Source organism: Pan troglodytes, chromosome 18 (genome assembly GCF_028858775.2).
Source record: "Pan troglodytes isolate AG18354 chromosome 18, NHGRI_mPanTro3-v2.0_pri, whole genome shotgun sequence".
In the NCBI taxonomy this organism is placed as follows: domain Eukaryota; kingdom Metazoa; phylum Chordata; class Mammalia; order Primates; family Hominidae; genus Pan; species Pan troglodytes.
In genome coordinates, this window is record NC_072416.2 from 74996710 (window position 1) to 75068798 (window position 72089).

The window sequence follows — 72089 nt, forward strand, 5'->3', positions numbered from 1 at the left end:
TGTAAGCATTTGTAAGGAAAGCACACATAGCTGAAAGGAAGGAAATGCAGCAGAAGATGAAAAGTAGATTGGCTCAACGTTTTGCTTGGGAGTGGATGTTTTTGTAAAATATGCAGCAGCCCAGATTGGTTTCTCTAAGTTATTTCTGGTAGCATTTAATCTTGTCAAGTTTCCTTTTGAAAGTTTTAACAGTTGACATCTACAGCAGGAAGAGTGACAGAAATTGTCAGTATTTTTTTTTTTTTTACTCCTGATGATATCTTTTCTTTTCTCTGTATTTCATTAATTTGTTAGAGATTTTTATTTTATGTAAAAAGAACCATGTTGAGCCTTTCAGAAAAAGGATGTAAGAATATTGTTTGTTCCTAATCGCAATATGCTTTTAGTAGAGTAATATCAACTGGTCCATCTGTCTATGGAGAAGAACAAGAGAAATCGCTTTAGTGTGTAATTTATTTCTTTGCCACATGTTATCAACAGTGACTGTATCACAACTATCCAGTAGGCACACAATTAGTTTCTTTTGATTTTTGTTATACTTCAGCTCATTTAGCAATTAACTTAGCATTTTCCCTGGGCAACAGAGTATTACGTGAACATCTTAGTTTATGTGAACATGTGAACATATAACTGCCTCATTGAAAAGGGGCAATTCAAAAGCCATATTTAAACGTTGCTAACTGTCCACATATTGGAGAAAATATGCATTTGTTTAATTGGAGCATCAGACATATCTGCCTGTAGCAGTGTGGTGTTGCCCAGGATTCCTCACAGCTTCATTAGTGATAGAGTAATTTGCAAAACAACATATTTAATTGCAAAGCACCTGAAACTTTGTAGTCTGCATTTAATTCAACCTAATTCTACACTTGGTCTATAATGATAGATGAGAGAGTAATACACTGATAGTTTAAAATGACCCACATATTAAAGTTTATATAAGGAACACAAGTTTTGAAATTTACATGCTGTCACATAATGACAGCACTCTCAAATTCCCAGAACCCTAGAAGAATGCTTAGAGAGAAAAGCTTTGGAAAGTACCATTAGAATTAATACAAGATCTATTCTAATAGACACTGTATTAAGTGCTTTGTATATGTTAACATGTAGTTCCCAGGACTTCCCTGAAAAAGCGTTTTATTCCCACATTAAAGATGGAAAAAAAAAGTCTAGAAGATCGGTAACTAAATTCAGATTATAAAACAAGAAATTAGAAGATTAGAATTTCAACCTGAATGTCTCACTCAGCTTTTCCCCTTTCCATGTTGTCCTATTTGTTTAGAATAAATGTGACATGTCTTTTTATTTTTAAAAGGCCTTTAAAATCCATATAGTATCTAGGTCCTATATTTTTAAGGTTTCTTTTTTTTTTTTTTTTTTTTTTTTTACTAAATACTATAGATCTCTCAGAATTCCTTCTGTAACTGAATAGTTATCAGATTACTATCAACCTGCAAGTCTGTGACTCCTGTATACCACTGGGAGCCATTAGGTGCTAGATGTGCTATTTTTCATTCATTCTTTGAATTAGTGTTTAGAGTCCACCATGTGCTACACATTGCATCAGGTCTTGAGTCATAAAGTCCCTGGTCTCATATGGTTAACCAGTTTTATTTAAAAACTTTTTTTTAAACATACGGAAACTTCGTTTCCTCATTTTTACTTAAAGCTTAATTTTATAAAACACACAAACACACAAAAATGGTAAGAGTTCTGTATCACAAGAAATTAAATGGTATAAATAATCCACTGCTTCATAGATTCAAGTTACACAAATTAAAATCTAATAATTGAAAATTTATTCAACATGGAAACTATACAATGAAATAAATGACAAAATTACCTACCCAGAACATTTCACAGCTTGTGAATTATTAGTTTTAGGATCTAAGCAAAGATTCTGAGTATTCAGACTTCTGTTGTATTTTATATTTATATATTGCTCTACCTGTACGGAGTAAAGCTACTTAGTAAAAATGTCTGATTTACGAAAACATTTAGCTTTATAGCAAAAGTTTTTTCATTTACAGTTACCGTCAGCAAAGGAAGTAACATTACAATGCTGACAAAAATCTACCGGTTCTTTTTCAACAACGTGCAATCAATTCATTACATTAACTCCAAGGTAGGTCAAACAAGTACCAAAGAACAGAACAATTACACACAGTTTAGTTAAGTACAATGTTGGTTTTTCCCATCTAAAAATTAACCAGTGAAATAAGACATCAACTATGGTTGAGTTGGTTTCAGGAAAATCATTTGAAAATTACAGATATATTATTTTCTTCATCTCATCCTCAGTCATTGACAGGAACTTTGTAAGCCACCATGCTATTTACTTTGTGGACTAGGTAGTAAATGCAGAAAGACAGACTTCCTCAGAATTGGTCACTCCTCTTCCCATTTTTTCAGGTACAACCAAATCTTTGTATAAATCAGTAGATCAAAAGAAAAAGGTCATTCCTCTTCCCATTTTTCAAGTACAACCAAATCTCTATAAATCAGTAGATCAAAAGAACAGACTTCCAACAGTGGCAAAAATGTCACTGTAGCTGTGATCTGATTACTAAACAGATTTCATCCTGGATAGTTTTCTGCGACTATTCTCTGGGCCCAAGATGATCTTTTGCAGTCTTATCACACTTAGGGTCAAACTGCCATCTTTGAAGGACCTCATCACTTTCAATTGTTGAGATGACTCCAATCAGTTTCTGACCTGAACGTTGGTATAGCCAATGCTTTAGTTGTTCCACCATGTTATTTAGGTGTTTCATGAGCTCAAGATTAGTGGTTACAAGCAAGGTGAGCCCATATTTCCACACTGGAGTAAATGTTCCAGATGGATATATGCCATGCTGAAATAAAATGCTGTTGATGCCAAATGAGAAGAACTTGACCACGATTTTGGCACTCCTGCACAAGGTGATATCCTTCTCCCAGGAAAGCTTTAGTGCATGGGCAGGCCCATGGACCAGGATACATGCCTTTACCTGGCAGACAATGTTCACAGGTCCCACTGCAGCTCTTGACCAATTGTTTCAAAAATTACCAGGTTAATAATTTTTTAACAATTATTAAATTTGAATTTTATTTCTCACCTTGCATTACAGTCAATCATGGAATGATAAAATAACAATAGTTATTATGCTACAAAAAAAGAAAAAAACTGGCCTAGACAGAAATCAGGTAAATACTTTTAGAATCTTGGATTGGTGGTAGGCTTCCTAAATAAGTCCCTAAATATGTCCATGAAGGAGAAGAGTGTGTTGTGACTTCATACAGACTAAATTATCTATATATTTAAAAGACCATAAAATTACATAATGTGTGCAAAGCCAGGAAAGATATTTATAACTTACGCTACACAAATGATTGATATTCTGAAATTATAAAGGGTTCTTAAATTTTTAAAAAGATAGAAAATAGGACAAAGGACACAAAGAAATACTTCAAAAAATAAATTTAGAATGTCAAACCCATGCAAACATGTCTTGCTTGAACAGCAAGCCAGGACATGGGAATGAAATTGGTGTGAGACGGTTTTGCGCTCCTTAGACTCACAGTACAGAAACGGGTAACATCCAGCAGTGCTGGTGTGTCATCAATCTCAGCCCAGTCCCACTGCCTTAATTTGGTGTTGCAATTGACATTATTTGGATCCCCAGTGCAGAGTCCACCTTGTTGCCAAGGTATTGCTTACAGTCCCTGGAAACCTTGATCCTATTTTGTTCTGCAGAATAAATTCTCAAAGGGGAAGAAATTGAGTGGCAGGGTCTGTTTTCCTCTTTGCTAATCATCCCCCAACACTCTCTTTCATGTGTTCCTTTCTGGAACCTAGATGTTAACAGATATATAGGAAAGGGGAGGTACATAATGATACATGTACTTACACATGTGAATAGTTCAGAGAACTCTTCTCCCCCTTTCTCACCCATACCTGAATTTTCTGGTTATAAAAACCTAATGGCAAAGAACAGCATGCAAGTAAACATTGTTTAAGGTTATCAGTTATAAGCTACCTTGAACACTGAATTCTATTAACTTTTTAAAGATACTTTTATATGTTTTCTACCCAACAGAAATCTTTACTATTAGTTATCTTCGTCAGGATCATACAACTGTTACAATCTCAATACTGTCGAGGGTATTTTGAAGTACTTTGCCTTTTTTGCTGTGAAAAGCACACTTCTACTTATCACAGTTTGGGGATGCATGATTTAAAGAACTATTCATTATATTATGATCATTTCAGCCAGAGGGGGAAAAGCTTTCTGTCAATTTATCTGCTACCTAAATGTTCAAAGTTGTAATTAATTAGGAGGCAAGAATGTAGAGAAAATGCATTTCAAAGATAAATCTAGTAGCTGAGAAGTTCATCATATCTTATAATTTTCCCATCTCTATAGCAACTGTCAAATTCATGTCTGCCTACAAATTTAGAAACAGAAGAAATTATAGAAGGGTGTAAAAAAAATCTGGCAGCAAACCAAAAAAGCTATCTGACATTTGCATATTTGTTGTCAAAAATCTACCATACTATTGGGCTCGAGTGTTGAAAAGCGTTGAGCTCTTGAATGTTTGTTCTACTTTATTGTTTCCTGAATGATCAGGGAGAGACAGAGCAGAGGTAATTCTACCTTTATTTGCCCAAGGCTCATTATAAATTCAAAGTCAGTCATGTAATTATGGTATCTTATATCAAGAAGGCCCAGCCCCAATTGCTCATCCTCCAGTCTTCCTGCTATAATTTAATATAACCATCATATACCCAGGTGCTCAGGAACAAAACCCTGGAAATAATAAAATCTAAATATAACCACTTATCACCATCTTTATTCTAAAGCTGTTTCAAGCTACCGACACATCTTACCCTGATTAGCAGTTACCACAACCCATTGACTGAACTCACCATTTCTCCCTGGCCAACCCCTGCAGAGAAGCAATTGCTAAAGTTGTTTTAAAAGCATGTATTGAGCCATGCACGGTGGCTCACGCCTGTAATCCCAGCACTTTGGGAGGCCGAGGTGGGCGGATCACGAGGTCAGATCGAGACCATCCTAGCTAACACTGTGAAACCCCGTCTCTACTAAAAATAAAAAAAAATTTAAAAGCCGGCCGTGGTGGCGGGCGCCTGTAGTCCCAGCTACCCAGGAGGCTGAGGCCGGGGAATGGCATGAACCCAGGAGGCAGAGCTTGCAGTGAACCGAGATAGCGCCACTGCACTCCAGCCTGGGTGACAGAGTGAGACTCCGTCTCAAAAAAACAAAAACAAAAACAAAAACACCGTATATTGGATCATACCATCCCTGAAACTATCAACCTGAAACTATACAATGAATTTTCATCCCACGATGGCCGCTGTCAGCTTCCCAGAACTCAGTTCTACTCTTCAGTTCTCCCCATCATTCATCATGGTTTAAACACATGGGCCTTCTTAATAGTCCTTAAATTAGCCCAGCTTCTTCCCAACTTAGCACCTTTGCACATGACCAGCTTAATTTCATCATTAAAGTCTCAGCTCAAATATAAAGAGGCTTCTCTCAGGCAGACACAGTGGCTTATGCCTGTAATCCCAGCACTTTGGAAGACCAAGACAGGAGGATTACTTGAGCTCAGAAGTTCAAGAGTAGCCTGGGCAGCATAGTGAGACCCCGTCACTACAAAAAATAAAAATAAAAAAATTAAGTGGGCATGGTGGTGTGTGCCTGTAGTCTCAGCTACTCAGGAGGCTGAGGTAAGAGGATTGCTTGAGCCCACGGGGTTGAGACTGCAGTGAGCCATGATCGTACCATTGCATTCTAGCCTGAGCTATGCAGTGAGACACTGTATCGAAAACAAAACAAAAATAAAAGAGAGTAAAAGAAGGAAAGAGACCTCTCTCACAATTCCAGTTAAATAGTTTTCAGTAGTCCCTCACCAGTTATTATCACTTTTACTCTCTTTCAGTTTCTTCACAGCACTTATCACTGAAATTACCTTATTTGCTTATTTATTTAACTGTTCTTTTCTGGACTCCATCGTGCTAGAATGAAACCTGCATCAGAGCACAGGCCTCTTTCTCCCCCCTGTGGCTGTATTCCACCTCTACCATGTGCCTGGGATATACTAGGTGCTCAAGGCATATTAATAAAATATACTCTTCATTTCACAGATGTGAAATCAGATTCTTAGAGTTTATTAAAAACTTACTAAAGCTTTTCTCCTAATAAATAGGCCTAGAAAAGAAATCCAGATTCCCTAAGTTGTATTCCAGTGCTCTTGTGGTCAGGGTAACCAGAATACCTTTTTTGGTTGATTTCATATGGGCATTCATATTTGTTTAAATTAGAGAGCTATAGAAACTGCCCAGAAGGACAGTAAGGGAAAGGAAAAAATATGAGCTTAAATCAATCATTCCTGAGCTTTTGACTATCGAATTTGATTTGAGTATAAAAGATAATGGATAAAATCTATTATTCCCCACATTTATATACCCTGAAAACAGGGACTCTAAAGAAATAGAAAGTAGATATTGTACAATTGAGCAGCACTGCTCTATGGAAGAGAGGTCCCTGTTGTTCTGGGCAGTCTATGTAAGTACAAAGAAGAACCTCCCTCTAGTAGTTCTAGATGGTCTGCCCAATTATGAGAAAGAGCCTCACTCAAGTTGCTTGAGCAAGGGGAGGCTCATTCAAATGATGCATTGTTTAGAATTGAGAATGTCAATAGCAGACAAGGTAGTAACTATTACACAGCTCTTTTAAAAAATAAAGGTTACATATGGAAGGTAGTATTACCTTACTGGACATTATATTCTGTCCAGTACTCCTTTTTCAACTGCACAGCCGCCCATTCATTATCCCATGTAATTCAGGTGGTAATGTCAATCACAATGCTTTTTCTGTCTCCTGGCAAAAGCATGGCCTCTGACCCAGATATAAGTCATTGTGCTATGTCTCCTTTGAGTCTACCGTGATTAGCCTAATGGGGGAGCATGTGACCAAACAGGACCAAATGGAACATTCATGAGATTTTTGACAGATTCTAGGAGACAGTGCCTCTCCATATACTCTCTGGAATCAATGAAAACATGAGCCTGGATGGTGGGACTCATTATCACAGAGAAAAATTCCAAGAATGGAAGCAAGAACGCAAAAGCAGAGCTCAGTGATGCACAGTAAAAGATGAAGGCACTTCTGGATCTCAATGCTCCTAAAGCCGAAACCATCTGCCTTGGAGCAGCTATTTAAATAAGAATTTGCCTTCCTGTGTGTGTCACCTGATCTGTGCCTCGTTTGGTTTCTATTGCTTGCAATTAAAGAATTTTGACCCTGCACTTGTAATTTATAAATTTGACATTGTATATCAGAAGAAGGTACATTTTGGATATTAAATGTTTATTTGAAATTCTGTACAGTAGGATTTACAGTGATGTATCATTAGTCTTTGACATCTGTTTATAGACAGTTTTATTCAATTCATTGATTATTTTAATTAAGGTGTGTATTCATTCATCAGAAAATCCCCGGCTGAAATAAACTCAGATAAATTAATATCTATGCAATCACTGTATTTATAAGAAATAGGTTCTATCTTATTGACCAATGGAAAAGGTGCACAAAGAAATCATACTAAATATAGGTGGTTCCTGTTCCAAATATTCTCTTCAAGACTGTATTTTTATGGATACAGGACTCAGGAAAGGTGATCTTCACTTTAATTCTAACAGACAAAGCTCAGTTTCATCAGGGAAAATAATTGTAAATCCTGATGATAAATCTCTCATAGGAGTTTGCTGATTCAATACTTCAAGGCAACTAGTGTTCTGCCCTCAATTTTATTTTTATTGCTTTTGAATGATTAATATACAGGCATTGACTAATAATTTCTTCTGCAGAATTGGATTATGTTATTGATGGATTTAGAAATGGGACTTGAAGATATATTATCATAACTATAGAGTTTAAAACATTAAGCCAGTGGGGCCAAAGAGGGGAAAAGTATACGGAAATCTAAAGCTCAACTCAAAATAAAAATTATGTGTGACAACTTTGACAAAATAGTCAAAATGACAAATCCTTATTGGTAGCAGTGCTCATACATTTATAAAAGTCTCATCCAACTGGAAAAGTAGAAGACATATAAAGTACAAACAGATCCTCTCTTATGGGCTCTCAATTTTCCAAACAAATTGGGTGTAAGGCAAATTATGAGAGTAATGTTGCTTCTAATAAAATATTGATTTTAAATGGATTTTCTGGTACAATTCCAAGGAGAAAGTGTGTACCGTTGAGACCTAAGGAGACTCAAGTACCTTGGGCTCTAAAAGGATTATTAAGCTCTGTAGCCAAATGATATTTTTTTAAATAATCCAGATTGCATTAGAGATTTTCATAAAGTGAAGATAACATTAGAAGTTGAGGTGATCTACATCTATTTGGAGAAATTCATTAGGATTTTATATGATGGGTTCAGGGGATACAGTTTTTCATTAAAAGGAGTGGGCAGTCAAGAGTATATATTTCCCCAGCATCAGACAATACACTATAGAAAGGGAATTAATTATGTAATTAATGTAATTAATAATGTAATTAATAGTGGCATTAAGAATCTGTCACAAAGTCTCACCTGTGCCCCTTTAGTCCCAGTAGAGAAGCTATTACAGTAGAGAGGCAAGGACACATACTATTTAAAGTATGTACTTGAAGGAATACTCAAACACCACTATAAATTCACCCAGTTTTTTGTTTTTTAAATCCTCAGTTGTAATAAAGCAGCATGTCTTCAAGAAGTAAGGTTATCTCATGGTTAATACATCAGATGGAGGAGTCAAGAATCAGAATTGAGTTCCTAGTACTCTGCAACTAACTTACTCAAATTTATCTCGGTTTCAACTTTTCTTGTCTCTAAAATAAGGTTGATGAAATTATCTTTAATATCCCTTTATGTTCTAAAAGTGACCTGATTATATTATTTGTCTAGACACTGCATGACCGTTTAAAAAGCAGAATATGATGGGAAATATTTTTTTCTATAACTTAATTTAAATATACAAACACACAAACCAATAAAAATAATCTAGCAGAAGATAGAAGGATTTAAAACTAAGGGACGCTGGTTATTCCTTCTCTTAGATTTGTTAGATTTAGACTCTGAGGAGAAAACTGTTCTCCTCCCTCTGTCTGTTTTTCCTGGTCTTAATTTTCTTAGCCCATCTGAAGGCTAAAAATGTAATTAAATTGTACAATCCTGACTTGCCAAAATTCGTAAATGAATTGGAAAATGGCTTATATTTGCATGTAACACTGCTGTATATTGTTATAATGCATTATGCATGTTTATTTGTACATAGATATCTTAAATATTAGCTTTGAGTAAGTTTGCTTTCTCCATCAATTAATTATCACATATCATCTATTTCACAAAATTGTCCTAGTTTGCTAACACATTATGTTTATTTATCTAAGTATTTGAGGAATGGGGTATTTTCATAGTCTCAAAATGTTTATTAATTACAGAAAAGAGTAGCTATATTATGGAGATATCTGGTGGATACCACCTTAACTAGATGGTCAAAGTTAACATCACCAGTAATGAAGCAAATTGACATCATTCCCTGCTCATAGAATCCACTGAGAAAAAACACAGCATCACTGCTGTGGTGTTCTGCCTAGAATGCATAACATGAATCCCATCATGAGGAAAACATCAAACACATTTAAATAACTGGCCTGTTAAACCTCCAAATTTCAAAGTCATGAAAAAGAACAGCTGAGCAATTGTTGCAGATTTGAAAGATAATAGACATGCCAACTAAATGGAAAGCAAGAGCCTGAATTAGATGCTAGGCTGAGAACAAAAATAGTCATAGAGGACATTTTGTTGGAAACTGGTGAAATTTGATTATAGACTGAGAACTAAATTATATTACATCAACATTAAATTTCCTCCTTTAATAAATGTGTTTATTTAACAGCATATGTTTGAACTTAGGAAGCGCATACTGAAGTACTCACAGATAAAAGGGTGCCATAGCTGCAACTTGCTCTATAAATGGCCAAATGACTCGGAAAATAAAGCATGTGTGTGCATGAAGAGAGAGATTGAAAGAGAAAGGAAGGGGAACAGGGAGAGAGAGAATAAGGCAAATGGAACTACTACTAAAATAGGCTCTATACATATGTATATATAGTGGTGCTTGGAACAGAGCCTAGCATGATGTAAGAGCCAAGAGTTGTCCTTTGTTATGTGTAAAATACATGACACCTGATAGCTTCTCCATGAATAATATAGTATTATAATGAATCCAATTGAAAAACCGCTGCCTAATTTTTATTTTTTAACTTTGAAGCCTAAAAAAATGCAGCTATGAAGATAGTACTGCCTATTTCTACATTATTCCAGTGCATTAATTTAGCATCTATTAAACAGAACATAGGAGCTATAACATACAAGACTGAGTTTGTGCTTAAATAAAAGGTACAATAGGCAATAATTGTTTAGAATGCTTTGCGCTGCTTTTAAAGCTCTTTAAATGTACCCAACCACAGCATACTAATTTTAAATAATCAACTCCTATAGAGTAATTGGGGTATAGTCTTAACTCATTTAATAATACTTACTTAGCTAAGGGCTTCCACATCAAGCTAAGCACACAGATTTTTATGAAGCTGTTTTGTAGATACTTGGGCATTTTCTTTTAATACCTCGATATAATTATAATTAGTTCAGAAGGCCCAGTAACAGTTTGAGATAATTGTGCATAAATTAATTGCTAAAGGGCACAATTAACTTTTTATTAACATTTGTGACAACAAACATTCAACTTGGTTTCTAATATTTCATAAATTCCATATTTTAATTGTTCCTATATTAAGTTTTATTACTTAATGTCCTTGAATATTTGCCTTGGGGACCAAAGCAAACACTCTCAATGTGGTTAATCCAAAGGAAAAACCTGCATTTGATTAGACAATGGGAGTTGGACAAGCACGGGCTTCAGTCTCCACTGCTGTCAGAGGCAAGGAAGAAGAGTTCCTTGATAAGAAACTTCCCGAGAGGACAAGCCTATAACAAAAGTAGCGTTGTCATAAAATGAGGTAGCGTATCTTTTTAAGGAACCTTGATTTTTCAATTATCAAAATCGAGCATCACCCTGGAATCACCTTACGATTTGACGTGTTCAATCCTGAATTAAACATCAAGGATGTGGTAGGTTGTTCACTCCTCAGGGCTCACAGGGTAGCCTATTCTTGACTTTAAGTAGACCCTCTCCTTACATGTTAAAAAAATAATACCTAATTCCTCAAAGAGGAATCATCCAATCTTCCTGCCTTGGCAGCGCTAATCTGGCTCTAAAATACTGGCAACCAAGCATCCTGCTATTTTTGGTAATTTTCAGTAAAACCCTTTCATATTATCCTCATTTCCATCTGATGCTTCAGAGCTTAAAGTCTCTTTTTAGCAGTCTCATTAAATATTTAGATACAAATTCCCTTAATAGGGAGGCATTTATATGATTAACTGATGTAGTAATTGACTATATTTTTGACACTTGGAACCACTCTTCCAGTGGCTTCTCTCCTAAGGTTACTTAAACTTTGTTACTCCAGGGGCACTGAGAGTTACACTTTTATTTTTTATTTTATTTTATTTATTTTTTTAATAGAGGGTCTCTGTTGCCTAGGCTGGAGGGCAGTGGCACAATCACAGCTCGCTGCAGCCTCGACTTCCCTGGCTCAAGCACTCGTCCCACTTCAATGTCCTGAGTAGCTGGGTCTACAGATGCATGCTACCATGCCCGGCTATTTTATTTTATTTTATTTTTTGTAGATACAGGGTTTCTTTATATTGCTCAGGCTGGTCTCAAACTGCTGAGCTCCAGTGACCCTCTGACCTCAGTCTCCCAAAGTGCAGAGATTATGGGCATGAGCCACTGTATCTGGCCTGGTAGAGACCTTAAATACAAAAGCTTTCTGGGCTTGTTCTCAGAGGCAGTGTAGAAGGATTCACCAATAACCTGAGTCCTCCACACACAGCCTGAGATTCTCGGGGGCCTCATAGAGGAGGCTGCTCTGGAAGGAAAGGTGATGGAGGAGCTGGGTGCCTTAGGCTGTGAACGGGAAGTTAAATGTGGGACCAGGCTAGGTGACTGAAACCCCTGGGAGTACAGCAGTAGACACAGTGCAGGATCCACTGCCAGGGCCATCTGGGAAGATGCCCCCAAGGCACTAAATGCACTCTTCCTCAGGCCTGCTGGTTTCCTTACACATGTAAATGAAAAGAGCAAATTTGAAAAAGTAGATTTTATGAAAAAACCTCCATTATATATTTTTAAAAGTAAAAGGCAAATTGCAAAGCTTTATATATATTTCATAGTTTATGTACATATGTGTGGGGAGTTTTAAATGCAGAAGAAATCTCAGTTCTCAGGGGAGGCATTGGGGTTGGGAGGAGATGATAAAATAGAACTTTTTATGTTTACACTTTTTAATTTTATTGATTTTATTTATTGCATCCTTCTAAACCATTTCAATACAGATCAAAATGTGAGAACCACATGTGATTCTAAATTTTTAGTAGTTGCATTTTAAAAAAGAAACAGGTGAAATTTAACTTAAATGTATGTTGTTTAATTTACATCAAAATTATCTGTGTAATCAATATAAAATGATTAACTCCATTGTGTAGTTTATAGTCAATCAGTGTGGACCAGCCACATTTCAAGTGCTCAGTAGTGACATGTGACTACTGGCTACCAGATTGGACAATGTACTTTTATAGTATTTAATTCATTGTAAGTATTTATTTTCACAATACAACTAATTTTAATAATAAAAATGTATACTGAACAAACTAACACAGGAACAGAAAACCAAACACTGCCGGTTCTCACTAATAAGTGGGAGCTTAACAATGAGAACACATAGACACAGAGAGGGGAACATCACACACCCAGGGACTGTCGGGGGTAGGGGGGAGCAGGCCAGGGGAGGCAGAGCATGAGGACAAATGCCTAATGGATGCAGAGCTTAAAACACAGATGACGGGTTGACAGGTGCAGCAAACCACCATGGCATATGTATACTCACGTAACAAACCTGCACATTCAGCACATGTATCTCAGAACTTAAAGCAAAATAAATATATATGTATACTGAAAATGGCTACATACAAATGTCTCAACTATCCCATTTCTTTGTATTGATAAGAATATAGCTAAATATGCTAACTATGCCATTTGTTTGTATTGATAAGAATATAGCTGAAGCAGATCACTTTCTCATTAAGTTGTCTCATTAGGCTAATCGAAGCAGGTAGCTTTCTCCTCAAGGCCTAAACCACCTTGATACCAAATAACAGCACCACTTTTAATCTCTTTCCACTTAAGTAAGTGCCTCATCCAATAACTGCACACGATACTCATTAATATTGATAAATATTGAAGAAGGAAATAAATCATAATACCTGTGCTTTGTAAATAGCATGGAACCGTGGGGGGAAAAATGCTCCTATCTCTGGGAAGCATGAGACAAATGGCAGAGTCACTATCAAGCACAGCCCTAGGGGCCTGGGGGAGAAAATCTGCTGGTCCCAGTCTGAGACTGAAAATTTAACATGCGCAGAACCTGGCCAGAAAGTCAAAAAAGTTGACATGACCAAATCATGAGTAACTTGGTTTCTCTCTTCCTGGAGAGACAGTTAATTTCAGTGTTGATAAAAAGGAACTCCTTAGTGTCCTGTAGCCAAAGTTAAACAAGAGCAAATATTACATTCACTTTCGGTGAATGTAGCCACCAGCAGAAAAAGTCACTAAAACTAGGAAACTTGCTTCCATTGAGACTGTTTTTCCAGGTACCCAGAGCTGTCTAGATAGGTTGTTTTGTAATGAACAGCCACTTTCTTCCTAAGAAATACCTTCTTCCATAACAGCTGTGCAAAGCTAAGGAAACAAAGTGGAGATTCATTTCTCAAGTCATCTGTAAGAAGCTGTTTAATTTTATTCACTTGGTTCCAAACTCAAAGCCCTATAGTTACTCTGAAGATCTTATGGGAAAAGAGAATTTCAGTCCTCCATGGGGCCCCCTCCATGGTAAGGGGATCATGGCTGTGGCACTGCCTTCCCAGTGAAGCCCATTGGGTTCATATAGCAGGATGGTAGGTGACCCCTTAGAATCACTGTACATACTGACACCCATCTCATAAAACATCAGTGCATGCTCAGGAGACATTCCTGGAAAAAAATTAAAAAAAAAAATTTAATGCACACTCTCACACTCACACACATCACATAAAACATACACTCACACATATTCATAACACAAAATTCAGACACATGCAGACCACAAACACAACAGATGCTACACATATGAGTATCCACAAATATTAAATGTTAAATTTAAACTATATTGCTGTAAGTTGTCCTGAGTCACTTTCATTTGTAAATTAAAAGAACTTGTTCAAGATGTAAAACACACTTAAAAATCTGTGTCTAGTTTTGTCTTTAGTTTTCTTTCCAGTTAATATTTTCCATAGTTTCTTAGTTTTGCTATCCTTCTAACCTAATTGCTCTAATTTTTAATTATGATCAGTGGGAAGAAGAAAAGAATCCATCATTAAAAATAACCTGAACATAATTTTCTGAGTGTTTTCTTTCTAATTTTTGTGTGTACATAGTAGGTGTATATATTTATGGATTACATTAGATATTTTGATACAGGCATGCAATGTGTAATAATCATATCAGGGTAAATGGGATATCCATTACCTCAAGCATTTATCCATTGTATTATAAGCAATACAATACCATCTGAGTGCTTTCTTAAGTAACTGTCTTCTCATCACATATATCATATATATTATATATGTATATCATGTATCTAAAGCAACATCATAAATATTAAACAGTATCATATATATGTGACTTTAACCATATGTGTATGTAACTATCAATTACATGTCTCTTTATATATGAAGAATAAAACAATTCTTCTAGTCAACTTTAAATGCTGACAAGCTAGAAGCATTATTTGTCTTTATTTTTGGAGTAAAGGAACAGGCACACCTGTTCTTCATTTCCACATCAACTTTCAAGTGAGTTTGGCAACATTAGCTCTTGTTGCTATGCAAACTATATCTGGTCTTCCTGAAAAGGCTACCTTATTTGAGAACATGACAAGGCTCACAAAAAAGTACAATGCAAAAAATATAAGAGCTTCATATGAATGACATGACATTTTTACCCATTGGTGTTTAAACATGATCTGCATCAGTTTTGAAGGAGTATTATGTATACGTGGTTTGTTCTTTGCATCAATATTTCTCTCTGGATCCTCCAAAGACTCAGCTGAAGCATGTGCTCTTATTTTTCTGACAGAATGATGTGAAAATATCTGTGCCTGTAAGGATAATTTCATCTTGTATATTGGTATTTTGCTTCCTCTAACCAAAACCTTATCAATGTTTATTTTCTTGTTTCTGTGTCATTTCTTCTATTCTTGACCAGACTTTCTGCTGTAATACTATGAGAACAGATTCATGTAATCAGTGATAGATACAAGGATTTTGGCCTTGTTTTTGGATGACTTGTTGGTACCGGTATAATTGGATGGTGTTCAGTTGGGAATTTTTCTCTTTTTACCAGAAAGCTATGCTATGTTGATACTTTACATCCACATACAATGTTGATACTTAGATGGCACACTGAGACATATAAAAGACCCAGCTCCAATCATTTGAGATGTATTTGTAAGAAGGTATCAAATATTTTTAAAAATCACTATTGTCATATTTTTCAAACAAATTTTATACATAAAAGATGCAAAGCAAAATTCAATAAGATTGTTTTATTGAACATCAAAGACTCCATTTAGGAGGCAGATGATAAAGGAGTTAAGCAAAGAAAGCTCAGTGGGCTCATTCTCAGAAACAACATTCCATGATTTGAATTTTGTTAGTTGTGTCAAGAACAAGGACAGAACCCTTGTACTAGATGATTGTAAAATTGTAGGAAAATCCAAATTAACTCAATCAGATCTAAATTTACAATCATTAAAGGCATTAATATCCTCAGCAATATTAAATAGGCATTGGTTCCTTCCAATGTTTTTCTCCATTTGTATGTTGAGTTAAAAAATATATATATGGAGGAAAAAAGTATATATAGATATATAGAGAGAGCGCCTATTGATTTGACTCTTTAGGATCCATGAGAGGAGGAAAGAAAAGGTTACGTGGGTTCTAAAAACAAACTGTACCACTGCTTCCTAGTTTTGATTATATACATAACTGTATCATATGGTTTGGATCTGTGTCCCTGCCCAAGTCTCGTGTCGAATTGTAATCTCCAGTGTTGGAGGTGGAGCCAGGTAAGAGGTGATTGGACCATGGGAGTGAATCCTTCATGAATAGTTTAGCACCATCCCCTTGGTGCTGTTCTTGTGAGAGTTCCCATGAGATCTGGCTGTGGAAAGTGTGCAGCACCTCCTCTGCCCCTCTCTCTTGTTCCTGCTCTGGCTATGTGATGTATGTGCTTTCCCTTCACCTTCCACAATGACTGTGAGTTTCCTGAGGCCACTCTAGAAGACAGGCAGATGCCAGCACCATGCTGCCTGTACAGTCTCTAGAACTGTGAGCCAATTAAACCTCTTTTCTTTATAAATTATCCAGTCTCAGATATTTATAGTAATGCAAGAATAACCTAATGCAATATATATAATATATACATATACAAACGAATGATATGTTGACTTGTGAATTATATGTAATATACATATATAAATTCTGCAACAGATCTTTGTTCACTGAATGTATAACATCCATAAGTTAACCACTGTAGCCAACTTTATAGCCTAGAGAGAGCAAATGATATTTTTTCTGAGCATTATATGCAAATTATTGCTAATATTGACCATATATGATTTAATTTAATTCTTAAAAATACTCTGAGTAAAATGTCATTATTCCTACATTATGATAAAGCTAATGGATTCAAGAGGAGTTAAAACTTCAAGGGTGGTAGGGTAAGGAGCTCAGCAAACCTTTCCTCAGTAAAACAATTTTATGGTGAGAATTAATCGTAAAAATTGTTAAAATTGTCCTAAGGGTATACAGTAAAGAGAAACATGCTTTCAAGGAAGTCTACTAGATCTCAGTAAGAACAGTGAGTCTGTGGCATGTGAGTCATGATGTGCTCCCCACCATCTCAACTGTGGTACTGTACTCTGGACAACAGTGGCCAAAAATAAAGCTCGTTCTTCCCGCATCTGCCTTCTGGGGATACAGAACCAGACCTCACCACTGGGAGAGCAGGATCTCAGTGTTTCTCACCTCACTTTAATCCCATGTTGCAGAGTCTCTATTCTAGGTGAGAAAGAGAGGACCAATCTCCCTTCACTTGTCAACCCCCTCACTCACACAGGGTGGAAGCTTAACTCTAGGCCCTGCAGGCCAAGAATGCTGGGGCCCCAATCATCCTCATTTTATCTCACTCCTAGGGCAAATATTCCATTTCCGAAGGGGCAAGCCAGGAAGACCATAAGCTACCATCATCGGGAAAAGCAGTTCCCCACCCCTAGCTCTAGTACAGTGACTAGAGGTTCTGTCAAAAGTGAAAGGTGGGCCATAAGCCAAGACCTATGCAAGTCTGAGGGGACTGACTTTATTTAGAATCATTCATGGAGAACTTCCTGCCAAAGAACTTTGTCAGAAACAATGGAGATCTTGGTAGAGCACAATTTATAAAAACGTGGTAACTCCATAATACAATAAAAGTGGCAGAGCAGCTAGAACTTTAAAACACAGAGCCCAGAAAAAAGACATCCAAGATCTTGGGATCACTTCAATTATTGAGCTTGGGAAGAGTATGCACCTGCACTAGACTGCACTCAGAAGTAATCAGAACAGGGTGTGGGGAGGTCTTGAAAGCATTCCTTAAGCTACACATAGGCTCATCACAGTTGCTGAATAAAGATGAGGCAAAATATGTAAACACTCTTAACTACAATAGCAGCCTCAAAGCTATAGACACATCTAATGATAAAGGTAAAAAATATCTAATTGGCAAAGAATATTTAAGCATGGCATTGGACCAGTATTGGATTATTCTACCCAGGATAAGCCTAAGTAGCTGGGATGAAGGATGATAACAAGGGAGTAAAACAGTCTCTGCAAGGACATGACAGGTTGCAGACTGTGGGGAAAACAGACTTCCCAGAATTAAGCCAAGTTTCTAAGCCAATAAACAAAAAATAGAGCAAGCAACAAGAACAACTATTAGGGGTGGAGTAGGGTTGCTATCTGAAATTACTGCTACATGTTACTTAAAATGTCAACTTTTCAAGAAAAAAATATGAGACATGCAAATAAATAGGAAAAAGTGGCCTATATGCAGGAAATAAAGAGGCAATAAAAACAGCCTTTGAAGGGACCCACACTGTCAGTGTAGCAAAGACTTCAAAGTAGCTATTATGAATATATGTAAAAAATAAAACCACATTTAAAGAAGGAAAGAACTATGGTTACAATGCCACCAAAATAGAAAATATTATTGAAGTGAAAGCATCATTCTTTGAAAAATAACCAAATACAAATTCTGGCATGAAAAGTACGATTGACATAAAAAATTCACTTGTAATATTCAACTAGTATTCAACAGTAAATTTGTGCTGGCAGAGGACGAACCAGTCAACTTGAAGACAAGTTAATAATGTTTCAGCAATTTGAAGTACAGAGAGAAAACAGACAAATGAATGGAGCCTCAGAGAAATGTGGGGACACCATTAAGCATACCAATATATGCATAATGAGAATGCCAGAATGAGAAAAGAAGAAGGGACAGAAAAAAAAAATATTTGAAGAATGAATGGCTGAAAACTTCCCTAATTTGATGAGAAAACATTAATCTGCACATCCAAGAAACTCCACAAAATCCAAGTAGTATAAACACAAAGTAGTACATTCAAACACATTGTAGTCAGTGATGAAAAGATAAAGAAAATCTTAAACTCATCACAGACAAGGTATACCTAACAAGCTTAACAGCTGATTTCTCATCAGAGACAATGGGGGCCAGAAAGTAGTGGGATGGCCCCTATTGTGGGACTAGATGGAAAGAAGTGGTATTCAAAGTGCTGAAAGTAAAAAGCAAAAACAAAAAAGAAAACCTCCCAACCAAAAGTGTTATTTTGGTAAAACTACCTTTCAAAAAAGACAAAAAAGTCTTCCCAGATAAATGAAAGCAGAATGCGTTGCTATCAGACCTGCCTTTCAAGTAATATGTAAGGAACTATGTCAATCTAAAAGGAGGGACACCAGAAAATAATTCTAATCTATACAAAAAATTAAAGATTGCCAGCAAAGGTAACTATAAGTGATGGTTTAATTGTATATTTCTTCTTTCTTCATTTAACTTATTTAAAAAGTAATTGCATAAAATAATTTATATATGTTGTCTATGTACTGACTATATGTCGGTATATGTATATGACTATAGTATGACCCTCTAACTTAATATAATATATTTGACAATGACCAAAATGAGGTAAGTTGGAGAAAAGCTTCATTGGAATAAGAAAATTATGCAAGAAGATAACTCAAATCCATGAATAAATGAACAGAACTGGAAAAAGTAAATAAGGTTTATAGAACAAAGTCTGTGAATATATACTCTATTTTTTCCCCTCAGCTCCTTTAAAATGCATCCAATAACTATAAGTATAGTAATAACTATCAAAATGTATTGCTGGGTTTGTAACATATATAGATATAATGGCACAGGTAATAGCACAAAAAAAAGAATAGAGCCATCCCTGCAATTAATTTAGTATACATATGAAGTAGATTTTGTTAAAAGATGTATATGGTAAGCCCTAGAACAGCCACTAGTAAAATAACCCCGAATTATTTTTAAACATTTTTAAAATTAAAATGTTATACTACACAGAAAGGGGAACATCACACACCGGGGCCTGTTGTGGGGTAGGGGGAGAGGGGAGGGATAGCATTAGGAGATATACCTAACGTAAATGACGACTTAATGGGTGCAGCACACCAACATGGCACATGTATACATATGTAACAAACCTGCACATTGTACACATGAACCCTAGAACTTAAAGTATAATAAACATATATATAAAAAAACAGTCAACTTGACAGTTATGAATGAACAGGGATTTTTTTTAAAACGAGACATGTAGAAAACAAAAAGCAAAATTTCAGATTTAAATGTAACCATTCAATATAACAGTAAAACATAATAAAAAACAGATTATCATTTTATATTAAATAAAAGCAAGAGTCTTTTTAATTATTACCAACCATATGCTGCCTACAGGAGCCATATTTTATACTCAAAGATACAAATGGCTGAAAGTAGAAAGTTGAAACAAGCTATACCATACCATGCAAATAGCATTCACGAAAGACCTACGGTTGCTATACCAATATCAGGCAAAGCAAACAATCTTACTAGAGATCAAAAGGGGCATTTTACAATAAGTCGCTCCATCAGGAAGATGAAACAGTTATAATTGCTAGAATTAAAGGAATAAATAAATAATTCAACAGTAATAGTTAGAAACTTCAATAACTTTCAATAAGCGCTAGAAACAAATGATAAATTGAAATATACAAAACTATATAGTCTGCAATATATTTATATACTTATTCATATTTGTATAAAGTATTTTTGTATATTTATAAAATTATATGTATTAAATGTCCTCTGAAACATTATCAAGAAAATGAAACAGGGAAGTGAAGTGAAGACTACTGGCAGAATAGGAGAAAATGTTTATAAATTATGTATCTGAGACATAAAGGATTTTATATGAGGAATATATAATTAACTATTATAACTCAATAAGAGGAAAAATAATGCAATTACAATAGACAAATCATCTGAATAGACATTTATCCAAAAATGATATATGCATAGTTGATAAGCACATGGTAAAATGCTAAATATCTGTCATTAGGAAAATGCAAATCAAGACTACTAAAAGATTATGAGAGACCACTTCACACCCATTAACACAACTACAGTTAAACAAATCAGACAGTAACAAATATTGTCAAGGGTGTGGAGAAATTGGAGCCCCTCATTCCTTGCTGGTGGAAATGTAAAATTCTGCAACTTCAGAAAACATTTTGGCAGTCCCTCGAAATGTGAAACTAGCAATTTCACTCCTAGGTATATACGCAAAAGAATTACAAACATATTCCATACAAAAAATGTCACACAAATGTTCATAGCAGCATTATCCGTAAGAACCAAAAAGTGGAGACAGCTTAAATGTCCATTAACTGACGGGTAGATAAGCAACATGAGATCTATCCATACAACAGAATATCATTCAGCAAGAAAAGTAAGTACTAACACATGCTACCATATGGATTAACCCTGAAAACATGCTAAGTGAAAGAAGTCAGTCTCAAAGTGTCACATATTATTTGATTCCATTTGTATGAAGTGTCCAGAATAGACAAATCTGTAGATCTATAGATCTAGAAATTCAGTTAGTGATTGTCTGTTGGCTTGGGGTGGAGGGAGTGGAATGGGCCTGGTTTTTTGTTTTGTTTTGTTTTGTTTTGTTTTTTTGGGCGGCAGAGGCAAAATATTTTAAGATAGTGGTGATGGTTGTATAACCTTGCGAATATTCCTAAAAAACATCAAATTGCACATTTTGAATGAGTGAATTATATAGTAATTGTAAACCAAAAGGGCTATTTGGAAAAAGAAAAAAAAAAAAAAACAGAGCTAACAGGCTTATAGGTGTAGTAACATAACACACCCTTAGTCATGTTCCCAGTAAGTGGCAAAACTGGAATTTAACTATGATTGTCCAAGTGCAAACTCTCTTCTTCTACTGCAGATCTCTCAGGCTGCTTTCTAATTCTAAAATAAAAATGTCTATAAACCAACTTTTTGCAAGGAGGGATTCAAAGAAGCTGATGTTGCTTCCCTTACACATTGGCGGACTTTTCATTCAAAGCACAGATGCCCTTCAGTGAAGTCTCACACTATTATTTATTGAACAATAGGAAATCATGACAGAGTGACACAGAAGTCATGTGGGCAGTTTTCAAGGTAACTGAAGCTGGTGTCAGCTCTGAAATACCCTGGGATGCAAGCAAATTCTTCTTAGAGATTTCAAGTGTCCCTCAAATAAAGGGCTTGTTCCCATTGCCTCTCTTTCTGGCAAAAACCCTTACCACAGATCAATCCTCAAAATACTCTCCCCAGTCCAACCCATAGCCACAGCCCGTGGCAGCCCCATCAATAAATTGGCATTAAGGATAGCTTTAAGATGCACCAATGTGGCTGGGTGCCATGGCTCACACCTGTAATCCCAGCACTTTTGGGAGGCCGAGGCAGGCAGATCACCTGAGTTCAGGAGTTCAAGACCAGCCTGACCAGCATGGCAAAACCCTGTCTCTACTAAAAATACAAAAATTAGACCAGCGTGGCAATGTGCGCCTGTAATCTCAGCTACTTGGGGAGGCTAAGACAAGAGAATTGCTTGAACCCAGGAGGCAGAGGTTGCAGTGAGCCGAGATCATGCCATTGCACTCCAGCCTGGGTGACAGTGAGACTGTCTCAAAAAAAAAAAAAAAAAATGCACCAATGTAAAGTGGCAGGTTCTCTATTGCCAAACATTATGATATTACAGGGTAAAATCCTAACACAAAAGGACTGCAACTATATTAATAACGACTCAGCCAGAGAGAGGAGGTGATAAGCACAGATTTCCTTTATAGGATCTTTACTTGCAACCCAAAACACAGCCTTTGCAGAAGACGAGCAGGCCTGTTTTACCTTTCAATCCAATTCTCACTTTTTCTCCTGCCCGGAATCCTGTGTATATGTGGGGGGTGGTGATGGTGGAATTCTGGCTTTATCGAATGGTCTTACATTAATGTGCCATAAAAATTTCACATTTCTTGAAATAGAAATATATATAAGCAACAAATAAATAGGGTAGCAGAATAGAGAAGGCTTAAACGTCCATGTGGATCCATATCCTTGTTTACATCACACACTGGTATTCTCTAAGACGCCTGACCTTTCTACTGAAATATCCGCAGTTTCCGGAGTGTTCTATGAGATGTGAGTGTAGATAGTTACGCTCTTAGGCTGCATCCTCCTTCTCACTTTGCTTTGTGCAAAATTGGAAATTTCTGTACTAGAGAAATGAATGACATGTCCTTTTAGAAGTCCTTCGTGGAAGAAGTCAACACTTCACATATGTGGAAGAAAGTCATGTTAATATCTTCAGGATGCTAAATCGCAAGATGACTACGTGGACCTCTGTGTGGCAATGCTTCTTAAGCACGGGCACCGTGACTGGACATGATTACCTGGACAGAATGCGTGCATTACGTTGTGTTGTTTCCTCAACCTGTGTTTTCTTCAGGCATTATACTTTCAGAACTACAACAACAATTTGGATAAACATCTGTGTTTTAATTAGACAGAATAAAAAAAAGAATATTTTAATTAATGCCATGTATAATTTTGTATAATACTTACGTACAATTATATATCTAACAGTATATATAGTTAGCTGTATATGCCTAATGTAATCAAGAAGTAAAATTTCCAACCAGCCTCCTAATTATATGGGCATCAATTATCCTGACAAGCATAAGAAAGCTACCTGAACTCTTCTTTTGAGATTTCTAGATCTCTCTGGCACACTGGGCTGAAATCCTAACATTTTCTTCTTTTTGCACAGTGCTTAAGGCCAGTTTCTCTGGTCTATTAACTCACTTGTAGAAAGGAAGAGTAAATTGCCCTTGACTGCACAAACAGCCTTGACTTTTTTTTTTTTTTTCCATGAATACAAATGGAAGATTTTTAAAGCTTGGCAGTTTGCAAAGACATGACTCCTAAGACAAATTAAAGATCAGGAAAACTTTTTTTTTTTTTTAATTTAAAGCTTGATTTTGTGGAGAGTTAGCCTGGGTGGTAATTATGATTCTGACACTGTTTGGCAATCTTAGACAACCATATAATCTCCCTAGACACATATTTTTCATTAATTAAAAAAAGTGTGAATTTAATGTAGGAAGGATACACCAGATGACCTCAAATACTTATCCAGTTTCAAAAATTGATGTTTTCATAATTTAATATGCATAGAACTAGCACTCTCCTCCTCTTCCTGCACTTCTAACAGACGCTCCTACCATATGCTCCTCCTGTGCTCTGTGCAGTGATCCATTGTAGCAATTATGTGATTGTATTGGAATTTTGTTTTCTATATTTGTCATTCTAGTAGCTTATTAACTTAAGGCCGAAGTCTGAGTTTGCTGTTTCTTTTTTCAACTTCACGTTCTAAGTTTCAAACATGTAGCTTAGCACAAAGTGATTCTAAATATGAAGTTGTTAAATGAACTGAAGGAATTAATAAATTAGTTGATAGTATTAAGCAATAAAAATTGAGTTACTTGTGGTACTTAATTTGCATTTTAGGAGAAAAAAAAAAAGAACTTGTATCAAGCGTGGCCTTACCAACAGTCAGCCACCTGGAGGATACATTCTGAGTGGACTGGTAAATGTTTCCTATCTTAGTATGTGACCTTAGTATGCAAGCTCTGGAATTCCCCAACATATTAATCTAAGTGTTACTTAAAAGCTTTTGGTCCTCAAGTGTTCATTGTGAAAATGCAAATATCTGAGTAGAACAGAAAAGAAGGGATTAGTTAGATGGTGTTAAAAGCAGAGCTAAAAGTGAGAACAGCAAGGAGAGAAAGAAGCATGTTCTGGATAAAACAAGACAAAGAATAAGACCATTTTCTTGTTTTACTTCTTGTTTGTCTGTCTGACTACTCTATGCCAGACACATATTACAGCCTGGCCAACATGAATCCTAAGGTCTGATGGGGAGTAGAGATGATTAAGCAAGAAATTCTACCATGGAATGATCAGTGCTGGGCTAGGGAAACATAGGGGCTACCACAGAGGAATCAGAGAAGGCTTCCAATGGGGATGACACACTTGCCTAGATCTGAAGATCCAGTAGAAGTTAATGAGATGAAGAGATGAGGAGAAGTGGTCCATTCAGAGACAAAAATGCCTCTGTGTGGAGTGAGGCTCAGCTAAAAATGCAAGATTCATGTTGTAAGGTTTAGAATGTTGCGGGGAGAAGGGGATGGGGAGAGATGATTCTGGAGACTTAAGCAGAGGCTGGCACATGTAGGTCTTGTAAACGTGTATAATATGTAAACCACATTAAATAATTCTCTCAGGGTCAAAGAGTATTTCCTTATAGAGTTTTAGACAGAGGAGTGGCAGATCTGGTTTAGATTTTTCAAAATTCTCTATAGATTTCATGTAAAGACATTATTTCTCAGAAAGAAGTATATTGGAAGCCAAGAGCTCAAATTAAGAGGCTTTTCCAGATCAAGTAAGAGATAAGAGTGGCCTAGACTAAGTCAAGTATCAGTTTGATAGAGAAAAGAAAATGCATTTAGCAGATAGAAGGAGCGGGTCTCAATAATTCATGTAATCTGGAGGTAAAGAAGAAAGACGAATTAAGAATGAATTACAGGCTTGGGACACTCCATAGGTTTTTAATGATACCATTTGTTCAAGTGGGAAACATGAAAGCAAATTCATGTTTCTGAGAAGTGCTGGTAAAGTGCATCTGAAACATGTTTCGTTGAAAAGGAAAAGCTTGTTGTATATTGGAGTTGTGGGCAGGAAAGACAAGTTTAAGTGATGTTAGGATAGTGGTGAATGGAAGTGATGATATTCCTGGAGAAACATGGGCAATTGGTTTGTTAGACACTTTTACTTAACTGTAGTTTTTATCAGCAAATCCCTGTGATTGTGATTCTGATGAGACTCCAGTTAAGAAGTACTAGCTGGGGACCAGTCAAAGAGAGGGACTTCGAGAGAACCCTGAGGGACACTGGCCTTTAAAAAATGGGCAGTGGAAAGGGGTCCTGTCCTGGAAACTAGGAAGAGCAAGTGGAAGGTCAGGAGGAGACCCATGAGCTGGAGGTGTGGTAAAGTCAATGTTACACAGCCAGGTCACTTATGGCAAAGACTGAGAAGGTTCTATGCATTTAAGAAACAGAAGGTGGCACAGAGCCATGAATTCAAAGTCATCACAGCCTTTTCTTTCCCGCTGGCACAGCCTGACTCCCACTTTAGAGAAGCAAGGCAATGCATAGGCTTTTTACGCATGATATAATACAGGGGTTGCCAAATTTTCTCTGTAAAGAGCCAGGTAGTAAATATTTTGGGTTCTCTGTTGCCACTATTCAACTCTGTCATTGTGGCACAAATGTAGCCATGGGCAATATGCAAATGAACAGATGTAACTGTGTTCCAATAAAACTTCATTTACAAAAAAACAGGTTGAGTGTGGGATTTGGCCCAGAGGCAATATTTTGTAGACCCCTGACATAGTATTTTCTCCAAAATCACAAATTAAAAATAACAAGAATTCTTATAGACCTTTCACCCAGCTCCCATTTATATTAACATTTTACATAACTGTAAGCACAATGATAAAAACCAACCAAGAAATTAATGCCCATATAACAGTATTAACCAAATTACAATACTTTAATTTTCCAATACTATTAAAGAATACACCTCTACGTTTCAAGTTTTTCCACTAGTGTACTTTTTTTTTTTTAACGTGCTACTTTTCTTTATTTGAAGGTGTATTCATTAGTATTCATTTTATCATTAGGCTTTTAACATGTAGATACAGCAGGTGTACTCTTTTTAATGTCTTAAAAATTACATACTGTAACAAATTAAAGTATTGGCATAAGTGCTGAGTTAGGCTTCAGCTTTATGAACTTTGCTAAGCTCCTATAAAAAGATCCAACAACAAGTTAGTCTATGACAGTGTAATCTTAGAGGTTAATGATTTTGCCCCTCCCTGTTTTCTGTTTTCTCCTTTCAGAACCCCTATTATTTGTATATTGGACTTCTTGATTGATATCACATTTTCTTATCTTTTCTCTGCAATTTTTTATCTTTTTAATTCTGTTTCCTGAAAGAGTTCTTCAATGTTTATCTCCAGGCCTTTCTATTAAGGCTTGTTTGTTTGTTTGTTTGCTTGTTTTTATTATACTTTAAGTTTTAGGGTACATGTGCACATTGTGCAGGTTAGTTACATATGTATACATGTGCCATGCTGGTGCACTGCACCCACTAACTCGTCATCTAGCATTAGGTATATCTCCCAATGCTATCCCTCCCCCCTCCCCCCTCCCCCCACCCCACAACAGTCCCCAGAGTGTGATATTCCCCTTCCTGTGTCCATGTGATCTCATTGTTCAATTCCCGCCTATGAGTGAGAATATGCAGTGTTTGGTTTTTTGTTCTTGCTATAGTTTCCTGAGAATGATGATTTCCAATTTCATCCACGTCCCTACAAAGGACATGAACTCATCATTTTTTATGGCTGCATAGTATTCCATGGTGTATATGTGCCACATTTTCTTAATCCAGTCTATCATTGTTGGACATTTGGGTTGGTTCCACGTCTTTGCTATTGTGAATAATGCCACAATAAACATACGTGTGCATGTGTCTTTATAGCAGCATGATTTATAGTCATTTGGGTATATACCCAGTAATGGGATGGCTGGGTCAAATGGTATTTCTAGTTCTAGATCCCTGAGGAATCGCCACAGTGACTTCCACAATGGTTGAACTAGTTTACAGTCCCACCAACAGTGTAAAAGTGTTCCTGTTTCTCCACATCCTCTCCGGCACCTGTTGTTTCCTGACTTTTGAATGATTGCCATTCTAACTGGTGTGAGATGGTATCTCATAGTGGTTTTGATTTGCATTTCTCTGATGGCCAGTGATGATGAGCATTTTTTCATGTGTTTTTTGGCTGCATAAATCTCCACTAGTGTACTTTTTTGTCTTAGGATCCAATCCACAATTGCATATTCAATTTAGTTTTTATATCCTCCAATCTGTGACAGTTTTTTCAGTTTTTCCTTATCTTTGACCTTGATACATTTGAGAAGTACTAGTCAGTTATTTTGTATGATGTCTCTTAATTGGGTTTGTATGTTGATTTTACATTTTTAACTTTAAGTTATGCATTTGGGGCAGGAATACAATAGAAGTGTGCATCATATTGGGGGGAACATGATGTAAATATATCTTCCTCCTAGAGATGCTAACCTTGATTACTTGGTTCAGGTGAGTTTCTCCACAGTAAATTTACTAATTTTTCGTTTGCAATTAATATCTTAAGGGAGATACTTTGAGATTATACAAGTAACCTACTTGTCCTTAAATTTTTACCTACTAATCTGAGCATCCGTTGGCCAATCTTGTCTCCAACAAAAAGATTGTTGCTTATAATTATTAGGTGTTTGCAACTTTTCTCCAAACTTAAATAATCATAGGGAAAAATAAGGTTCCCATGTCTATACAACCTTGTTGCCAGAATACTAACAAAAATTATAGTTGTTTCCCATGGAGATAAATTTTAATGCCCAGGCAGGCAGGCAGTCAGAAGCTGCCACAGTGGATATTTGCAGTTGTTTGAAAATGCTGGAAATGCTTTGCTTAGAGCAAGGATGGCAGATGCTGAGACGATGCAGGTGCAGATGCTTTCTCTAAGGTATCCTGGGAGGTGGTGCAAGCTGCTACAGCCTAGTGCAGCACAGGGCTGGCTTTGGCAAAGGTCATTTAAACCTAAATTTAAAAAATTTCAAGGGAGGATAATGCCTTTCTTCTTCAGTCATTGTTAACTTGTCTTTGCGATACCAGGAATGTGTAGCCATCCTACAACATATGAGGGGAAATTGTTAGGAAAAACAGAAGACAAGAGTAAAGAAACAGAAGGCGTTGAAGTCTATGAAGATGTCAATAACAGGCTGCATTACCAAGACCTGAAGCCAACTACCCCATCTGAACAACTGTTATGTCAGAAAATAACCTTTGTGTAACAGTAGGCAATATAATCAGAATATTGTCTTATCTGCAAGCAAGATCATTTTGGCAAAGGACATCTATGATAACCTTAATGAAGTTTTGGAGAAGCTGCACAGGCTAGGTGTGCCACTTGTCAATATTTGATACAGACCAATGAGAAATAATCTGATTAAATGTATCATATGTGCTTTTAAATTCTGCAAGCAAGAGAAATTCAAAATAAATAAAAGCTATCATGAGGTTTTTGAGTGCAAAGACATATACAATCAACATAGGTGAATCCTAGCGAGTAAAACAATTTCTCTTATTTAATTTTATAAAATATTTTAATAAATAGATATGTATAAAATGTGTACTAAACTCTACTTACTTTTAAAGCTTACAACTTCCCTATGTCCTTAGTGGCTCAACATGAGGCTTTTATAAAATAGGAGTGGAGAGGCCACAGGCCAAAACTATTTCTACCTTGTTAAAGTACAAGTGAAATTCTGTCCCTTTATGCTGAACGTCACAGTGTGTCCCAATTTTTTTTCTTTAATCATATTATAATTTATATGCTGCTGCAGCTGCATCCTTGCTCTATAGGGCATGGAGTAGAAGGGAAAGCTGGACCAAGCCTATTGGTGTAAATTAGCGAGAAAGGTTTCCTGGTTTCAGGGAAATCAGAAAGGTATCCTATTTATTCCACAATTCTTGTTTCTTTTTTCTAGACCTTGAACTTTTTTTCATATATATGCATATATTATAACTTGGGGAGATGAGATAGTTTTAGGTATTTTATGAGGAAAACTTCGTAAGCTTTAAAGTGTAAGTTTTTATTTAAGACATTATTTTTGTTTTTGATGAAGGAAGCAGTTCAAAACCCAGGAAAATGGAGGAAAATAAGAACTTGTCACTTAGAATCTGATGAATACCAGAAAAGAGAACAAATCTTATTTTAGTCATCTATTCCCTACAAGTGCAAACAGTGAAGTGTCTGATTGTTTTGGAGACAAAAATTGTCAGATGATACAGGTTCAAGAAAATAAAGTATACAGCATGGTTTTGTCCTATAAAATTAATTGTCATGGAATCATTACAACTAGTTAAATTTGAAGTAACCTAGCATGATATTGAAGAATGTTCTTTCATAGAGATTTTTGGTAGAACTTGTAGTTGTATGTATAAGATGGAGACACTTTAAGTTGGAGTACAACCATCTTACAATTTTCCAGTATACTTTACAGTATATCCTCTAACGGTCATTTAGACTAAACCAAGAAAAAGAAATTAAGAGTGAAAAGAAAAGCAGCTGCTTCTAAGCCTGGTTTCTACAGAGTCTAATGAAATAGAAATGACTCATGATTGTGCCAGATATGTCAGCTATTTGACGTAAGTGTTATTTTAACATCTACATCAATGGTGTTATTAATACTTTTAAAATTGAAATACCAAATGAGGATGGATCACACTCAGTTTGAGCTTAAAAGGTAGCTTCTAAAAGACTTTGAAATTAGAAAAAATGAGTGGTTAGACTTTACATAGTATTTTAAAATCACAAACCATTTTCAAGCATTTGCCTCATCAAGGAAACATTATTAAAAGAAGGAAGTGAAGCCAAATGATGCAGGTGTCTATGTGGTCAAGGTGGGACACAAATGCCATATTCAGAACCTGAGTACTGGCCACTTTCTTCTGCAAAATCCTCATTCCCATGGTAAGGCCATTGCAATATTTAATGTGACCTAAAATTTACTTTTTCCTCTTGTGCAATTTCCCAGAGACAAAAACATGGTTGAAATTATCTTAAATCTAAGAAACAGACTAAGTAATTTATTGTTTGTTTTTTCTTTCTGAACCATGCTTTCCAGTCTGATTTCTAATTATATGTTTGGGAAATTGTAGGGTTTGAAGAATCTAGTGAAAAGTGGGATTCTTAGTAATTTAAGTGGGACAAACCTTATTATCCCCTTCGACAAACTCACAGAGCAGGGAGCTGCATTTGAAAACAACTGTTCTACCCATGTCTTGGTTTGGTTTCTTTGCTTAATTATTTACCTGCTACTGTTATTGTGTCTGCTGAACCTATGATAACTTAAAAAAAGGATTCTGGTTACGTTGTTACAGCTGGAGGTTTTTGTTAAGAGAAAACCTTCCTGGACAATAAAACAAAACAATAATACAATATGGCCAGGAATATAGTGCCTTGAAATTTTCAACTAATCTTATTGTGCTGGGGTTTTCAAAAAATTAATATTTACTTCAGATACCTCAGATGGGTGGGGTTTTCATGAGGTAATTTGTGGTTATTTTTGGTGGGAATGGGACAAATATGATGTCTATTTATCCTATTGAAGGTAGTATAATACTAAACACACAAGCATTTTAAATTTCTTGGTGAGCTTTATAACCCAGAAGAATTAGGATGTTGAAGAAATGTTATCACTTAATGATTGATATTTTCAATGAACAAAATAACTACAAGATATGAAGAAAATGGATTCTCTGTCTCATAATCTCTCTAATAATCCAGTAATTTTATTATAGCACCCTACATTATATTTCTCAGAAGTATTATATCCCATTAAAGGATGCATGTGTCAGGAAACCAAAGGTTTCTTATTGACACATACAACTCTATTAACATGGAATTTAGAGATAATTTTCCTCTGTAGTTAGACTCTGTTGAGTATTTTAAAATTAATGGGAATAATCAACACCCAGAAGAATTACGTCTTTGGCAATGAAAAATGCATTGAGAGATTTTTTTTAGAGCCTTTGCAAACCACTACTTGAGCTTATTATTTATGAACTCTTTGCTCTTTAAAATTGAGAACAAAGCAATTAACTGTAATTTCACACCTTCAGAAGACTAAGAACACAGTCTGCCATCTATTGTAAATTCCAAAGTGTATTCTTTCACTTAAATTTGTAGTTTCCATTTTGTGGAAATTTTCCTCTTACTCCAACGACTGTTTAAAATGAATCTTGTACTTTGTTCACTGAAAATGGGCATTGCCAATTTTGTTCTTTAGAAAAATGAGCTTAATAGATCCCATTGTAAAAATAATTGCAGGTCCAGTATTTGAGAACATGATCCATACAGGCCGACTGTGTCAAGAGAGATGAGATGCTCCTTGGTTTGTCACTTGAATGTGGTGCTCAGAATTTGAGAAACATGAATCTGGATAACAACTGGCATCCCACTTAGTGAGCATGAGCACTTACTACGTACTCAGTGCTTCATGGATACCCCTCAATCCTCAAAGGGACCATACTATACTCCTGCTGCCCACTAACCTAATGTGCTCTCAAACCAGCTGAGACTGGAGAGGTTAACTTTTAGCCTCAAGTCACACAGGTGGGAAGGCACCGATTTGAACCTAGGTAGTCTGACCAAAATTGGAGCAGTTTCTTCTATGCTACATTCTACCGAAAATGAATAGCTCTCAAGGACTGTGAAAGGCTAAACAAGATCAATGACATTTTATCAACATACTGAAATTCAACATCTGTTCCACCAAAGGAAAGTAACATGAGGTTCATTCTTGATGTCAACAACAGAAATAACTCACTTGATTTTCACACTTAAGAGAGGCTTAAGGAATTAGAATTTAACTTCTTTACCCTTGTTCATAGGATCTTAATGTCATCTCTTTCTTCTTCCTACTGCTTGGACTAGACCTTGTGACCTCCTCCTAAGCTATTATAGCATCCTACCTCCTTTAACCACCTGAATAACTATATTTTTCAAAGAGCAGTTCTGTTCATTACCACTCTACTGCTCAAAAACACTTTCAGTGGTGGTTCAGGACTATAGGATGAAACCCATACAACCCTGATTTCTTGTGTCTGTCCCCCAGCTGTGTTTTCAACACTTCCCTTCCTTTTCCCATCAAGAGGTAATTTCTAATTCAACCATTTTCATATAATTCACTTCCTCTCAACCTCAATCCCAGGACTATTCAACAAATACTAAGATCTCACCGTGTTTAGTAGCCTGTGGCAGGCACTTTAATATATACAAACTCTTCATAGATCCTGCCCTCAAGAAGCAGATGTTAAGTAGTCAAGTAAGCCATGCATATGCCCACATAAGATAACCCAAAAGAATAACTAGAGCTTTAAAGATTTTATGTAATTCTCATAGAAAGTGTATATTTATCTCAGTTATTTTGACAATATTAACAATTGAAACAGACTAATATACTTGGTATGACAATGGTGGTGAGATTAAAGTTATGATATTGACCTCAAGAGGATAGAAATGCACAGCCCCTTTTCTATTCTGCTTTCATTTCTGAATTTATCTTATTTTATTTTTCATTTTCCCCAAATACACTTACTTACTTTTCCACTAGTGGCGACCCAATTTTCCCAGTGTATAAGAATGGTTTCTCACTCTCTGCCTATGCAAACTATATTACAATATTATCATACTAATATATCAAAGCTTAGCATGTGGCCCCTCCAGTTAAAAAATTTCCATTTGTGATTTCCCATAGCTCTCAATGTCTTCCCTCAGTCTGTATTTCTGTCATTATGTGGTATTTGTATATTACCTTGACAGAGTCTAGATCAGGGCTCTAAAAATCTCTTGCATACTATCACTGGTCTCACTATCTTTTTCTTTTTTAAAATAACTTACCTCTCTTTTCCTTCCTCTGTGTGTGTGTGTGTGTGTGTGTGTGTGTGTGTTTGTCTGTTTTTGTCTTTTTCCAACTATCTTTCCAATGCCAAGGACTTCAAATGTTTAATCTATTAAGCCTCAGTTGCCCTACTTTTAAATTGGCAATGATGTTACCTAAAATATAAGGTTATTGGGGGTACCCAATGGAACACTTGGCTGGGTGCTGTGACTCACACCTATAATCCCAACACTTTGGAAAGTCAAAAAAGGAGAATCAATTGAGCCCAGGAGTTCAAGACCACCCTGGGCAACATAGTGGGACCACATCTTTACAATTTTTTTTTTTTAATTAACTGGGGGTGGTAGCACATTCCTGTGGTCCCAGCTACTCAGAAGGCTGAAAATGGGAGGATTACTTGAGTCCAAGAGGTAGAGGCAACAGTGAGCCACTACACTGCAGCCTGGGTGCCAGACCAAGACCCTGTCTCAAGAAAACTTTAGTACTTGACAATAGCAACTGAAAAAGTGGTGGGGAAGAAAAAAGAAGAAGAAAGGTCCTAGACAGAGAATGAAAAGCAAATATATTCCTGCCCTCAAGGATATCATAGTATCATAGATCAGGGAAATATATAGACTTCTCCAGCTCCCTTTGTCTAATACAGAGTCTTAGATACTGTAATGTAATTACAGGAGTGACAGCCCATCAGGTTTGCCATGTTCTATAGGTTTGAAGCATCTTACAGGCCCTGCCTGCCCTCAAGGAGAAGAGATAATGTAAAGGCATAAACATCCAGGAGTGGGAATCACTGGGGATCACTGTAGGGTCTGCCACACTAATTTATGTGGATAACTTATAAACACACATTTATATCAATTATATCAGTATTAAATGTTAAAATTAAAGGGTTGATTAAGACATACAGAATGTCCAAAGTCTCCATTTCACTGATTATGTACACATAATATTTGAAGTTTGATATCAGAAAAACTCATGACAAGGAACTTTTAAAGATAATGGAAGGCAAAGAGAAATGTTTGGCAAAACCAAACCGTGAGTTCTGTGGTTATGCTTACATGTTTACCTAGGAATTTTGCATTTAGAAGTCAACATATTCATCATCCATTTTTTCCTAGTTTTCTTAAGAATAAAATAAAAATTATATGTGGTAAGCAAAAATAGCATAATAGCCTTCTACAGAAAATAGAATTGGCTGCTGAAAACTAAATCTTATCTCACAGCCAACATCTGTATTTTGAAGGTCAGGGACTCACATCAGAAGTAAGTTGCGCATTGAGTACTTTCAAGTAAAGATCCTTACTAACTTGTAAAAAAAATACTTAAATATAATTTGGGCTCTCCAGAGAGAGGAGCTATATTTTAAGCTAAAAGAAAATAGCTCTTGGTGAATAGCTTAAAAAGTTAGTTTGTACTTTATTTATTAAACATTTTAAGCCTTTATTGAGAATCTTTTCTAGGTATAGAAATCTTTTCTAACTTATAGAAAATTATTTATTATTCTACATGTTAGGGATTGCATTAGCTATCTATTTATGTTTTCTAAAAAATTCCCCCAAATTAGCAGCTTAAAACATTACAAATTAACACAGTTTATAAAAATCAAGAATCCAGTAGCAGTTTAGCTGTTTAGCTGGGTTGTTCTAGTTCTGGCTCTCCCATGAGGTTGCCATCAAGATGGTGGCCAGAACTGTGGTCATCTGAAGGCTCGATTAGGGTTTGGGGATCTGCTACCAAGGTCATTCATATGGCTTAGCTGAAGTCCTCAGTTCCTCACTATGTAGACCCTACTTATAGGGCTACCCATGTCATGGTAGCTGACTCTCCCCTGAGCAAGTGATCCAGGAGAGAACAAGCAAACAACCAAGATAGAAGGTGCAGTGTTTTGTAACTTAATCTCAGAAGTGACATAGTGGCTGGGCTCAGTGGCTCACGCCTATAATCCCAGCACTTTGGGAGGCCGAGGTGGGCAGATCATGAGGTCAGGAGATGGAGGCCATCCTGGCTAACACGGTGAAACCCCGTCTCTACTAAAAATACAAAAAATTAGCCGGGCGTGGTGGCGGGTGCCTGTGGTCCCAGCTACTCGGGAGGCTGAGGCAGGAGAATGGCGTGAACCCAGGAGGTGGAGCTTGCAGTGAGCGGAGATCGCACCACTGCACTCTAGCCTGGGCGACAGAGCGAGACTCTGCCTCACAAAAATAATAATAAATAATAAATAGCGAACTACTGCGTGAAGATACGTTAGAACACTCCTGGAAGAACTCAAAAACAAAGAGCCTGAGGGATAGGAAGACATGAAGGAAAAATGGTTAAAAAATAAATAAAACATTTTGAAAGGAGGGCAAACAAATAACTGGAAACATGCTTTTGATGAAAACTCTTATTTATCCACAGTATTGACCCATCTTGCATGCCTTTCACCTCAGTACTCTAGTAAAGTGAATGCTTTACGTAATTTGAGACATTTCATGGTACAGCTCTTCATAGCAACATTCTTGACACATATATGTTGCGCTATATTCATAATATTTTGTTTCTACTTATTTCATCTTCTTTTCAAAGTATAGAGCTCCAAATTAGAAACCCATTCCATCTCTGTTACATTATCAATTCCTGAATCCTGCTTGTCATACGATTTTATCATCGAGCATGTAATACATTATATCATGATACATTAATAAGTCCAGGATTTATTTTCTAATCCATTGATGTTCAACATGATCATGTTAAAAATTAAACATGAATCGAGATCTAAACCTGTTTCCACTCCTTAATCTTAGTCCATATCATTTAATAGTCATCACCACATTCTTCAGCATGTCAGTCCTGTCACAATACTTACTTTTCCATGGTCTGAAATCATATTTTTTCAGGATAAAAGGAGATATCTATTTGTTTGTACTAAATAATATAATATTTTATTCAATAATTTGTATTGAATAATGGAAAAATACTAATTAGTAATGAAGAAATATAAGTTACATACCCATCCATGTTTTGTATAAATTTCAAGAACCTTACTATAAATTACAAGGCTCTACATAATCCAAATGATATTCTCCAACTGCAGTTCTCCCTCTCTCTCAGCACACTGGCCCTTGTCCCTAATTAGGCTAAGCTTTGGTTATCTCCGGATTTCTGCTCATGGTATTTCCTTGCCCTAGAATGATATTGCCCAATTTTCACATGGTGGTTTAGTCATCTCACTGAGTCCTAGTTTAAATACCAACCCACTTGAGGGAATTTCCAGGACCACACTTTCTGAATAAAAGCCCGGTTAAATTATTTTTTATGAAAACACTTGTTAAAGGGCCCTGTGCAATGGTTTATGACTGTAATCACAGCACTTTGGAAGGCTGAGTCGGGAGAATTGCTGGAGGACAGAAGTTTGACCCCAGCCCCTGACCAAGATAGCTAGACCCCATCTCTACAAAAAAGAAAAAGTAGCCAGGCCTGGTGGTGCATGCCTGTGGTCCCAGCTACGTGGGAGGCTGAGGTGGGAGGATTGCTTGAGCTTGGGAGCTCAAGGCTGCAGTGAGCTGTGATTGCAACACTGCACTGCAGCCTGAGAGACAGAGCAAGACCCTGTCAAAAAAACCTCATCAAATATAAATGTACCGTAATATAAATTTTAAATTTGTATTTATTTACTTGTATATTAACTGACTGCTAGATTTAATTTTGAGCTCAGGGCAGTGGTTATATGTACTTTATTCACTTACTTGTAACCAAACAAATATGGTGCCTAGAACATGAAAGGCATTCAGAAATATTTTTGAATAAATGAACGCATAAACATCTCATTAATCAAAACCAGTTTTTTACTAAAATCCTTTATAAAATTTCACTCTCCATTCTTACTTTTCCTGAGCAAACATTTAATTTTTATGGAATTTTTGTGTCATCATTCACCCAAATGATCAGCCTGTGCAAAGCACATTTTAGGGAATGAAGTCAAAGCCTTTCCCAGGATGGGACTCATCATATTTGCTTTCAGTGGACATGCAGGGGAAAAACATGTCGTCATGTTATCATCAGGTCTCATATGGCAAATAGCCGCCACATGAAATAAGGCAATTTCCTGAAACTGAAATGCAAAAGAGCACTAAGAAAATGTCTCTTTTAAAGAAATCAGAGTGAAACTGCCAGGTAAACATCTATCTCCATAGACAACTACATGCTGGAGATATTTCTTGTTTTTATTAAACCATATAGGAAAGGCTGTAAAGAATTGCAAGTAGGCTAAAACGTTGCATAGCTATACAGGAAAAGTGGCGGGACAGAAAAAGTGGTCTTGTTTTTCTCTCCTCTCATTTTCACTGTTCACCTTTTCCCACTTTCCTTTCGTATGCACTGAGCACAGAATCTCTTCTTACTATTGTCTTCGGTGGATTATGTTTGTGATGATTGCTTGCCTGCACACACGTAGCCGTTCTTGTACATTTACAGGAAAAACTAGTGAACAGTGATTATTCTTTTCTTTCTCTCAGGACATTGTAAACTGCTAGGAGAAGCTGAGTGAATATTATCAAATGCCTTAACAAGTAAGTGTGACAATTCTGATTATATAGTCAAAATGCTATTTGAAGCTATTTTATATAATATTCTTCTAAATATAGGAAAGAAATTCGGGTATTCTGGCATCAGTAGTCCTTAAAAACAGATTCTGGAAAAATAAATAAGTTGATTTGATTCTAGGTCTGACAAACTTAGTTTCAGCCTAAGAATTCTGTCGGTTTTCTTTAGAGAAAAACAGGAATCAGACTAGATATAACAAGTGATTACACTTATTATGTTTCATAGGTTTAGAGATTGAGCTTTAAATACTAGATACCCATGGATAAGAATGAGAAAAAATGATAGCATGTAAATACCTAGAAGAACTTTTTATTTTAATCTTATACAAATATATAATACTGGGAAAAAAGCTGGACATAAATGCAGTTGTAAAAAGGACAGTGTATCTAAGAGAACTGTGGTAATTCAAACATTTATTTTGAATCTTAACAACATTGGTTTGTATTTATGCCATACTTGTGTTTAAAAGTAACATTGACAGGTTCCTTTATATTATTGATAGACACATTTCTTTATTCCTGTGATGATACAGGGAACTAAATAATCTGGTTTGCTCAAATTGAGCATATTACCAGATCAATTGTGCAATCCTCATGTTACAAATGTATGCATCTTGCATTCAATATTTACATAAACAGGCCCAGGTAGACATACCTATCACACTGATGGTCTCAGATTTTCTTTAATTCTGGCACATGGAATAAGATGAGTAAACACAGTTTTAGACAACCCTACAAGTCACAGTCTGAATGTGATTTATGGGATGTGAATTGCTCTCCTGGAGTGACTGATGCGAAGAGCCAAAGGAATCCAAATTCTGCTCCAGGGGTTTGACTGAAATGCTGGCTCACAGATTCATCTTTTGCTGTTGACCTGATTGATTCCCATGTGTGATATTTACCCAAGTGGTCTTCAGGGAAGTTTTTAGGGATTTTCTATTGGATGTTTCAAGCTTACATTTTCCTAAACAAGAAAAACAAAAATGTCATCTCTTTGCCCACTGTTGATTGTAAGTATAATTCCTAATTTTGGTGACTTGGTATTCTCCAAAGAAAGTACCCTGGTTCTCATCGTAGCATTACACTGTGGGAAAAACACCAGGTCTGAAGTCAGTAGACCAGAATTCCTATTTTAGCCCCTAACCAGGGTTTCTGTCCGTGGACAAGTCACCTCACTTCTCTAGGTTTCAGTTTTCTGTATCTCTAAACTGGTATAGCTATCATATGCCTAAATAATATTCAAAAAACTATAATATCACTTGAGAGTTCAAGATAACTTAAAGATACACGTTACTTACCCTAAGCAACCCTAAAATAACAAGGCAAATAATGATTAATAAACAAACAGTGGATATAACATGAAAGGAAGAAATACACAATCCAAAAGAAGTCACAAAAAGAATAAAAAATAAGCAGTTACTAGGTAAGACTTAAATAAAACAAAAGCAAGATGGTGGATTTAAACCCAACCACAATAATCACATTACATGTTAACAGTTAAACCATTGAAGACAGAGATTTCCAGATGGGACAAAAATCAACAATACTCCACTTTAGGGTGCCTGCAAGAAGCCCACATTAAATATAAATAATTTAAAAGTATGAAAAAATATCAGACAAAGTAGATTTTACAGAAAGCATATACCTAGAGACAGAGGGTCATAATGATAAAGCAGTCATAATAAAAAATTCACCAAGAGCACATAATCCTAAACCTTAATTCAAGTAATAGCAGAGCTTTATAATATAAGGAGATAAAACTAATAGAACTACAAGCGAAATAGACAAACCCACATGTTCTAGTCAAATATTTAAATACTCTTTCAAAAATTGGTAGAAAAAGTACATAGAAATTCAAGAAGGACATAAAAGACCTGAACATTATTAACCTACTTGACCTAATTGACATTTATACACCATTACACCAAATATAGCATACTACACATTATTCCGAAGTGTACATGTCTATATAGAACATGCCACGAAATCCATAAAAAATCTCCTAAAACTTTAAGTTTAGCAAAGTTGATCTAAAAAATCAATAAACAAAAAGTACCTTTCTACTTACTAGGCACTAACAATTGATATTAAAAATAAAAATATTGGTCCGGGCACGGTGGCTCACACCTGTAATCCCAGCACTTTGGGAGGCCGAGGCAGGTGGATCACAAGGTCAGGAGATTGAGACCATACTGGCTAACACGGTGAAACCCCATCTCTACTAAAAATACAAAAATGTAGCTGGGCGTGGTGGCATGTGCCTGTAGTCCCAGCTACTCGGGAGGCTGAGGCAGGAGAATGGCATGAACCCGGGAGGCGGAGCTTGCAGTGAGCTGAGATGGTGCCACTGTACTCCAGCCTGGGTGACAGTGAGACTGTGTCTCAAAAATAAATAAATAAAAATATTTTAATAACATCAAAATTCACAGTACTTAGGGATAAAACTGATACAGATGTCATTAGTTTTTAGGAAAACATAAAGTAAAATCACTGGGTACTACAGTACACCTATTAGAATATGTAGATTTAAAAAGACTTTATGTTAAGCATTGGTGAGGATATGGAGCAACTGAAACTCTCATATTCTGATGGTGGTAATGTAAAATGGTACAGCCACTTTGGAAAACAGGCACCATCTTAAAAAGGTAAATATGCACCTACCAATAACCTAGGCATTCCAATTTTATGTATTTACCCCCCCCCAAAATAAAAGCATATGTCCATACAAATACTTGTACGTAAATGTTCAAAGTAGTTTTAACTAGAAATAGCCCAGATGTCTGTCAACTGGTCAATGAATAAACAAAATTTGATATGTTCATACAATGGCACTCTACTCAGCCATAGAAGGAATTAACTACTGATGCATGCAATGATATGGAAGAATCTCAAAATAATTGCATTGAGCAAAAGAAGATGGAAACCTTCCCCCACCAAGAAAAGAGTACATACTCCATAATTTCATTTTTGAAAAGTTCTAGAAAATGCAAATTATAATTACAGAAATCAGATCAAGATTTACCGAAGGATGGAGGTATGGGGAGTTAAGGTGGAAAGTTTTACTAGGAAGGATTTAAAAGGAGACTAAAAACACGAATGGGAAGATAGATATGTTCATTATTTTTATTGTGGTGATAGTCCCATGGGTATAAATATAATTCAAAGTTATCAGATTGCATACTTGGTGTGCATTTTAGTGTATCTCAATTTTACCTCATTAAAGTTGTTTTGAAAACCCTCAGAAATGAAATTATAACCAGGCTTAAAGGAAGTGTATAGTCCTGTATGTATATATTAGGGAAAAGTTAAGCATGTTTCCCCTAAATGTTTAATAAACTACATTACTGAAATGTGATTAAAAACAGGTTCTGTACATGTGCACTTCACAGCTCTCCTCTGTTTTAAAATGGAGCAGATAGTTTTTTGTCTACCAAGCACAAAGTCGGAGTCCTTAATGGGAATAACAGAAGGCTGGCCTAGCCAGTAGCTCATCTGATTTTTAAATACTTTCTATAATCAATAAGATAAGGAATTAGGACTTCAGGCACTTGTCACAGAGTTCAATTCTTAACTGACTGTTGCCAATGCCATGAAGAAAATAAAGCTAAGATAATGATATTGGAGAGAATTGTTTTGAATTACATCTCATTGAGTCATTTGCTCAGATTCTAGGAACCCAATTATTTGGCCCATATGACTTTAATATGTATTCCTAATGCTTTTATTATAAATAATGTGTCTTTAACAAACATTAGAAGTAAACTATCAGGAACATCTAGCCATATATATATATGTATATGTGTATATATATGTATGTGTATATATACGTATATATATACACATACATATATTTGTGCAGCTTCTGACTCTTGCACCATTTACAATAGAGTGCTCCTAAGATCTAGAACAAAGAGATTCTCTTTTCATTTCACCAGTTTTTAAAATTCATAATATTTGGTTGGCTTTACATATGGACAATGTTGTATTGAGATAGGAGGGGGAATTTGACCCCAGAGGCAGACTCGACTCTTGAGGTGTGGGGCTCAGACAGTTTTGTGCAGCTTCTCATGGTCAGGGGTCATGCTAGTTGACTTGGATCTCACATGCCCAAAACAGATATGCCATGGAAGATGACAAAAAAAATATGCAGGAGAAAGTTTCACAATTAAAATTTTAAAATATTGAATTAAACAAATTTAACTAGTTTTTTTTTTAGAGTAGCACTACTTGGAACCTTTACGCAGCAGCTAAGTCATCAAGGGTGGTAGACAACATGCAGCTCTTTCTGAAGCTTATTTAAGCTCCAAACGCTTTTACATAAAGGTACCTATTAGCTGTACACTATAAGACTTCTGTAGTATACAGTTTGGGAATGTTTTATGGCTTATTAGTGATAATCCTGGAAGGTTGTTATAATTAATTAATTAGATCATTTGAACCACTTAAGTTATTTCACTAGAAAATTAAAACCCCAGGGGATTATAACTGACAAAAAAAATAATTCTTGCAAATTAAACATGTCATCTAAAAAAATGAACAAATATCAATTTAAAAAAACTCTATACAAAGCAAAGGATGACTCTCAGTATGTAAAACTGAAAGAGAACAAGATAATATGAGAGAAAAGATAAGAGAAACAGAAAATGATTTCAAATGGTTCCTATTTCCACTAATAGGATTTCTAGAAAGATAGACCGAAGACAATGAGGATGTAAAGGTAATAAAAATTAACACGGAAAAATTTATTAGGCTGAAAAGAGACATTAATATTCAGATCAAAAGGGCCTACTAAGTATGAAAAAAAAATCCCTGCATTGACACAATCTTGTCATAGTTCAGAGCAAAAGAGAAGATGCTAAAAAAGTTGTTAAAGGAAAATGAAGACACCTACAAGGAAATGAGAATCAGTTGCATCAGACTCACCATTATCAGCGCTGGCTGGCTATTAAAAGACACCAGAATTAATTCTTTAATGTTCTCAAGCAAAATTGTTTTCATCATAGAATGCCATACCCAGCTGACAAAGTGTGATAGACAAAGATATTTTCAGACACACAAGGACTCAGAAAATTGACTTCCCTCTACCCACCCTAAGACACACACACACAAGACAAGGCTATCATAAGAAAGAGTGAAGCTAGTCTGGGGTGTTGCTAAACGGAGATTCCAAGAAGACATCCACCTAAATATAAACAAACAGGAAAGCAGAGGACAGTAAAAAGAGTGAGTTTGAGAACAATGGAATGTACTGTTTTCAATAGATGGCAGGAGTGAAAAATGGAGGGATCAGAGTGCTTTTGTAAATAAGGTATGTATTTGCTTCTCTTCCGAAACAAAAGTAATGATGCAGGGCAGGCAAGCCTCAGAATTGGAGCTTAGCCCTGAGGATTCTTGACTTCACCCAGGAAAGAATTCAAAGGCAAGTCGCTGGTGTTAGACAGCAACATTTATTGAAGCGATGGTGTACAGCAGCAGCAGAGATACCACTCCTTGCAAAGCGGAGCGACTGCATAGGCAGTGTGGCCAGGGTGGCAGCTCAGAGGCAGTTCTTCAGTTATATTTATACTCACTTTTAATTATATGCAAATGAAGAGATGATTATGCAGAAATTTCTAGGAAAGGGTTGGTAACTTCTGGGTTATTGAGTCATGGAAAGGGGCAGTAACTTCGGGTGTTGCCATGACAATGGCAAACTGGCATGGCACACTGGTGGGCATGTCTCATGGCAAGGTGCTTCAACCTTGTCTATGTTTTAGCTAGTCCTCAATTTGGTCCAGTGTCTGAGCTCCACCTCCAGAGTCAAGCCTGCGTCTGCAGTCAGATTCCACCTCCTACCTCAGTACAACATTGTCCATATAAAACCAACAAAATATATTAAGAATTTTAAAAACTGGTGAAAAGAGAATCTCTTTGATCTAGATCTTAGGAGCACTCTATTGTAAACGGTGCAAGAGTCAGAAATTGGATTCTTTGAGATGAAAAATAAATACAAATATTTTAGCTTGTCTTAAACAATATTTACATAGTATTAACTATGTAAATAATATTTGTTGATTTATAATGTCTAGAATCTGCTAATAGACAAAGCACGAAAGGCAAATTAGGGTTACAGAATAAGATACGAATATTGTCCATTTTGAAATATTATCAACCACAAAAGAGGAGAGGAGATGTAGAGGAAAGGATAGGAGTGCTAATTGTTTAATCTTACCTAGTTGGCTGCCCTAAGTATACTAGAAAGCATATTGTTTAGAATGACTGCATATTATTTAGAATAACTAGAAACAGTGATAAAGATTGTATTGGCTGGGGACCTAGAAAGGGGGGAGTTAGTTCTTCTTATAAGTCTTCTGAATTTTTTTGCTTTGTTATTGTATTCATTTGTGAGGGCTGCCACAATAAATGATCACAACCTGTATGACTTAAAACGAAAGAAATTCATTTTTTCACAGTTCTGGAGGCTGGACTGTAAAATCCTGGTTGGTTAGCAGGTTAATTCTTTTTTAAAGCTTCTGACAGAGAACCTGTCCCACGCTTCTCCTCTAACTTCTAGTGGTTGCCAGCAAACCTTGGTGTTCCTTGGCTTGTAGCTGCATCACTCCAATCTTTGCCTCTGTCTTCACATAGCATTCTGTGTGTGAGAGTGTGTGTGTCCCCATATTTCCCTCTTCATATGAAGACATCAGTCATGTCAAATCCAGGACCCAACCTGAGTATCACTTTATCTTAACTAATTATATCTGCAAAGACTCTATTTTCAAACAATGTCACATTCTGAGGTTGTGGGTAGACATGCATTTTTGGGGGAATACTATTCAACCCATGACAGTCATCATATATGCAAGTATTAGTTGGATAAAAAGATTCATACTTTGAGAATGATTATTTCATCTAAGTTGCCCTCTTGATATATTGTACAAGCATATTTGTTTATTGGAACCCATTCTCCTATTTATTCTAAACAAATGCCATATATGAGGCTTGGCTGCAGAAGGTTGATTAAGGAAGCAGCCATATGAACATGCTTTTGCCCTTTTTGTTAAAGCTCTTGTACAAAACATTGTCTATGGTGTAGTTTGATCACCCTCATGTAAGGATTTTTGTAATTTAGCACCAGAAAAAGTTTATTTATAAAATGGAACGCTTCCTTTTATTGACTGATTAAGAAATATATGATTCATTTTATTTCCCTTTCTGTCTTCACTGACAGAAAATTTTTCTGCTACACATAGCAAATTACAGGGAAAATAACTACCTATATATTGGAGAAAAGTCTCCCTCCAAGCAGTTATTTTTGGATAATTTACCTTGTCTGTTAATTAACTAATTGACATTTAATCTAACAAATTCGATCTGTTAGAGAAACAGGAAGCTGAGCAATAGACAAATACAGTAGCTGAAAGGTACCCACAGCAGTGGGAATAAAGATGAGATGCTACTTTAAGGAGCAGAATTGGTGGGACTTTGTAAATGGAGTGAAGGAGGAAGAGAGGGGAATGCTACTCCAAGGTTGAAGGCTGCAGATGTTTGAGATGGTGGCAGCTTGCCAACCAAGAAAAAGGAACATATTTGGAAGACAAGAAAATGAACCCAGACTTTGCTCTGGACTCCTGGTTTTCTGACCATTGAGAGGAGGGCCAGTGAAGTGTCCACACCACATAAGCAACATTCACTCATAGGTTGATTGACTTAGTCTGTGCATTCATTCAACAAATATTTATGTTCATCACTTCACTTTTCTTGGTAAAAAGGAAAATAAAGACAAGTCCCTATTCTCATGTAACATATTCTAATGGAAGAAAAACACAACACATGGTCAGCTAAGCATGTCACACAGTGTGAGGTAGTGAGATGAACATAGAAAAGAACTAAAGCAGGGTGAAGAATAAAGAAACGTAGGGATGCTGGTCTAGTTTCTGTCACCAGTGAAGGACTTTCTGAGGGATTAGAGCTGAGCAGATGCATAAGTGAAGTAGAAAATCTGTGGGCATCTAGAGGGAAGAGCATGTGCAAAGGCCCTAATGCAGGTGCATTGTCTGCCTGGGAGTTGATAGGAGCTGGGCAGATAGAGGGACAGAGATTAAAAAGGAGTCCAGGAGATAGGAAGGGGCCAGCTGTTGTAGGGCCTTGGAGGCCATGGTAAAGGCTTTAGATTTCATTCTTAGTATTTTTTTTTTTTTTGAAACGAGGTCTCATTCTATCACAGCCTGGAGTGTAGTGGCGCAATCTCGGCTCACTGCAACCTCCATGTCCCAGGTTTAAGCAATTCTGCTGTCTCAGTCTCCCTAGCTCGGCTAATTTTTTGTATTTTTAGTAGAGACAGGGTTTCGCCATGTTGGCCAGGCTAGTCTTGAACTCCGGACCTCAGGTGATCCACCTACCTTGGCCTCCCAAAGTGCTGGGATTACAGGCGTGAGCCACTACGTCCAGCCTCTTAGTGTTTTCTATTTGACCTTGTGTCCCTTTACAAAAATGGTAGCATTTTGCTGATGATAATTTTCTCAAGATTATGGGCCTTGACATCTATCTGTTCCCCAGGAATGTTTTAGACTACGTATTCCTAAGGACTTTGTTTTGCTTGTTTCCTGGAATCCCACCCCTACCACCAACCCCAATTAAGTAAGCTATATGTATATGCTTATTTTCGTGTGTCCAAAATTACTCTTGGCAACAGTACTGCATTTAAACCAAAGGTGCAGCTGTTTCTGATGAGCCCCTTTTTCAAGATGCATATTAGATGGAAAGAATCTGTTCCCTAGAAATTTGATTCTGAAATCTCAAATCATAGCTATAACTAAGAAAAATATTTAGGGGAAATGTTTATTGTTAAGATAATTTATCATAAATCCTGATGGGACCTCTTATTGGCTAAAAGATTTTTAACAAGTTAATTATCTCTCTGTATCTCACTTTCACCATGTGTCCAGCCAGGGGTGCAACAAATATATGTCCTAGAGATAAAAAAAGGCACAAATTCTGACATGACATGCAGAATAACATCTAACAGATGAACATTAATGGTTATTGTTGTTAGGCATGTACTTAAAACCTGAATATTAGCAATAATTTTATTTATATTAAATTTGTAAGTGACATTCTTAAACTTTAGAATCTTGAAGTTTTTACTCTGATTTATATTACTTACTTGGAATAATTTAATTATTATGTCTCAAAGCCATTAACTTGTTGATATCATGTTTAAAGTTCACAACTTTGCATGTAATCTGACTTGAGTGTATTTATAGTAATAACGCTTTCATGTAAGTGTGCTCCAGCACATCTCTGCATCTGCAATGCAAATTAGTTTAACAATAGTTTCATAACATTATCTAATAAGTAATCTAAACCAATTGGAAATATTTCCAGTTGACCCAATGTATCTTATAAAACTCGTTGTAAATTTTGTTGAGATGTTAAGCACCTTCATATACTTAAATAAGTTATGGATAATGGGATTTGGGAATTGGGACAATTTTAAAAAATATCTATAAGCTTTTCCCCCCTGCAGGTTTGTTATATACATGAACTTCTGTCATAGGGGTTTGTTGTATACATTATTTCATCACCCAGGTGCTAAGCATAGTACTCGACAGGTATTTTCTCTGATGCTTACCCTTCTTTCACCTTCCACCCTATCGTAGGCCCCAGTGTATATTGTTCCCCTCTATGTGTCCATGTGTTCTCATCATTTAACACCCATTTATAAGTGACAACATGTGGTATTTGGTTTTCTGTTCCTGCATTAGTTTGCTAAGGATAATGGTCTCCAGCTCCAACCATGTTGCTGCAAAGCACATTATCTCATTCTTTTTATGGCTGCATAGTATTCCATGATGTTTATGCACCACGTTTTTTAAATCTAGTCTACCATTGATGGGCATTTAGGTTGATTCCATGTCTTTGCTATTGTGAATAGTGCTGCAATGAACGTACATATGCATGTGTCTTTATGGTAGAATAATTTATATTCCTTTGGGTATATACCCAATAATGAATTTGCTGGGTTGAATAATAATTCTGTTTTTAGTTCTTCCTGGAACCACCACACTGCTTTACACAATGGCCAAACTAATTTGCACTCCCACCAGCAGTATATAAGCATTCCCCTTTCTCTGCAACCTCACCATCATCTGTTGTGTTTTTTTTAATACCACCCATTCTGACAGGTGTGATATGGTATCTCATTGTGGTTTTGATTTGCATTTCTCTAATAATTAGTAGTGTACAGCATTTTTTCCATATGCTTATTGGCTGCATGTATGTCTTTTGAAAAGTGCCTGTTTATGTCTGTTGCCCACTTTTTTATGGGGTCATTTGTTTTTTGCTTGTAAATTTTTTAAAGTTCCTTATAGATTCTGGCTATTAGACCTTTGCCACATGCATAGTTTGAAAATAGTTTCTCCTATAGGTTGTTTGTTTATTCTGTTGGTAGTTTATTTTGCTGTATAGAAGCTCCTAAGTTTAATTCAATCCCATTTGCCCATTCTTGCTTTTGTTGAAGTTGCTTTTAGCACCTTCATCATGAAATCTTTGCTGGTTCCTCTGTCCAGAATGGTATTTCCTAGGTTATCATCTAGGATTTTTATAGTTTGTTTTCACAGTTAAGTCATTTCTGTTTTCACAGTTAAGTCATTTATAGTTTGTTTTCACAGTTAAGTCGTTTCACAGTTAATTCATCTTGAGTTGATTTTGTATATGGTGTAAGGAAAAGGATCTAATCTGCCTATGGGTAGCCAGTTATCTGAGGACCATTTGTTGAATAGGGAATCATTTCCCCATTGCTTTGTTTTTGCCAGCTTTGTTGAAGATCATATGGTCATAGTTGTATGGCTTTATTTTGGGGCTCTCTATTCTGTTCCATTGGTCTATGTTTCTGTTTTTGTCCCAGTACCATATAGTTTTGGTTACTGTAGCCCTGCAGTATAGTTTAGAGTTGGGTAACATGATGACTCCAGCTTTCTCCTTTTTGCTTAGGATTGCTTTGGCTATTGGGGCTGTTTTTTGGTTCCATATGAATTTTAAAATAGTTTTTTCTAGTTCTGTGAAGAATGTTATTGGTAGTTTGATAGGAATAGCATTGAATCTGTAAATTGCTTAGGTCAGTATGGCCAGTTTAGTGGTATTATTTCTATCCACGAGCGTGGAATGTTTTTCCATTTGTTTGTGTCATCTCTTTTTTTCTTTGAGCAGTGTTTTGTAATTCTCATCATAGAGATCCTTCACCCTTCTGGTTAGCTGTATTCCTAGGTATTTTATTTTTGTGGCAATTGGAATGAGATTGCATTCCTGATTTGGCTCTCAGCTTGGCTGTTGTTGGTGTATAGGAATGCTAGAGATTTTTGCACATTAATTTTGCATTCTGAAACTTTGCTGAAGTTGTTTATTAGCTTAAAGAGCTTTTGGGTTTTCTAGATACAGAATCATATAATCTGCAAATAGGGAGAGTTTGACTTTCTCTCTTCCTATTGGGAGGCCTTTTATTTCTTTCTCTTGCCTGATTGCTCTGACCTTAACTTCCAATATTATACTGAATAGGACTGGTGGTAGAGGGCACCCTTGTCTTGTGCCAGTTTCAAAGGAGAATGATCCCAGTTTTTGTCCATTCAGTATGATGTTGGCTGTGGGTTTGTAATAGATGGCTCTTAATATTTTGAAGTATGTTCCCTCAATGCCTAGTTTGAGGGTTTTTAACATGAAGGGATTTTAAATTTTATCAAAGGCCTTTCTGTGCCTTTTGAGATAATCACATTTTTTTTGAGGAATTGGGACTATTTTTTTTTACATTTTTTTTTTTATTATACTTTAAGTTTTAGGGTACATGTGCACATTGTGCAGGTTAGTTACATATGTATACATGTGCCATGCTGGTGCGCTGCACCCACCAACTCATCATCCAGCATTAGGTATATCTCCCAATGCTATCCCTCCCCCCTCCCCCCTCCCCACCACAGTCCCCAGAGTATGATATTCCCCTTCCTGTGTCCATGTGATCTCATTGTTCAATTCCCACCTATGAGTGAGAATATGCGGTGTTTGGTTTTTTTTTACATTTTTAATGCAGTTTTAGTCAATTACACATTCTCCATTCGTTTGGAAAAGTGAAGAAACTTAATATTAGAGTAAATAATTTTGCAACTGTGTTACAAAGAGATTCTAATCACTCAAATTAGGAGGATTCAAACTTGAGTGTGCATCACAGAAGAGCTTGTAAAACCAGTTTGTGGGGCCCTGCTCCCAGGGCTTTAGTTCTGTGGGTAGGACTGGGAACTGGGAACATGCATTTTTCACAAGTTCCTTGGTCATTCTGATGCTGCTACCTGAAGACTGCCCTTGGAGAACTAGAGCAGTATATCCTGTTCATACAACTATCATGCATATTTTTTAAAGTTATCTTAATTTGTGCACCTGCTCACCTAAGATGGTCATATATGACATTTCTACTTCTCACTTAATTTAATAACTAACTTTTGAGAACTGTGGGCAAGATGGGTACTATGTTAACACTAGAAGCAATAGTTCTGCGTAGTGAGATACTTTCTAACATTTTTCCAAAGCACTGGGGATACACCAAGCACAAAAAGTCCACATGAAAGCAGTCATCTATCCATAGGCAAATAAAATTCTGTGAGATAAGGCCAAAGCACACTCTCACGGAGTCAATTTGGCTTAGGATGTGTCTGCGTGCACACATGTACATAATCCGTTGAGTTAATTGATCTAAAGGGAACAATCTGGACCGTTTGGAAATTCCCTGCTTCTTGATGAAGTGGTAAGAACCACAGTTATTCAACTATAAAAGGGAATTTTGGAAAGGTCATAATGAGCTTTATTCACCCTTAGACCCAGGGCACCTAATGGGCTTGTTCTGAAGAGTGCCATTGAGGGAATTTATTTGACTTGGGCAATTTTTCCCTCCAAGTAGAAGCAAATTGACCTATCTTAAAAAAAAAAAAATAGCTCATAGACCCAGAAGCACAAGCTAGCTTATGGAAACTCAGATGGCAGACCCAGGAGGATGGATCACTGTTGCCCAACTCCTCAGTAAAAAAACAACAGCAACAACAACAAAAAAAACACCGGTGTGCTTCCTTCAACACACCTAGATGTCCTTGCTGACCCCATTCTCTCTTCACGTAACTAGGCAATGATTAATTATTGCCATAGCTGATTAGGCTTCATGATATATACTTCTCACTGCCGCCACCTCTGTAAATGACCTTGCTTCAACCAGCACATCCGTCTCAGCCCAAGACCAGGTAGCTTCGCACACTCTAAAATGCAACACGATAATTGGTTCTCTGTCTTGCAATCAGAGTAGCCTCCCACCACACACACAGACACACACACACACACACACACACACACACACACACGCACACACGGTGAATGTGAAGGGAAAGATGAAAAATAGAGATGAAAGTAGAATTTTATAAATGTCTTTGATTTGACCAGTACTAATATATTGCTTCCAAATTGTGTGCTTATGCCTCTATTTCTGCTCAAATCAGGTTTGGACTTCTGCTTTTTTTTTTTTAATCGGGAAATATTCACTATTCAGGCTCATACACAAAGCCCATAAAACTGCCTATCTCATGAATACTTTGTAAGTGTGTGGCAGATAATTGCATGATATGGTATGGAATATTGGAGTGGGTGGTTGACTAAGACTGTGGAAGTCAAATGGAAATAAAGAACGTGAGGCAGAAACTAGAGTGAGGGCCCTTTAGGGACTAGCATGAGAGAGGGTAGAATGGAGCTCGAGACCCATGGAGGGTGGAAAGGCAAACAGATGGGCAGGGGCAGTAACGGGAGGTCAAGGAGAATGTCAGTTGTGGGAACAAGATTTGCCCGAAATGCAGGTATCACCTCACTGGAGTGTGACAGTGGGTCACAGAGTGATGGCTCAAGTTAGAGAAGCAGCAGCCAGAGTCTGTGTGGCCAAAGTCCCACTGCTCTTCAGATGAAAAGTAAACACAGTCAGCTCATAACACATAGTAGCAAGCAGGGCAAAGGCTAAGTAGAATCAGCTCTCCTTATGAATTTTAAGGGTTTGGGGACCAAGGAGAATTTCATGAAGCTCACTAGATAACATTCAGCCCCGGTTATTAGAGAAAGCTGAGGGTGCCTTGAAAAGAATCATAAATACAGTGGTTAGAAAAAGATAGTAAAGGTAGCCGATTAATAGAGGATATAAAGCCAGATTACCTTGCAACATATAAAGGGAGAGTTTTTTTTAAAAAAATTAATAATGGAATATCTCGTATACATATTTGTTGAGGAATGCTTCTAAACCTGGATTTGCTACTCAGTAAAGCACTGAAATGCAATTCCTTCCTATATAAGTTACTTGTTTCTACATAACAAAAGACCCTACGTTGTCTTATTGGCATAAATAACAGTCATTTGTTAATTTCCATGTGGCTAGGAGTCAGCTGGCAGTTCTGCTGATCTGGGCCAGGCTTGCCTGATGAGTTTGCTCATGTGTCTGGTGTCTGTGTTAGCTGCATTGTTGGCTGGAAGCTAGCAGGTCTAGGATGGCCTTGGCTGGGATAAAGGAATGCTCCACATTTCTTTGACACCTCTCTATCCTGGAGTATTCTCGTGGTGAACCCAGATAAACATACAAGAGCACAGAAATGCACTAACATTTTTCATACCGCTGCTTGCTTTCAAACTGCTTGTGATCCCTTGGCTAAAGCAAGTTATGTAAGTCCAGAATAAGTATGGGACAGAATTAGGGAAAGGTTTGCATATGGGGGAAGTATGACCATTAGAGGCCACTCAGGCGTTCAGTCTATACCACCTAATTTTTCTTTGTTTAATGGTAGAAATTATAGCAATTCTGAAAGGCTTACAATTCACTATATTTAACTATGTGGGAAAAAAATACCCTGCTGTATTTCTTTTCTGCTTTTTTTTTTCTATAATTATATGTATTTCCCATTTTCAGTTATCCCACCGCACTCATTTTCACAACTTGCACTATTCTTAAATGCCATTTTTTTAAGCCTGCATAACATTCTGACTTGCTGTTATGGTCTGTTAATTTAAACATTTTCAAATTATGGAAGCTTTATTATATACAAGATTGCTTCCTTAGGCGAGTTGATTTAATTGGAAATTAGTGGGTCAATCATTCTTAAGTTCCTCTGGGCCTGTTAGCAAAGTGCTTTCCAAAATATTTGTTCTACTTTCCATTATCAATTACAAATGCACCATGCTCTCTCCAACCAGGTGTATTACCTTCCTTTGTTAAATATTGGCAATAAGAATAATAACTACAGTTACCTCAGAGGGCCATAGTTGGTACTCACTGAATGAATCCATAGGAAGTCACAGAATGGTGTTAGATATTAGCTAAGCTCTAAATAAATGTTAGTAAAATTATGAATAGTATGTTAATTTGAATGTATTGGATTTTTCATGATTAAGTTTAAATGTTATATCTTCTTTTGTGAATCATCTTTTTATTGTCTCTTCTCCTCTCCTTTTGACTCCTAGCTTATTTTCCATCATCTGAGTTTTCTTTTGCTTCCCCTACCAGTTTCTATTTCCACATTCTATTTTATATAAAAAAATATTGAATTTAAAGTTTTTATAAACTCTTTATAGAACTGCATTATGTGAAGCAAATTAAATCACTGGTTTCCACGTCCTCCAGTTTCTACAATAATACATAAACAGAGAAAAAACAGGATCCGGAGACAAAGACAAGCCTGGAAATACCTTCAACACTGTTAAATAGGTCCATTTCCTTATGCTTTTTCTCAGTAACTGAAATTTCTCCATTTCCCTCCATTGCCCATGATGAAGTTTGCCCAGAGCAATTGGATGATGATATCACCTAGGATGTCACCAATACTATCAGCTTTCTTCACTCTGTGACTGTGTAGTTCTGTAGAGGGGTTGGGTAGTTTCTCTGGAACTAATAAGAAGCTAGAATTGTTTGCTTCATGAAGAGTGGCATAGAACACTAGAATTACTCTGTGCTTGGAAGATAAATGTCTTCTCCCCTCACTTTGTTTTATTGGCAACAATTAAGCTGATTTAAAAATAAATCCATGCTGTCTCTGTGTGGACTCCACACTTAAACATTCATAATTGCTCCCCGAGCGTAATGGCCTAGATGTTAATTTTAGATAGTTGAAATGGTAAGTCATATATTTTTAAACCATTGAGTCATTTTTAATTAATGTCTATTTGTTTTAATTTTGAAGCTCTGCTGAATTAATCAATAATGGATGTTGAAAGCACAGGCCATAGTGATAAAGTTATGTCACTTCTTTTTCCTTTGCAATTTCACAGACAGAAGATTTATTCTTACTGTAGATCTCAGCAATCTCAGTGTGTAATTTTATTTCTCCTTATTAAGTGAGGAACTTTCACCTTTTCACTTAAAGGATGCACATTAGGGCTTTTCCTTGGCATACTCGAACTGCCTGCATCACTACTCTTGCCTTTTGAAGCCATTAGTGAGTAAAGTAAGAGTGACTTGAACAGAAGCACTGTGATACCAGGGCAGTCAACCTGATAACCAGAGGACTGCTAAGTTACCAACTGGCAGGTGGTATGGATATGCCAGGCAAAGAAATGATTTACGTCCCAGGTGGACGGCGCAGGACAGCATGAGATTTCATCACACTACTCAGCATGGCACACCCTGTAAAATTGATGAATTGTGTATTTCTGGAATTTTCCATTAAATATGTTCAGACTGCAGTTGAGCGCGGGTAACCGAAACTGTGGAAAGTGAAGCCGTGGAAAAGCGAAGACTCCTGTTTTTTTTGAGGAGTTGGTAGAGTGAAGATTTAAACAGCTCCATCAAAGGAAAAATGTGGCTTAAGAAACTGAAAAGGAAATGTATTTTTTAAATATGTGAGGACCCTTGGGCACATGTGTAACCCTGCAAGAAGGAAATATGCCCCGAAAGAAGTGAAGATCCTTTGAGATTTTTTAAAATCCTTATTACCTATCCACAACAAAATTAGAAAACAAAATTGGAAGTTGACATTTTGAAACTGATTCCAAGTGTTGTTCTGAATGCAGTGAGGGAAGAAACGGGGTAGAGAAAAATTTGGTTTCTGCTACGGACGAATAGTGCTTTGGCCACCCTTGCTGTGGCACTCATCTAGCTAGACAACTGCACCACTGCAGGGTCACAGCTATACCTACAGCTCACTTTGATAACCCTCCACGCACCTCACTACCACCGCTGCAGAGAAAGTTCTAAAACTGTGGCACCAACAATACTCTCATGGCCAGCTGGCCAATCCCCCGGAGAGAAAGAACACAGACCTATATACCATGTGGGCTCACTCTGCAGCATGTTAATAGCAAAGCAATCTTATTCCGCAAATACTACATGTGTAGATTTTATCAATTTATTTGCTGGAAAGATTGTGCAAATACCACACTGTCCCATGAGAAAACAGATACCTGATGATTTGAAAAGATGTTTTAACTTTTAAATACAGTGGCATTCATCTAAGGGATTCCATGATTCCCAGGACCACCACTTGAATTTCCAACAACACCTGTCTTCCTCCCCTTCTGCCATAAAGAGAGGCAGAATCTTAATGATGTTGAGAAGGTGTGTCCTCTGCTTGGGTCAGGAAAGATGCTAAAACAAGAAAGGTTAAGTAGGAAAGTAAGAATTTTTTTTTTTTTTTTTTGTGGCAGAGTTTCGCTCTTGTTGCCCAGGCTGGAGTCCTGTGGTGTGATCTCGGCTCACTGCAACCTCCGCCTGACCTGAAGCCTCTCACTCCCTGAAGGAACCTCTACCATAAAACATGGTGAACCATTGTGAGAGGTTGCCATTCTGAAACAAGAATAGTGTAAAGCCTCAAAATGGAGCTTTGACTAATGTGAGCACTTTACATAAAGATGATGCAAAAAATGGTGGATATGAGAAATAGTAAAAATATCACACAGTCAGGTATCACTGAAAGACTGGGAGAACAGATATGCATTGACAGTATGAGCAAAGCAAAGGCCTGCTGTGACTCAAACAATGTCAGAATGACCCTTGTACCAAGAAAAACATACTCCTGCATTATTAGTATATGATAATTGAAAAGGAAAACTACAAATGGTCAACATGTAGTCAAGACAGGAAATAGAGAACTGAGCATTAATCAGGAAAAATATTACCATATCAATGATTTCTTTATCTTTTTTAGCAAAGCAAAACTGTCAGTTAAAATTCTCTATGGTAGTCCATTGAAATGGGTGGCAATGTCCTGGCAGATTGTGTTGAGTAGCGGTGGGTAGAAGAAAAAGTGGAAGACGTGAATTCCTGCGTACCGTACCTCCCACTTATCCTTCTAAGGTTACCCTCCAGCCCCAAACAATTCATTTTAAAACAATATTCTATGATAAGAAAAATATATGGAATAATCAGCATTGACTATTCATCACAAACAGCCCTAAGAAAAAATCAAGGTAGGAAGCATATCTTGAAGGTCCCTCCATAATATATTTGTATACTCTTCTTTTCCCCCCATGATTCATAACTATGAGGATGCTTACAGGCTTCCCAAGTTCACCAATAGGTTTCCTATACACCTGCTCACTCCAGAAGCCAGATGTCATGAAGCTGATCTTTACTAATAGCTTTCCATTCAATTGATGCTTACTTGGTAGCTACTTGTGGCAAGGTAATACACTCAACATCATGGAAGGAAATTATAAGTATCAGACACTACATAATTCACTCTATGAGACCTGTGGCCAACCCTACTACTTTTTACTGCCCTCTGTCGCCTCTACAGGAGGAAGGATATTCTTTACTAATAATCATAACACCTATTTAGTGAGAATCTACTGTGAACTCTCATATACTGTTGTTGACAATGTAAATTGTTTCAATCACTTTGGGAAACTGTTAGAAAGTATCTACTAAAGTTGAATATATCTACAGTCTCTGACCCAGAAATTTCACTCTTAGGGGTGTGTGTATGTGTGTGTACCTGTCTGTGAATCTTGAATAGAATAAATCATAATAAGTAAACCAAAAGCTGTAGAATGAGTAAATAACTTACCACATACTCATTCAATGGAATTGTATCCAGTAGTGAGAATAAACGAACTGCAACTTCTTGCTTGCTATAACAAGGATGAGTCACAGAAACATGATGTTGAATGAATAAAACCAGATGCTCCCTTCCCCAAAATAAGGCAAACTTGATCTATGGCATTAGAAGTCAATATACTGGTGGCCAGACGTGGTGGCTCATGCCTATAATCCCAGCACTTTGGGAGGCCAAGGCAGGCAGATCACTTGAGGTCAGGAGTTCAAGAGCAGCCTGGCCAACACGGTAAAACCCCATCTCTACTAAAAAAAAAAAAAAAAATACAAAAATTAGCCTGGCATGGTGGTGTGCACCTATTGTACCAGCTACTGGGGAGGCTGAGGCATGAGAATCGCTTGAACCCAGGAAGTGGAGGCTGTAGTGAGCCAAGATCGCACCACTGCACTCCAGCCTGGGTGACAGAGTGAGACTCCATCTCAAAAAAACAAAAAAACAAAAAAAACCAAAAGAAGTCGTCAATATGCTGGTCACCCAGTCTCTATATTGGAAGGAGTCATGTTTCAGGTGTCCTGGTAATGGCTGGGGTTTTTTTTTTTTTTTTTTTTGAGAGTTGGTCACTCTAGATTTGTCAAAATTTACTAAGTTATATACTTAAGATTTTTGCAGTTTTCTGCATGTATGTTATACATTGATAACACTAAAAATCAATTTAATTTATCTCATTAACAGAATAATGGAGAAATTAATAAAAGCATCACCATTGATGCAGAAAAATCAATTAGAAAATTCAGCCTTTGTTAATGAAAACTTTCTTAGCAAACTTGGAATAAAAGGGAACTTCATTAATCTGATAGAGAATATCTGTAAAAATCTTTCAGCAAACCTTGTATTTCATTGTGAAATATTGAAAGCTTTCCCTTGAGATTAGGAATAACACAAGGAAGGCTGCCATCACCAATTTTCCCTGATATTTTACTGAAAGTCCTAGGTAGCACAATAAGGCAAGCTTAGGAAATGAAGAAATAAAATTGCCATTATTTATAGATGACTTGATAGCAATAGAATGTTCAAAATAAGTCAGATATAAGCTATTTTAATTAATATGTCAGTTTAGCAAATTCAGTTTATGTACACACAATAAAAACAAAAATGTAGAAATTTATAAAATCAAAATATATAGAAGCAGGCATTGGTCTATTATAACGCCATGTAAGACCTCTACATAGAATATTACAAACCACTTTTTTTTTAAATGGTAGTCTTTAAATAAGGCGGTTCTTAAACCTTCTATCAGGACCTTCTAAGTAGCAAACTTTGAAGTCTTTATTTTAATAATGCTAATCAATGCTAACACACTTTTTCCTAATTTCATTCTGAGGCAGAAATGACTCACTGCTGTGTAGTTCCACTTTAGAGTTAAGAAAACATGGTCTAGTTTTTTCCTTTTGAGTCACTGAAATGGCTTTTTAGCTTCTTACAAAACATCAAACTTTCCATTTTAGAAAGAAAAAAGATAATATAATTGGGAACATTCAAAACAATGGTTCTCAAGTCCTGATATAAATGTAAGAATTTCAAAAGGCTTTGTGCTTGAGAATCATCATTGGAGCATTTGAAGGGATTGGAACTCATCTGGTGAGCCATCTGTCTGGTTAGCAATACCCAGTCTTCATTTAGAGTCATCCTTGATCATTGACATGCTCTTGAAACATAACATCTTTTAATCATGCATTTATTCAACATATATTTGATGTGTGCTTGGTCTGTTACAGGGTACTGTATTAAGAAACTAAAGATATGATTATGAATTAGATCAATGCTAGAATCCCTTCTCTCTGTCCCTCTCTTTAGCCTATTCTATTTCCCTCTCACATATATTTCAATTTCCATAGATATCCTGTTGTCACATGGCAGTATTGTTTAGCCACTGACATCCCTCCTGTGTTTCCACGTGTTGTTTCCAGATCAAATAAGGTGTTGAGATTTTCTTTCCATTAAAGATCTGAGGAAATAAAGATAAGAGATTTATTCCAAAAAGTTAAAATTATGATAGAGCAAGTGCTGTTACATTTTAAGGGGTCACTTGGTGGCTAAATACATACCACAATAATATGCATGATGACTGGTTTCAACAGATCACACTTGTATACAAATAGAAGTTTTCTAAGATACGTTTTTTCTTTTACTAAATATTGCTTATCATAGGGTAATTTTATTTGACTTGCAATTTCTATTGTAAAACAACAAATGTGAAGGCTCCAGAAAGCAATGAACTGAGGTTCTGTTGTGTACTAAGTTTCAGGTTGTAATATTTAATAATTTTTAGACATATGTCTTATCACACCTGTATACATAAGATGATGCATTTATGCATGGTTCAAAGTGCATATGAGCTTCCCTTAAATTCTCTTCTGATATTACTATACAAACTTTACAAAGTTTAAAAAAGAAGTAGTTACCGTCCTTAGAAATAATAAAGTAGTCGTTACCATTCTTAGAGATAGTATTTCCTCGGTTTCCTTGGCTTTATATGATACAAAACTTTTCCCCAGCTTTTGTTGTTGTTTGTATGTTTGATTCTATGTAAACTAAGTTCTGCTTATGGCCATTCTAATATCTTGCTGGTGTTTTGTAGGGTTGCTATGACTACAGAACTTGTGGGGGGTTTTGGGATTTAAACAATGAGAACACATGGACACAGAGAGGGGAGCATCACACACCAGGGCCTGCTGGGGGTGGGGGGCAAGGGGAAGGAGACCATTAGGACAAAGATCTAATGCACGTGGAGCTTAAAACCTAGATGACGGGTTGATAGGTGCAGCAAACCGTCACGGAACATGTATACCTATGTAACAAACCTGCACGTTCTGCACATGTATCCCAGAACTTAAAGTAAAAAAAAAACAACAAAAAAAAAACTGGGAAGTTGTTTTCTTCAAAATACCTGTTTACGTTTTGCTGCTTTTTCTTTACTTTTAGTGCATACTAAAATTTTCTGTTGATCCTAAAGTAAATATACATAATTTGATTTAATTCATCATTTCTGGCATTTGGAATGTAATAAACTGTGGATAAAATTGTGTCATAATATTAAGAGTTATTAGAATTGTCGAACTTCAAAATCTAGAATGTCATATATTTTAGGACCTCTGAGGAAAACAGATGACTATTTCACTGTCCCTAAATAAGCTTTTGAATATTAACTACAAATCACCAGAGTTTTAAAGAGTTGAGAAACTTGCTGATGTTTGTTTCTTTACATTATTCCTAATAACATTATTTTCTTATCTGTGCAAATGGTCTCCAACGATGCTGAAAACAACCCTACATATTTAAAGACATGGTTACATTTTAAAAAGAAACCTAGTGCTCTAAAATTACAGACCAATTTGAAAATAGAATAAAGCCAGTGAGAGGAGACGTAACAAAATCAAGCACTAGGCATACAGTTATTTGCACAACTTGTGTCTAAGTGGCTCCAGAGGAAAAATCCATGACACCGACTGTACGCTAAGGAGCTAGACCTCAGCAGCGAAGTCAGGGGAGTGGTTCTGAACATGCACCGTTTAACTGAGATCTCACAGGTGAGGAACAGGTAAAAAAAAGAGGGGAAAGATGTTCCCAGCAGAAGGAATAGTTTGTGTAAAGCTTTTTGGCAGAGACATACTAAGTCAATGATAACTGACAAAATTCCAGCCTTTTTGAAGCAGAGAGAACAGAGGATGTGAAAAACAAAGTGAGGAGGAAAGTATATGTAGGATCCAAAGTCTGATTTTCCTGTGGGCGCTAGCAAGGAGGGTTGTATTCCTTCTGAGACTAATGGCCACATGGAAGGGCTCTAATCATGTAGCTGCTGTGATCATTGCTTGCAAAAAAAAAAAAAAAATTCTGAGTCAAAAAAATTATAAGAGTAAAAAAGAAACAATTGGAGAAATTTAAATAGTTAATAAATACTGGTATTACAGTGGTTCCCCCTCATTCCATTTAACATGGTTTCAGTTATTCGCAGTAATAGCATCTGAAAATAGGTGAGTACTGTAAAATAAGATGTTTTCAGAGGAGACCACATTCACATAATTTTTATTCCAATATATTGTTATAGTTGTTCTAATGTTACTCTTGTACTGTGACTAATTTACAAATTATACTTTATCATACGTATATATGTCTGGAAAAAAGCCTACATATATAATATAGAACATATATATAACATATAACATATATATAACATATAACATATATAATACATAACATATAATATATAACATATAACATATATAATATATAACATATATATAGAGAGAGAGCGAGAGAGAGAACGCATTTGATACTATCTGCCGTTTCAGGCGTCTACTGAATATCTTGTAACGTATCACCGATGGATAAGGGGGGACTGCTATATTATTAAGGAATTAGTTTTCATATTTAAGTTGTGACAATAAAATTGCTGATATGTTTTCTAGAAGATTTTTTCATAAGTATATAGAAATATTTAGAGATGAAATAATATACACATTGGAATGTTTTAAAAATAATAGAGCAGGCAGTGTGGGGGTACAAATAAATCAAGACTGGCCGTGAATTAATAGTTGTTGAAGCTATACTAGAATGCTGATGGAGATGAAGATAAATGAGAAAGATTAAGGGCTTTTCAGGAGATAAGAGTGGCAGACATTGGTGATGGGGGGTATGAAGGTTACCAGGAGATGGAAGCATCAAGGTTGACTCCTGTTTCCAGGCTGCATACCTGAGTGAACAGGGATGTCATTCACTGAGAGAGCAAACACATGCAAGGACAAGGTTTTATGGTAGAGATTAGGAAAAAGGATGGGGCCCAAGAGCATGGTTTTCATTCCAGACCTGTTGAAATTGGAATGTCTTTGAGATGTCAAAGAGAAGATACTGAGTAAATGGCTGAATATATGTATCTGGGGCTCACAGAAAAGGTCTGGACAGCATGTAAGATGGTATTAAGCCACAATGATGGAGTGGATCTAGGGAGAAACTCAAAGAAGCTTATGTCAGTCAAATTATCCATGCCTCTCTGGGCTGAAGACAGCAAAAATGACCGAATATACAAAGAACAGGAAAACCACTATTGAGTCAAATAATTCTGGTCCTTTATAAAAAGTCCACTTTCCAGAGTTATTGAGAATGGACTACGATTAACTCATTTGAGTTTTCTACATTTTCTTTCTCTGATGGTATCAATGATGTAAGAAAATAAGCAAAGAGAAGAATAGAAAACAGCTACTGAATAATTAAAATTTTACATAAATATGCAAAATGGTGAAGTATGTCCAAAAGTTTTTGAGATTGGCTTATGTTAAACAGAAGGAAATAAGTAAAATTAACAATAATAGCAAAATTAAGCTCATTATTTTAATAGTATTCTATGTTTATCAAAGAACTTTTAAAATTAGAATTTCATTCAAGGCTAATAACCACATTTTTGATAGATAATTCAATACTATTTATATTTCACAGAGACAGAAATCCAGATATAGAGATTTGCAAGATTGGCTCTTTAACGTCATATTCCCAGTTAGATAATGAGCCAGAATTAGAACTAAGAACCTTGTTGTGTCTTGTTTGAGTCTTTTCCCATGATCATTATTTCATACAATTCATCTCTAATGGGTTGAATAATGTCTTCCCCAAATTCACATCTACTTAGAACCTCAGAATGATTTGGAAATAGGGTATTTGCAGACTTCATTAGTTAAGGATTGAGATGAAGTCAACTTGGATTAGGATGGGCTCTGAATCCAACGAGGATTCTTATAAGAGGCAGAAAAGGACGCAGAGAAGCACTAAGAAGGCAATGGGAAGATAGAGGCAGAGATTGAAGTGATGTGTCTATAAACAAAGAAACACTAAGGATTACCTACAACCACCAGAAGCTAGGAAGCCCAGAAAGCAACAGCCACTCTTATACCTTGATTTCAGACATCACATCTCCAGAACTGTGAAAAAATACATTTCTGTTGTTTTAAGCCATGCAGTTTGTAATTCTGTTACAAGAGCCCTAGGAAACCAATGCACCATCTTATATAAGGGAATTTTTATTTACTAATAAAAATTTCTTCATGAAGCCAAATATTTTACTCAAGTGTCTCTTCAAATATGTAACGTAGATTTTTCTGTGGGGAATCTGAAAGTTGTGGGAATTCAGAATCATGGTTAGTGGTTAGATTAAATCATGAGTTTCCATTTTCAGTTGCAAATGATATGAATGTTATGCTTGCTTTTATTTGACATATAGGGATTCCTTCTAAATTTATCTCTAGACTTCAATTTGTTTTCTTATATTCTTATCCAAATGTCCTTCCTTTGTCAAAATTATTATAAAATCACTGGGTACAAGGATCATGTTTGTAAACATTTAGGTAATTACCTGTTAAATTGAACAATTGAGTTGTCATTCACTGACTTTGCACCAAAACAAACCTCTGAAGTGATTTGTATTGTTCCACTGATCTCTAATTTTTGAGCCTTATATAATAAAATCAGGAAGAAAAACCTTTCTATAGCTAAGAAAAAAATACCTTATTTAAATTTTTAAATGTTTCTTTCTTTCTTTCTTTCTTTCTTTCTTTCTTTTTTTTTTTTTTTTAGATGGAGTCTCGCACTGTCACCCAGGCTGGAGTGCAGTGGCGGGATCTTGGCTTACTGCAACCTCTGCCTCCCGGGTTCAAGCAATTCTCCTGCCTCAGCCTCCTGAGTAGCTGAGATTATAGGTGCCCGCCACCATGCCCAGCTAATTTTTTTTCTTTTTCTTTAGTAGAGATGGAGTTTCACCATGTGGGTCTTGAACTCTTGACCTCTTGATCCGCCCGCCTTGGCCTCCCAAAGTGCTGAGATTATAGGCATGAGCCACTGCGCCCGGTCAAAATTTTTTAAGTATCACAAATCCAGTGCAAATTGCTGTCAACCTACATTACTTCATGGCTTAAATGTTTTATTTTTCAGATTGAGTTTGCCTTTTTGCTTGTCAATCATGTAGCTACTATACTATGTAGGATGGAATTTCTCCCTAGTAACTTTCTAATCTTTTTATCTAGCTTCACCAAACTCACCCATCCCTTCTTTTTTATTTAAAATAATATCAAGATTTACTTTTTTCTGAAAACCATTTTTAGCAAAAATTGAGGATGTATCTCTCCAGAGACATAATTAAAAATAGATAATGGTTTAACTTCACTATTTCAAATCCGTTCATTTGTATAGCACTTAAATGCCATCCCCTTCCTTCTTGACCACTTCATTGTGCTTGTGGTGGAGAGACTGAAGGAACACACAAATGGACAATGGCCAGAAGATACATAAAATTAGAACTTTGAGCCACAACGTGCAGCACCTACAATCTGCACAACTCTCAACTCTGAGCCATAATCTACAGCAACTACCAACCCACTTTAGGCAATAACCAGTTCAGGAAGCCAAACAACAACCCCCTAACACTTGCCCCCAAAAAGCCAGGACTTGGTTAATAACTGACAGATTCTCTAATTTTTGACCCAGCTTCCCACTTAATGCCAATGGGAGTGCAATGAGAGAATGCACCCTTACCAATCACACAGGATGCCCCACTGTGGTTAGCCCGCTTATAGCTTACCCATGCCAACAGCCTCCAGTCAGGACATAGCCAACGCCTTGTCTTTTTTCCATTACAAAAATTTCCTTCACCTGCTTTTGCATCTCTGCCAGTTGCAAATAATGGTGGCTGACTCCCTTAGAGCACACTCTAAATAACTATCCTTTGCTTGTTTTCATTTGGGTAGTCTTCATTGGCAATAAGAACCAGTGATTTCTAGTTGACTGAAACTCATAAAGGAGATTTCAGTATAACTGTACCATAAGCAGAAACATAGATTCTGCTATTGCTGTTTTCAGTGGCTGATTCTTCTCTGTAACTTAGGTTTTACGATATTTCGTCCCGTTTTTCAACATATGTTCTCTGTACTCATAATCCAACTTTGTAAATACCTGTACAGTGGCAACTGGATTCCTCTAATCTGTTATTTAAAACCAGTGTTATTTTCAGGTCATCTCCTATGCTGCTTGCTTGTACAGTCATGCACCACATAATAATGTGTCAGTCAACAGTGGACTGCATATACGATGGGGATCTCATAAGCTTATGACACTGTATTTTGATGTACCCTCAAATACCCTTGTATTGCAGTACACCATGCCTTACAATTGCCTGCAGTAGTCAGTACAGCAACATGCTGTACAGGTTTGTAGCCTAGGAGTAGAGGGCTATACCATATACTCTAGGTTTGTAGTAGGCTATCCTCTACATTTGTGTAAGTACACTCTATGATGTTCGTACAATGACACAATTACCTAATGACACATTTCTCAGGACATACCCCTATTTCTAAGTGACACATGACTGTATTTTTATTTCTGTTCTTCCATGTGAATTCCAACTCATAAATACCAATGTGTTATGAACTGAAATGTGCTCACATACAGTTTCTTATTTTCTCTTTCTGCCACATTCAGAAGGAAAATTAAGAAGTTGTTGCCCAATGATTCTCTGTTGTCTCTGCCCAGATGATTTAAAATATGCAGAATAAGGCTTAAAGTTTCTTAATTTAAAAAAATGTGTCTTCTCAAAAAAATTAACGCACAATCTCAGGGAAAAAAGAAGGTGGGGGGAGGAAGAGCAGCAAGGAGTACTAGGAAGCAAAGACAAAGCGGTGCATAACTGAGAGGCAGCTGGTCATCAGCCACACAGGGCATCTCTGTGCTGTCTGTACAGCAACTCCCTACCTCAGATCAACGTATCAGAGGACAGAGAGGACAATGTATTCTCCAGCTCTCTCTCATCTCCTGTCTTTCATTGGCCAAAGTTTGCCCTCCCCGTTTCCAACATGGGTCACTTGAGCCTTTCAGGTACCCACTGGTGAAGCCGTAGGGCACTCCTGTGGCATGGCACTCCATGCTGCCCAGAAATGGTGGGAAGAGTCACAGTCTCAGTGAGTCTATCAGGTGAAAACTTCCTGCTGGACCTTCTGTGTCTCCCATCCAGTGATAAAAAAAAAGAGTCCTTTCCAGAAGCCAGCCCTCCTCTGGGGGAGGACAAAGTAGCTTGTGTTGCTATTAGACAATGTGTCTGTGGCCGTGGTTTGGAGGTTGCTATAAAAGCTGAGACTTTCCATGAATAAGTCAGTAGCCCATGACAGAGTGAGGCCAGGAGAAATGTGACCTATGCAAGTTTAACATGGGAAAAGAGATAAATGAAAGTCAACAAAATAAAGCATCTTGAAAAAAATTAAATTCCTGCAAAAGGAGAAATAGAAAGCTGTATATCCCAGAATTTATGTTATTGGAATAAGTAGCCACCTGCCCTCCCAACAGAATGAATAAAATAAAAATCATAATATTTAATAATGTTACCCCCTAAACCATTTGTCTTCAGCTGGCGTGAATATAGAGAAACAGTGAAAATTAGATTAATCTACCCCCTGAGATTGAGGATTTTAGTTAAGCTGACCAGACTAAGACAAAATAGAAAACATAAAACATATTTTTATGTCTGAAAGTAGTTATTTTGAGAGAAAAGATCAATATTGTGTTTGATGTATAAATATATACCTACACACAACAAGGAAAAAGCATTAATTCAAGGAAAATCCATACTAAATGTGATGCCACAATGTTTTTAGCTGTTACCATTTCACTGGGAAAAGAAATGCTAGTTTGAATAAGAAATACTAATTGCATGAGAAAATACCAATAACATTATTTTAATTAACATGTATTTGTGTTATTAGAACCTAGAAAATTTTGATTCAGAAATGATTATAAGGCATTTCTATGTGTCAATCTTTGGGTTATGAATGAGTCGGGTCCTAAGGGCACACATGGTCTTGGAAGATGGTAATAGTCAAAAGTGATCCTGAAGCATGCTAATATGAGAAAAAGCTCATGCATGTGGGATAGGCAAACATTTGGATATCAGGTTACTTTTCCCTCTGTGTTTCTATAATCCCCATGGCATGTAGCACAGCAATGAGTTCATTGTTCAATAAAGTTTCAAATATGAAAGGATACTCCTGCAACCTGTCCTCTTCCCTGACTGACCAGATAGGACCTCTTTTCCTCTTGCCCCTCAGGGATTGCCTTCTCCAAATGACATCATTTATTGTAAATGATATACATTTACAATACAAAATGTTTTACATTTATATGTAAAACCTATCTGTCAGTACTGATGAAATAAATGAATGAATACATATTTCATTGATTGACCTAATATGTGACATGATACAATGGAAATCACAAAGGACTTGGAATTAAGAATTGTGGCTTATGGCCAGGCGCGGTGGCTCACGCCTGTAAATTGGGGAGGCCAAGGCTGGTGGATCACAAAGTCAGGAGATCAAGACCATCCTGGCTAACACGGTAAAACACCGTCTCTACTAAAAAATACAAAAAATTAGCCAGATGTGTTGGCAGGCGCCTGTAGTCCCAGCTATTCAGGAGGCTGAGGCAGGAGAATGGCGTGAACCCGGGAGGTGGAGCTTGCAGTGAGCCGAGATAGCGCCACTGCACTCCAGCCTGGGTGACAAAGCAAGACTCCGTCTCGATAAAAATAAAAAATAAATAAAAAAAAATAAAGAATTGTGGCTTACAATGCTAAGTAAGAGACTTTCAGCCATGTGATGTTGGGAAAGGAATTTTACCACTGTAGTCATCAGTTTCCTCACTGAAACAAGGGAATTCTAATATCTCCTGTGTTAATACTAACATCTACTCTATTGCTATAGGACCAATTGCTGCGACAGAAACCCAAAATAAGAGTAGCAGAGCAAGGCAAAAATTTATTTCCTCTATTCCTGAAACAAGAGCTTAAGAAACCCATGCCCCTGATATGGAAGCTCTAGTGTTAGGAACTCATTATTCTGCCAGTGACATAGCCAGTGACGTAGCCGAGTCTGTCTGGGGTAGGTGGCCCATCATCACATTCTGCTGGATTTGCTGGATCCACATTCCAGCTGACAGAAAGGAAAAAAGGGGAGTGAAACAAGTACTTCTATCTTTTATGGGCATGCTCAGCATTGTGTTAGAGCTGGCTTGTACTGGCTCATGAGGGCCGGTTGTTCAATTTTCAGGAATTGTGTGAGCTGTTAAACACAACCTTTATTAAAAATTAAATAAATTTACAATTATATTAAAAATGAGGGCAACAGGTACTCAAAACTCAGCCCTTCCTAATTATACATCTTACTGCTATTTTTGTATGGTTATTATTTACTTCTAATGTGAGTATATAGAAACACCATATAATGGCATACTACCGCACATCTCTTTGTGTCAGTGAAGAAATTTTATGTTGGTAGCTTCAGATCAGTTATGGTAGAAATCAGCAAACACTGCGATGTATTGTTATGTTAATTTTTCAACCCAGAGCTGGCAAACCAGATATAACTTATTTTGGTTTAATACTTGAACAAATAATTATTTTATTTTTACATTTTAAAGCATTGCTACAAGGGGGAGTAGAGAGAGAAGAAAGGGAGGGAAAGAAAAAGAAAGAAGGAGAGAGGGAAGGAAGGAAGGAAGTCCAGCCGGCCTTCATAAGTAGCTGCAATGACTGAAATATTTACTACCAGCTCTTTATAAGAAATGTTTTCTAACTCTTAATGGAGAAAATACGAGTAGTGCAAATTAAACTGAAAAGCTTGCTTGCTGGCCAGTCCCACCCTCAGCTTCTAGAAGCTGCCTCATTCTTTGTCCTGTTCCCCCTCTAGCTTCAAGCCAACAAGGGAGAATTTCCTTTGTGTTGAGTCCCTCCCTTGCTTTGACTCTCGCCAGGAAAAGCCCAATCTCTCTTAAGGTTTCACGGGAATAGGTCAGGCACATGGAGGACAATCTTTCTTAGAGTCAGCTGTACCAAATGACATAACCTAATCATGAAGTGATATCCTATCATATCTATAGATCCCCCTCGGAATTGAGAGGATGGTTTATGACAGAGTTGGATCACTGTGGGTCATCTTAGAATTCTTCCTGCTACAATGGGAATCGCAGTCTCTCCTACATCTTCCTCTTTCACAGTATCATTTTGAGAATTTGATGAGATCGTGGATAAATAAAAGCACTTCATTGTAAGAGATGCTATACAGCCCAAAGTGTTACTGTGATTGAATTCTATTTCTCGAATTCATATATCTGAATTTTTGGTAACAGTTCTTTTCCAATTCCTTGTTTGGAATCTGGGATGAAGGTATGTTTTCAACCCTGTTTTGGTTTTGAACTTCTTCCAAGTAACCCTGAAGAGCTTATTGAGTTCACCCTTAGGATGGGGTCTGAGAGCATGAGTAATACAAGAATTACTTCATGTTCTCTCTAGCAAGTTCATTGTTTACTGAATGATTATTATTATTATTATTTTTGGTATCCTGAATGCAAGACTTTTTTCCTTCCTTCCTTCCCTTTCTTCTTCCCTTCACTTACCTTTCTTCTTTCCTTCCCTTCACTTTCCTTCTCTCCTTCCCTTCACTTTCCTTTCTTCCTTCTCCCCCTCTGCCTCTTCCTCCTCCTCTTCCTTTCTCTCTCTCCTCTTTCAATTTCACAAATACACTTAGAAAAGTGCACAAAAAGCAAAGCCATTTGGAGTTCAGCAATGAAAAATTAGCATGTACCTTTAAGCAGTTTTGAAGCATTTTGTCTTTGGCCAGAAGCCAAAAGATAATTATAGTTTTTAAAAGTCATCTCTGTAATGTGCATCTGTTGCCCATGGTGTCCATTCATAAGCTATTCATAAATTTTGTAAGGAGGAAATGAGGAGGCAAATATAACAAATTCTTGCTCCTCACTGAGCCAAGCCTTTCAATGAGATGCTTTCATGTGACCGTGCACGCCAGAATCTCTGATGGTTCTTTCAATGAAAAGAGTTACAACAGTAGATTTTACTTCCTTTTTAAATGAAAGCAGTATTTCAAGTATTGATGGTTAACAAGAACTTACTTCAGGTGCAGAAATAAAGCGAAATACCCAACAAGCTGTATTTCTCACAAGGTCTGCAGAAACACTTGAAACCCATGTGCATATAGATAATATAGAAAGAAAACCTAGCATCTGCCATTTCATATGCCCAGGATGTCACCTCCGCCCTATCTTCTTAACAAGAATAATGCCCCTAGCTCTAAAGATAAAAAATACACTGGGGGAAAGAAATCTCAGCAATATATAAAAACATAGAAGTCTTGTACCCATGAAAGTTGTACATTCTTACTTCTCTACTTCAAGAGCCCTCATAGGATGTCACAGTGGCAAAAGACCGCAGGTACTCCCAGAATTCCCTGCTGCCTGAAATATAGTCAATATTTGACTGGCTGTTCGCTGCAAACAATAGAGAAAAGTTATATAGGATAATTAAAAGCCTCCAGGACAACAGAAAAGATTGAAATGATACAAACAAAAAAAAATAAAGGATCATTGCGTTCAGGAATTATAAACCTCTACACTTCCCACCAGCAGGCAGGCACCAACCTCTAAAACTCCTTTTCCTGATAGCAGTTGGACTGGGTAAGGAAATGGGGTCTTGTGTTTGACCCATTGTTGAATATGCAAGAAATGAGAAAAAAAGGAAGGAAGTAGGGGAGGGATGGCGAGAGGGAAGAAGAGAGGAAGGAAGGAAAAGTATCAAGTTATAGGACAATAATAATATCAAGTCAACATAAACTATACCCTGTCTCTACTAACATGTTTACTATCACCACTGTATTAGATAGCCTTTTGTTTTGTTTTGTTTTTCTGAGACAAGTGCTGGAGTGCAGTGGTGTGATCTTGGCTCACTGCAACCTCTGCCTCCCAGACTCAAGCAATCCTCCTACTTGGCCTCCTGAGTAGCTGGGACTGTAGGTGGACACCACCGCACCCAGATAATTTTTGTATTTTTTTTATAGAGATGGGGTTTTGCCATGTTGCACAGCTTCTGAGCTCAAGTGATCCACCCGCCTTGGTCTCCCAAAGTGTTGGTATTACAGGTGGGAGTCACCGGACCTGGCCTAGATAGGCTTTTGACTAAAAAATTATCTCTCATGTTCGTTACTGGTGGTTGTGATTATTAGTTTTGTTTTAGCAAATCCACAAGAAAAATATCATGAACCTGTGATCTGGTGAGGAGAAAACTGGTAAATATTCACATGAGGCATAATCTCTCAGAAGCCTGGCCACCAGATAAGCCAGGCACTATAGGAACAGTGCTTCTGGCCTGGAGGACAGATATACTTGCAGCATTTCCTCTGAGCCTGTAAAGCTGAGTGAATACCATTTACGAGCAGACCTTGTCTCATCAGGATGAAAAGCCCCCTGAACCTGGAACTCTCGAAAATTGTTCTGCACTATATAGGTCACCATGAGAAGCAAGAGTTTCCCTTAACTACTAGAGACTATAAACATAATTTATAAATACACTCACTAATACAGGGAAAACTATAAAGTTTAGTTATTTCAGTGAAGGTTAGCTTGGATGCTCAGAAAATGGTGCTCATAGAGCTGATAGCCTTGGTTAAATTTCCATAGATTCCATGAAACATCACACAAAATATCTTACCACCTTAAGCCCCACAAGTAGTAAACCCCTCATTCTCTGTGTAATGGATATTGTTTTGACAACTGTGTTTATTTGACTCCATAATTTGGCCCTCCCTAGTGTCACCCGAGTGTTAGGTTTCTCAGATTCCCTTAACTCCAAGGTTGAGGATTCAATTTGCTTTTTGCCAGTGGGATTCATTCCCAAGAGATTTTGAAAATGCAGATGACAGGTGCCGTAAAATAATTCTTCCTTTGGCTCTGTTGAGTAAAGGCTAGCTGTAGCAGATAAGCGGTTTTGTCCCCTACAGGTTGTTACTGATTCACTTCAGTGACCATTAGCAGGGACTTCCTATGGTTTCCCTATCTGGGCAGCACCAAAACC

At 36.7% G+C, this 72089-nt stretch overlaps 1 pseudogene; it reads right to left on the reverse strand.

The window, feature by feature from the left end:
• Positions 1-2460: 2460 nt before the first annotated feature.
• LOC100615513 (mitotic spindle assembly checkpoint protein MAD2A-like) lies at positions 2461-53916 on the reverse strand (annotated as a pseudogene).
• Between the last annotated feature and the right edge of the window lie 18173 nt (positions 53917-72089).